This window comes from Phaseolus vulgaris, chromosome 3 (assembly GCF_051622355.1).
Source record: "Phaseolus vulgaris cultivar YP4 chromosome 3, ASM5162235v1, whole genome shotgun sequence".
NCBI lineage: Eukaryota > Viridiplantae > Streptophyta > Magnoliopsida > Fabales > Fabaceae > Phaseolus > Phaseolus vulgaris.
This window is the reverse complement of record NC_143500.1, coordinates 11,040,366-11,092,873: the sequence shown is the minus strand read 5'-3', so window position 1 is coordinate 11,092,873 and position 52,508 is coordinate 11,040,366. Positions and strand designations below refer to the sequence as shown.

The 52,508-nt window shown below is 33.6% G+C and overlaps 2 protein-coding genes across 4 annotated transcripts; one reads left to right on the top strand and one right to left on the bottom strand.

Moving 5' to 3' along the window:
- The first annotated feature begins 20,030 nt into the window (after positions 1 to 20,030).
- LOC137806571 (uncharacterized) lies at positions 20,031 to 21,082 on the top strand. 2 transcript variants are annotated; one of them, XM_068606771.2, is made up of 2 exons: positions 20,031 to 20,242; positions 20,417 to 21,082. In XM_068606771.2, exons 1-2 carry the CDS (start codon positions 20,031 to 20,033, stop codon positions 20,826 to 20,828), a joined length of 624 nt encoding a protein of 207 aa, XP_068462872.1. In that variant the 3' UTR covers positions 20,829 to 21,082. The 2 variants fall into 2 exon arrangements, with proteins under 2 accessions (XP_068462872.1, XP_090155668.1); XM_090299542.1 differs by having other exon boundaries at positions 20,414 to 21,082.
- A 7,047-nt stretch (positions 21,083 to 28,129) lies between these two features.
- Positions 28,130 to 46,018, bottom strand: SEX1 (Pyruvate phosphate dikinase, PEP/pyruvate binding domain-containing protein). 2 transcript variants are annotated; one of them, XM_068606769.1, is made up of 34 exons: positions 45,842 to 46,018; positions 45,424 to 45,688; positions 44,677 to 44,718; positions 44,466 to 44,575; positions 44,233 to 44,311; positions 44,021 to 44,112; positions 43,771 to 43,924; positions 42,485 to 42,706; positions 42,025 to 42,363; positions 41,833 to 41,940; positions 41,620 to 41,718; positions 41,393 to 41,530; positions 41,193 to 41,281; positions 37,115 to 37,249; positions 36,702 to 36,864; positions 36,532 to 36,621; positions 36,263 to 36,448; positions 35,712 to 35,774; positions 35,551 to 35,613; positions 35,401 to 35,460; positions 35,065 to 35,217; positions 34,863 to 34,946; positions 33,755 to 33,931; positions 33,571 to 33,677; positions 33,231 to 33,444; positions 32,127 to 32,230; positions 31,837 to 31,975; positions 31,615 to 31,740; positions 30,787 to 30,897; positions 30,537 to 30,635; positions 29,722 to 29,895; positions 29,541 to 29,633; positions 29,279 to 29,394; positions 28,130 to 28,677 (listed from the first exon to the last, which is right to left on the bottom strand). In XM_068606769.1, exons 2-34 carry the CDS (start codon positions 45,658 to 45,660, stop codon positions 28,473 to 28,475), a joined length of 4,371 nt encoding a protein of 1,456 aa, XP_068462870.1. In that variant the 5' UTR covers positions 45,661 to 45,688; positions 45,842 to 46,018; the 3' UTR covers positions 28,130 to 28,472. The 2 variants fall into 2 exon arrangements, with proteins under 2 accessions (XP_068462870.1, XP_068462871.1); XM_068606770.2 differs by lacking the exon at positions 45,842 to 46,018 and having other exon boundaries at positions 45,424 to 45,717.
- Between the last annotated feature and the right edge of the window lie 6,490 nt (positions 46,019 to 52,508).

The following is a 52,508-nucleotide window of genomic DNA, read 5'->3' as shown; positions in this document are numbered from 1 at the left end:
AGATTGGTAATTTAAAAGTGTTTGACTGCAAATGTTATATTCTAAATAATGGAAAGGAAAACCTTGGCAAGTTTGATGAAAAAGCGTATAGTCGTATCTTTCTTAGTTATTCCTTAAGTAGCCATGCTTATAGAGTGTATAAAAAAAGACTTATGACTGTGGAAGAGTCCATTCATGTTGTCTTTGATGAAACTAACCATACTGAACAAAAATCTATGAAGAATTATGCAGAAGAAGATTATCATAACACCATTCTGCAGAAGTAGGAATCTTGTCCAGAAAAATAACTTGTTGAAATTCTGCATCAGGATGATCTTCCCCAAGAATGGAGAATTCAAAGAAACCTTTCTATGGACAAAATCATTGGACATATTGATTAGGGAGTCTCCACTCGAAACTCTATCTCAAATTATTGCAAACACATGGATTTTGTATCTCAAATTGAACCTAAATCCATTTGTGTTGCACTTAAAGATGAAAATTGGGTTGCTGCCATGCATGATGAGCTGAATCAATTTACTAGAAATTATGTGTTGTTTCACGTTCTTAAAATTGATTGCATGAATGTCATTGGAACTAAATGGGTGATTAGAAATAAATTGGATGAATATGGTGTAATAACTAGAAACAAATCTAGGTTGGTTGCCAAAGGGTATAATCAAGAAGAAGGCATTGATTATGATGAAACCTTTGCACTTGTGGCTAGCATAGAAGTTGTGAGATTATTGCTTGCATTTGCTAGTATGAGTGGCTTCAAACTTTTTCAGATGGATGTGAAGAGTGCATTTCTCAATGAATTCATCAATGAAGAAGTCTATGTCTCACAACCTCCCATCTTTGAAGATCACCAACATCCTAATCATGTGTACAAGCTGAAAAAGGCTTTATATGGACTAAAGCAAGCCCCTAGACAGTGGTATGAGAGACTTAGCAACTTTCTCTTATCTCATGGCCATGAGAGAGACAAAATTGATAAGATTCTTTTTATTAAAAAGTCAAAATCTTTCATCATATTGGCTCAAATTTATGTTGATGATATCTGTTAGAATGTATGGCTTTAAACTAGAGGGGGGTGAATGGTTTAAAGAGGGTTTTCGCAAACTTTTTAGTCTAGAATGAAATTCCTTTGAGAAAACTTGATTCAGAATTCAGTTTGCCAAAAACACAAAGCAATTTATCACAACACCAGAAAAACAATCGGTTGTTTATACCAGTTGACAAATATACAAACTGAAATTAAAGAGTTTAAGGGAGAGAGAGATTGCACACACAGTTTATACTGGTTCACTCTTAAACCAAGAGCTACATCCAGTCTTCCCAGAAACCACTGGGGAATCCACTAAGTAACCAAACCTAGATTACTTACACACACCACCAAAGAAGTGACATTGATCCCCTCAAGACACACACTTCCTTTGGCTCAACACATACACCACCAAGAATGTTGATCTTGACAACCTCAAGAGCACACAACACTTCTTGGCCTATCACACCAAAGTTTACACAAATTACAGAAGGATTACACTTGTTACAGAATGATCTGAAATCAATACAAAATGAAATCCTATTCCATTCTTTCTTGATCAAAGCAATCTTTTAACTCTTGAAAGCAAAATCAGTGAAAAACTCAAATATGTTTTTCTATGATTAAAACTCAGTTCATGTTTGTTACAAAAGCTGAACAAACTATTTATTGCTTTTGAAGAAATGTCAAAGCATTTAAAACAGGAGCGCATTCAGTTACAAAATCATTTAAAGCTTAGTCAACACTCAAAACAGTTTTTTGTTATGATTTGAAAACAAACAATCGGTTGAATGTGCGAATCAATCAGTTGTTTTGGTTTGACAGCAAGTCAACCACCAAAAATAGTTTTCAACCTTTCTCAAAACACCTAAGAGTAAAACAATCGGTTGTTTCGACAAAACAACAGGTTGTTTTTCACTTAGTTTGAAAAACACTTTCAATTCAAAAGGTTTGAAAAAGCTTAAGCTTTGGATTCAATCAAGAGTGGATTTACATAGATAATCTACCCCAGATCCTATTCTAAAGCACCTCAGCAACAAGCACATCCAGCCTTCCATCAAACTCAAAGGATTTGGATTCTTCAAAACTTGAAGACACTTGATTCAACAATCTCCCCCTATTTGATGAAGACAAATCTCTGGTTGCTTGTGTTGGATTTGATTGAATCTGAAGCAGTTCCTGCAAAACAAAGTTTAAGCAAAGCACAATATCTCTGATAGAAGGTTAGAGCAGTAAAACAAAGCAGCATATCATCAGTAAATAACCAGTCTATCAACAGAAAAAACAGCAAAAATAAAGCTCACTTAAACACAACATAGAGTTTGCAGAAAATAAAAGACAACACAGCATAAAATATCCCCCTATTTGTCTTCACAAATAGACAATAAGAAGAGATAAAAAAAAAGGCAATTTTTCCAGATTATACAGAAATTTAAAACAAAAACACTTTCGAGCATTCAACCGGTTGTTTTTCCTTTAATCATCCTTGCCATACAAGAGTTCAAAGATCTGATTCTGAACAGCTTCAATCTGTTCATCCAAGGTCATAAACCGAGTATCCATGTTGTTGAATCTGTTGTATATACTCTTGAAGTTGCTCACACACAAATCATGAAGATTTCTTTGATTCTCGGCAAAACCATCAAGCCTATTCACCATGTATCTTTCAAAAGAAGACATAGATGGCATCTCATCTCCTTGATCTCTTGCACTGGTTCCAGCATCAAAATTGGTTGCAGGCTGTTCTTCATGGTGAATATCCATGTCAGCATCTTGATCTTCTTCATCAAAATCAGCAGCTGCATCACTTGATGAACCACCATGATTACCATCCTTGCTCACATATTTTCCATTTATTTTGGTGAATCTCATCTTGCTTAGAGAGCCATATTTCATTTCTTATGTTGACTTAACCAAATCAGAGGTCTCATCTTCAAGATTCACTTCAAAATAGAGCAAGAATTTAGAGATTAAAACAGCATAGGGATAGTGGTAGTCACTTAATGATATGGATCCAGTTGATCTTGATCTTCTTCATGATGCAGTAGATGTATACAAGGTCTTCTTATGTTAAGACAGAATGGTTGCTCCCCCTTGGAGTAGGAATCCAAGTTACAATAAGAGCAATCACCCTTTCATCCAACTTCAAGCCTCCAACTGAACAAGTTCTTACTTGGGCTTGTTGATTCTTCAGGCAACTCTTGTAGTATTGGACTTTGTTAAAATCCTCCACTTCTCCAAGATTTCCCTTGTTGATCCTTAGACCAACATATTTCAAGCCAACTACAGCAGTCCACACATCATGAGTGATCTCCATGTCAACACCCTTCACATGAGAAACAAGATTGTTTCCTTCAAATTTGATATTGGTGTAGAATACCCGAATCAAATCAGGGTATATGTTTCCCTTCATCTCCAAGAACCTTCTTAGCAGTTGGTCCTTGAGAAGCTTTCTCATATTATCTAGCTTTTGGCTTTTCAGCCAATCAAAGGAAACAACTTTGGGGTTGTTGATCACCTTTGTGCTAGTTTCAAAGCGATACTTTTCAATGAGCTCATTATCTCCTGAAAACCAGCCCTCTAGTCTCCCTCCAGACCTCACAGCTCTTGTTTTGATCCTCTTTGATGTAGGAGGAGTGAATTCCATGATAGCAGAAAAGAGGCAAAGAAGACTCACACAAGGAGAGCAAAAGATGTTGCAAGAGATGACTCAATTGATTGTTCTTGTGAGAGAGAACAACTGCATCATAAATTAAAGAGAAACTGAACCATACTGCATTCAATTAATGTGAGTGGGTTTCAGTCTTCAAGGAGAAAAGACTTGACCAAGACCTACACAAAAAACGTCAGAAAAAGCAGAAAATCACATGGTCATCACATGTGATCTTTGACTAGTCATAAAGACTCTTAAATTTTCAAGATTTTTGGAATATATTCCTTTATGACATGTTGTAACTGTTGAACCAAGTGGGTTCAAGCTTTGAAGAATCCAAACCCTTTAAAGGATGATGAAAGGCTACATGTGCTTGTTGTTGCTGAGCTGTCTTTTAGAAAGGATCTGTGTTAGATTTTATATGTAATCCACTCTTGATTCAATCCAAAGCATAGGCATTCTCAATCCTTTTAAAAGAAAAGTGTTTTTCAAACTAAGTGAAAAACAACCTGTTGTTTTGTCGAAACAACCGATTGTTTTATACTTAAGTGTTTTTAGAAAAGGTTGAAAAATGTTTTTATGGTTGACTTGCTGTCAAAACCAAAACAACCGATTGATTCGTGGAAACAACAGATTGTTTGTTTTGGTACCATAACAGAAAACTGTTTTGTGCTTTGCCTGAGCATTAAATGATTTTCTAACTATTTACGCTCCATTTTTAATGCTTTGACCAATCTTTAAATGCAATTAAAAGTTTGTTGAGATTATGCAACAAACAACTTTGTTTTAAATACAGTAAAACAAATTTGGGTTTTACACAAGACTTTGAGATTTGGAAGAGTTAAGATTGCTTAGAGATTGAGTTTGATCAAAGAGTGTGAGATAGGATTTTTCATCTTGTATTGATTTCAGATTTGTTCTGTAACAAGTGTAATCTTTTGTATCTTTTGAAAAGAACCTTGTGTGGTTGTTGAGAAGTGTTGTGTGTTTTTGAGGGGATCATGATAAGCATTCTTAGTGTTGTTGTGCTGACCAAAGGAAGTGTGTGTCTTGAGGGGATCAAGGTCACTTCTTTGGTTGTGGTTGTAAGTGATCTAGGTTTGATTGCTCAGTGGATTTTCTCAGTAGTTTCTGAGAAGACTGGATGTAGCTCTGGGTTTAGAGTGAACCAATATAAACCTCTTTGTGCATTCTTTCTATCCTTAATCTCTTTAAATTCAGTTTTGATTTTTGCAAACTGGTATAAACAACCGATTGTTTCTGCGGAACAACCAATTGTTTTTCTGGTGTTGTGCTTATTTGCTTTGTGTTTTGGCAAACCGATTTCCTTATCAATTGTTTCTTGAAGTAATTTCATTCTTGACTTAAAAGTTTGCGAAAACTCTCTTTAAACCATTCACCCCCCCCCCCCCCCTTCTAGTTTAAACCATACATTCTTACAATTGGCATCAAGAGCTTGGTTCTTGAAATTTATTCAAGTGTGATCCTAAACCTGTTTTTTAATGGCAGATAGACTACCTTTTGGGGCAAGTGCATCAATCAACAGACCACCTCTGTTTTGTGGTTTGAACTACCAATTTTGGAAAATGAAAATGAAAATCTTTGTAGAATCACTTGACAAAGGCATTTGGGATGCAATTGAAAATTGTGCTTTTGTCCCAAAATTTGAAAAAGATGGATCATCCATTGAAAAACCTTGTCTTAATGGACTGAAGCTGAAAGCAAGAAGGCCAAATTCGATTGCATTGCTAAAAACATAATAACCTCTGCTTTGAATTCAGATGAGTTTTTCAGGGTCTCAATGCAAATCAGCAAAAGAAATGTGGGACACCTTGGAGGTAACTCATGAAAGTACAAATGAGGTGAAGAGAGCTAGGAAGCATACTCTAATCCAAGAGTATGAGATGTTCAAAATGCTAAAAGGTGAAACAATTGCTGAAGTGCAGAAAAGATTCACGCACATCATCAATCATCTCATGAACCTTGACAAGACCTTTGAAAAGGAAGAGCTAAACATCAATATTTTGAAATGTCTTAATAGAGCATGGCAACCTAAGGTAACTAATATATCCAAATCTAAAGATCTAACATCCTTGAGTATGACTTCTTTGTTTGGTAAACTTAGGGAACATGAATTAGAGATGAATCGACTCAATGTTCAAGAAAGCGAAGACAAGCACGTAAGGAGTATAGCCTTAAAAGTTGTCAAGCACAAAGGCAAACAAGAATCCAGTGATGATAGTGATGAAGAGAACCTTAGCCTGCTATCCAGAAAGTTTAGCAAATTCTTGAAGAGGAACCGCAACAAGGACAACAACAAAGATAGGTATGGAAACAAGAAATCCAATGATTTTAATTCCAATAACTATACTTGTTTTGGTTGTGGTGAGCAAGGGCACATAAAGGCAGATTGCCCAAACAAAAGCAAGGAGAAAGAGCCTAGCTACAAGGAAAAGAAGGGCAAGACAAAGAGAGCCTACATAGCTTGGGATGAGAATGAGGTATCCTCATCAAGTTCATCATCAAGTGAAGAAGAAAGAGCAAACATCTGTTTGATGGCTGAAGATGATGATGAATCTTGCAGCTCAAGTGAAGTAAGTTCTTGTGCTTCTTTAAATGAACAAAATTATAGTGAATTGCTTGAAGCCTTTCAAGAAACTCACGATGAAGCTAATCGATTGGTTCTTTCAAACAATCGATTGAAAGAACTTAACAGCTGCCTGGAAAAGAGAGTGAAATCACTTGAAGAAGAGCTTGAAAAAGCTAAAAAGGATTTTAAAAATCTGGAAACACATTTCAAAAATTCTTCTTGCAAGTGTGACACTCTCATTTGCGAAAATTGTGAAAACCTTGAGAAAAAAGTGCTTTATCTTGTTAATACTGTGGATAAGCTTTGAAAGGGAAAATCTAACTTTGAGAATGTCTTGGCATCTCAGAATTGTGTTTTTGGAAAAGCTGGTTTAGGTTTTAATCCACAAAACAAACAAGATAAGTTTTCAAAAAAAAGTTCAATAAAGCCAGTAAAACAACCGATTGTTAAGTCGAAACAACCGGTTGTTACATGCTTTTACTGCATGAAAAAGGGCCATTCGGTTAGATTCTGCAAAATAAAGAAATTTTCTGTTCCCAGGGGCTTCATGAAATGAGAAAAAGAAATCAATTGGACCCACATTTGTGAAGGGGGCAAATCTTGTTGCTTGAACTCATGTTTGTGCAGGAAATCTAAAGAAGTGTGAGGGAATGAGTCAACTGATCAAGTTCTTGGAAGAAAAAGACCAACATTGAAGCTGAATCAATGTTTTGTATCTGTCCAAAGGCTCTCAACAGTTAATTGAGGCTTCTTGATCATAAAGAACATGGCTCATTGAAAGAACATCATAAAGGATAAGACCTTCTTTATCTCTGTTCTTAATTTCTGTTTAAAGTTCATTTTCATGTTTGAATATCTTCTTTAATATGTTCAAATTCATCTGTTTTGAATTCTTTCTGCTCATGATTAAAATTTCAAAATCATTTTTATTGCTGCAGAAAAAACCCGATTGTTTTATGTCTGACAACACTGTGAAGAAATCAATTTAATTTCTTTTTTGAATTTCTATCCGTTGCAGATCAAATTAAAGAAAGAATCCTTGGTCAATGAACCTGTGTTGAAAGCTGATCACGCTCAGAAAGAAGTTACAACAGTCATAAAGGAATATATTCCAAAATCTTGAAAATTTAAGAGCTTTTATGACTAGTCAAAGATCACATGTGATGACCATGTGATTTTCTGCTTTTTCTAACGTTTTCTGTGCAGGGCTTGGTCAAGTCTTTTCTCTCTGAAAATCTGGTACCCACTCACGTCATTGAATGCTTTATGATTCTGTTTTTTCTATAAAATTTGTTGCAGCTGATCTATTTCACAAGAACAACCAATTACAACATCTCTTGCAACATCTCTTGCAATTCTTGTGTGAGCTTTTCTCTCCTTCTTCTCTGCCATCATGGAATCAACTCCTCCCACCTCAAAGAGAGTTAAAACCAGAGCAGTAAGGTCTGGAGGAAGGTTAGAAGGATGGTTTTCTAGAGATAATGATCTTATTGAAAGGTATAGGTTTGAGACTAGCACCAAAGTGATAAACAACCCCAAAGTTGTTTCCTTTGATTGGCTGAAAAGCCAAAAGCTAGATAATGTAAAAAGGCTGCTCAAAGATCAATCTCTCAGAAAGTTCTTGGAGATGAAGGGGGACATCTACCCATATTTGATTAGAGTGTTCTACACAAATCTCAAATTTGAGGGAAACAACCTTGTCTCTCATGTGAAGGGTGTAGATATGGAGATCACCTAGGATGTGTGGACTGCAGTGGCGATCTAAAGTATTCTGGCCTCAGAATCAACAAGGGGAACCTTGGTGTAGTGGAGGATTTCAACAAAGTCCAATACTACAAAAGTTGTTTGAAGAATCAAAATGCTCAAGTTAGGACTTGCTCAGTTGGTGGCTTGAGGCTTGATGAAAGGTTGTTGGCCCTTATTGTGACTTGGATTCTAACTCCAATGGGGAGCAATCATTTTTTTTCTTACAGAGGAGGACCTTGTGTATATCTACTACATAATGAAAAAAAATCATAATAAATTGGATCCACATCATCAAAGAGCACATGCAAAAGGCAATGATGTTAAGTGACTATGCTGTTTTGATTTCTAAATTTTTGTTGTATTTTGAAGTGAATCTGGAAGATGAAACATCTGAGTTGGTCAAGTCAACTCAAGAGTTGAACAATGGATCTCTCAGAAAAATGGGATTCACCAAAATAGGTGGCAAATGGATAAGCAAAGATGGTGACCATGGTGCATCATCAAGTGTTGTTGCTGATCTTGAAGAAGAAGAACATGCTGTTGATATGGATTTTCAACATGAAGATCATCCAGAAACAAATCAAGATGTTGGACCTAGTGCTGAAAATCAGGAAGATGGAATGCCAACCATGTCTTCTTTTGAGAGATACATGGTCAATAGGCTTGATGGCTTTGCGGAAAACCAAAGGAATCTCCATGATCTGTGTGTAAGCAACTTCCAGAGCATTGATAACAGGTTCAACAACATGGATGCACGCTTCATGACTTTGGATGAACAGATTGAGGCAGTCTAGAACCAGATTTTTGATCTACAATATACTGATGATGAATGAAGAGGAAAAACAACCGGTTGATATCTCGAAACAACCGATTGGTTTTGGTGTTGTATCAGTTTTTCTGTTTTCTGTTTCTTTTTTTTTTAATTCTGTTGTATTAAGAACATTTATCTTTTTTATCTCTTCTTTTTGTCTATTTGTGAAGACAAATAGGGGGAGATTTATGCTGTGTTTGTTTTTCGTTATTAATTTCTGCAAAACAGTTGTATGGTTGAAACCTTATAGGTTATTGCTCTGATATTTTGCTATGATATTATGCTCTGAAATTTTGTTTCTGTTTCTGTGCTAACCAAATATTAGAAGTTCTATGCTTTGTTTAAAATTGTGTCTTGCAGGAACTGCTTCAGATTCAATCAATCCAACACAAGCAATCAGGGATTTGTCTTCATCATATAGGGGGAGATTGTTGAACCAAGTGGGTTCAAGCTTTGAAGAATCCAAACCCTTTGAAAGATGATGAAAGGCTACATGTGCTTACTGTTGCTATGCTGTCTTTTAGATAGGATATGTGGTAGATTTTATATGTAATCCACTCTTGATTCAATCCAAAGCATAGGCATTCTCAATCCTTTTAAAAGAAAAGTGTTTTTCAAACTAAGTGAAAAACAACCTGTTGTTTTGTCGAAACAACCGATTGTTTTATACTTAGGTGTTTTTAGAAAAGGTTGAAAACTGTTTTTATGGTTGACTTGCTGTCAAAACCAAAACAACCGATTGATTTGTGGAAACAACCGATTGTTTGTTTTGGTACCATAACATAAAACTGTTTTGTGCTTTGACTGAGCATTAAATGATTTTCTAACTGTTTACGCTCCAGTTTTTAATGCTTTGACCAATCTTTAAATGGAATTAAAAGTTTGTTGAGATTATGAAACAAACAACTTTGTTTTAAATACAGTAAAACAGATTTGGGTTTTACACAAGATTTTGAGATTTTGAAGAGTTGAGATTTCTTAGAGATTGAGTTTGGTCAAAGAGTGTGAGATAGGATTTTTCATCTTGTATTGATTTCAGATTCATTCTGTAACAAGTGTAATCATTTGTATCTTTTGAAAAGAACCTTGTGTGGTTGCTGAGAAGTGTTGTGTGTTCTTGAGGGGATCAAGATCAGCATTCTTAGTGTTTTTGTGCTGACCAAAGGAAGTGTGTCTCTTGAGGGGATCAAGGTCACTTCTTTGGTTGTGGTTGTAAGTGATCTAGGTTTGATTGCTTAGTGGATTTCCTCAGTAGTTTCTGAGAAGACTGGATGTAGCTCTGGATTTCGAGTGAACCAGTATAAACCTCTTTGTGCATTCTCTCTATCCTTAATCTCTTTAAATTCAGTTTTTATTTTAGCAAACTGGTATAAACAACCGATTGTTTCTGCGAAACAACCGATTGTTTTTCTGGTGTTGTGCTTATTTGCTTTGTGTTTTGGCAAACTGATTTCCTTATCAATTGTTTCTCGAAGTAATTTCATTCTTGACTTAAAAGTTTGTGAAAACCCTATTTAAACCATTCACCCCCCTCTAGTTTAAAGCCATACACTCTTACAGTAACTTCCTTCAGAATATGATTAGGCTTTCAACACAGCTCTATTGACTCAGGATTCTTTCATAATTGAGATATGCAACAGACAAAATTTAAAAAAAAATTAAATTTATTCTTTCACAGTGCTGTCAGAGAGGAAACAATCGGTTGTTTCGAGGAAACAATCGGTTGTTTCGAGGAAACAATCGGTTGTTTCGAGGAAACAATCGGTTGTTTCGAGGAAACAATCGGTTGTTTCGAGGAAACAATCGGTTGTTTCGAGGAAACAATCGGTTGTTTCGAGGAAACAATCGGTTGTTTCGAGGAAACAATCGGTTGTTTCGAGGAAACAATTGGTTGTTTTTCTGCAGTAGTAAAATAGATTTTGAATTATTAAGTATAAGCATATAAGATTCAATGTAGATGTAATTGAACATTTAACAAAAGATATTTAGGCATGAATTTTAATTTAAAAAGAATTAAAGATAGAGATAAGGAAGGTATTATTCTTTATGAAGTTCCTTCAATGAGTCATTTGTTTGTGATCAAGAAGCCTCTTTTGACTTATTGAGAAACTTGGACTGGTACATAACTGATTCAGCTCCAATGTTAATCTTTTCCTTCCAAGAACCTGATCAGATGACTCAGAGCCTCATGTTCTTCTAGATTCCTTGCATAATCACGAATTCAAGCAACAAGGTTTGGTCCTCTTACAAATGTGAGTCCATTTGGTTTATATTTATCATTTGAAACCTTACAACCTTTGGTAATCCATTTCATAAAGCCTTTGGGAACATAATATTTCCTTATTTTGCAGAATCTAACAGAATGGTCTTTCTTCATGCAATAAAAGCATGTAACAACTGGTTGTTTCGACTTAACAATTGGTTGTTTTACTGACTGTTTTAAAAATTCTTTGAAAAATTATCTTGCTTGTTTTGTGGATTAAAACCTAATCCAGCTCTTCCAAAAACACAGTTTTGAGATGCCAAGACATTCTCAAAGTTGGATTTTCCTTTTGAAAGCTTATCCACAATACTAACAAGATAATGTACTTTCTTTTCAAGATTTTCACAATTTTCACAAATGAGAGTGTCACACTTACAAGAAGAGTTTTTGCAATGAGTTTCCAGTGCTTCTTCAAGTGCCTTAACTCTCTTTTCAAGCCAGTAGTGGAGCCCTTTTAAACGGTTGTTTGAAAGAACCAATCGATTAGCTTCTTCATGTGTTTCTTGAAAAGCTTCAAACAATTTACTATAATTTTCAGCATTTAGAGAAGCACATGAACTTACATCACTTGAGCTACATGACTCATCATCTCCTTCTGCAATCAAGCATATGTTTGCCTTTTCTTCTTCACTTGATGATGAGCTTGATGAGGAGACTTTATTCTCATCCCAAGCTATGTAGGCCCTTTTTGACTTTCCCTTCTTTTCTTTGTAGCTTGACTTCTTCTCTTTGCTTTCTTTATTTGGGCAATCTGCCTTTATGTGTCCTTGCTCACCACAACCAAAACAAGTATAGTTATTGGAATTAAAATCATTGGATTTTTTGTTTCCATACCTTTCTTTGTTGATGTCTTTGTTGCGGTTCCTTTTCAAGAATTTGCTAAACTTTCTAGATAGCAAACTAAGGTTCTCTTTGTCACTTTCATCACTGGATTCTTGCTTGCTTTTGTGCTTAACAGCTTTTAAGGCAATGTTTCTCACATGTTTGTCTTCACTCTCTTGAACATTGAGTTTATTCATCTCCAACTCATGTTCCCTAAGCTTGCCAAACAAAGAAGCCTTACGTAATGATGTTAGATCTTTTGATTCAGATATAGCAGTTACCTTAGGTTGCCAAGATCTATCAAGACATTTGAGGATCTTGATGTTTAGCTCTTCTTTTTCAAAGGTTTTCTCAAGGCTCATGAGGTGGTTGATGATGTGAGTGAACCTCTTCTGAACTTCAGCATCGTCTCACCCTTGAGCATTATGAACATTTCATACTCTTGGATTAGAGTATGCTTTCTGGCTCTTTTCACCTCATTGGTACCTTCATGAGTTACCTCCAAGGTGTCCCACATCTCCTTTGCTGATTTGCATTGAGAAACCCTGAAAAATTCATATGAATTCAAGGCAGAAGTTATTATTATTTTAGCAATGCAATCAAATTTGGCCTTCTTGCTTTCAGAATCAGTCCATTGAGACCAAGGTTTTTCAATGGAAGATCCATCTTTTTCAAATTTTGGAACAAATGGGCCATTTTCAATTGCATCCCAAATTCCTTTGTCAAGGGATTCAACAAAGATTTTCATTCTGACTTTCCAAAATTGGTAGTTCAAACCACAAAACAGAGGTGGTCTGTTGATTGAAGCACCCTCCCCAAATGGTAATCTATCAGCCATTTAAAAACAGTTTTAGGATCACACTTGAATAAATTTCAAGAACCAAGCTCTTGATGCCAATTATTATAATGTATGGCTTTAAACTAGAGGGGAGTGAATGGTTTAAAGAGGGTTTTCGCAAACTTTTTAGTCTAGAATGAAATTCCTTTGAGAAAACTTGATTCAGAATTCAGTTTGCCAAAAACACAAAGCAATTTAACACAGCACCAGAAAAACAATCGGTTGTTTATACCAGTTGACAAATATACAAACTGAAATTAAAGAGTTTAAGGGGGAAAGAGATTGCACACACAGTTTATATTGGTTCACTCTTAAACCAAGAGCTACATCCAGTCTTCCCAGAAACCACTGGGGAATCCACTAAGTTACCAAACCTAGATTACTTACACACACCACCAAAGAAGTGACCTTGATCCCCTCAAGACACACACTTCCTTTGGCTTAGCACATACACCACCAAGAATGTTGATCTTGACAACCTCAAGAGCACACAACACTTATTACACTTGTTACAGAATGATCTGAAATCAATACAAAATGAAATCCTATTCCACTCTCTCTTGATCAAAGCAATCTCAAAGCAATCTTTTAACTCTTGAAAGCAAAATCAGTGAAAAACTCAAATATGTTTTTCTATGATTAAAACTCAGTTCATGTTTGTTACAAAAGCAGAACAAACTATTTATTGCTTTCGAAGAAAGGTCAAAGCATTTAAAACAGGAGCGCATTCAGTTACAAAATCATTTAAAGCTTAGTCAATACTCAAAACAGTTTTCTGTTATGATTTGAAAACAAACAATCGGTTGAATGTGCGAATTAATCGGTTGTTTTGGTTTGACAGCAAGTCAACCACCAAAAACAGTTTTCAACCTTTCTCAAAACACCTAAGAGTAAAACAATCGGTTATTTTGACAAAACAACAGGTTGTTTTTCACTTAGTTTGAAAAACACTTTCAATTCAAAAGGTTTGAAAAAGCTTAAGTTTTGGATTCAATCAAGAGTGGATTTACACAGATAATCTACCCGAGATCCTATTCTAAAGCACCTCAGCAACAACAAGCACATCCAGCCTTCCATCAAACTCAAAGGATTTGGATTCTTCAAAACTTGAACACACTTGATTCAACAATATCATCTTTCGGGCTACTAATGATTGCTTATGTGAGTAATTTGTTGCAACTATGTAGGGGGAATTTGAAATGTCTATGATGGGGGAGTTATCCTTCTTCTTAGGGTTGCAGGTCAAACAATTAAAGGAATGCATCTTTTTGAGTCAAACTAAGTACTGTAGGGGAATTCTTAAGAAGTTTGACATGGAAAACTGCAAAGAGGCCTCCATACCAATGTTAACTAGTTGCCTCATGGATGCTGATTTGGCTGGAACAACAGTAGATCCAACCAAATTCAGAGGATTGATTTGTTCATTGTTTTATCTCATTGTTAGCAGACCTTACATCATGTTTGCAGTTTTCCTATGTGCTGGATTTCAATCAAATCCAAAAGAATCACACTTTAAGGTTGTCAAACGAATTTTGAAATACCTCAAAGGCCCAACCAGTGTTGGTTTATGGTATCCCTCTCACTCTCCTATAAATATGGATGGATATTCTGATTCTGATTTTTTAGGGTGCAAGCTGGATAGAAAGAGTACAAGTGACACTTGTCATCTTCTTGGAGCAAACCTCATATCTGGGCATAGCAAGAAGCAAACTTGTGTGGGTCTCTCAACTACAAAAGTAGAGTATATAGTTGTTGGTAGCAGTTGTGCACAAATACTTTGGATCAAACGACAGCTAGAAGACTTTGGCTTGAAGGTCAACAATGTGCCTTTACTTTGTGATAACACGAGTGCTATCAACCTCACTAAAAATCAGATTCAACATTCAAGGACAAAGCACATTGAGATTCGCCACCACTTTATAAGGGATCATGTGAGCAATGGGGATTGTGAAATTTAGTTTATTGAAACAAAACAAAAAAGCAACTTGTAGATATCTTCACTAAACCACTGCCTCGTGAAAGGTTTTTTCTCTTAAGAAATGAGTTGGGTATCATTAATTCTCAAAATCTTTCTTAATCCATTCTCTTAGTCTATTTGTGAAGACAGATAGGGGAGAAATGTGGTTTCTTTGATGTAATTTCTGCTACTCTTTGGTGCTTTAAATAGTTTAATTATGTTGTTGATATAGCTCTACTACACACCATAATTCTGTTGCACACAACATTGACTTTTTTTGGCACTTGTTTGACTGGTTTTTTCTGCTTATGGCTTATGCAGAAAACTGGTTTTGTGTGCCTTGTTATCCTGTTGGTATACTTGCTTTGTATGTGTACAAATTTTGTTTTGCAAGACCTTTTAAGTTCAAAAACTAAAACACAAGCAAACTAGGGATTTGTTTTCATCAAATAGGAGGAGATTGTTGAACAAGATGTTGGGTGTGTGTGTTAGTTGTTTGAAACTTGTTAATTCACTCCTTAAGATGATCCAAGTTCATCTGAATCTTTACCTTTCTGAAAAGATGGGTTTTCTAAAATGGTGTGAAATTTCAACCTGTTGTTTGACACTTAGTAGTTTTTAAAATGGTTTGAAAAAACTTAGCTTTATTTTGTCTTTGTTGTCAAACAGAATCAATCGGTTGTTTTGATAAATCAACTAGTTGTTTTTATGAAAACCTTAACAAAAATATTATTTCTATCGATTGATTTGGAAAACAACTGGTTGTTTTCATAATAGAATTCTATGAAGTGTTTTAAACCATTTTAAATGATTTTAACTGCTTTTGGTTTTTTATTTAACTGCTTTGACCACTTGATTGAGGTTATATAAAGTTTGTTTAACGCCCATTTGTATTAACTAAGAAAGAGAGATTATCAAAAACAATTTTCAAGATTTCAAAAGCTTTGGATCATCTCAAGTGTGTGCAATAGGATTGGGTTTTGTATTCTTCTGAACTATAAGCTTTGTATACCCAAGTATATTTTATTCTCTTCTCCTTAAACATTGTATTTCTGTGTGTTCTTGTGTAGGACAGTTTCATAAAGGTGTTTCTGGAAACTGTTATTTTGCCAAAAAATGGTGTATGTTCTTGAGGGGTTCAAGATCATCACTCTTAGTGTGTTTTGTAATCTAGGGTTAATTACATAGTGAATACTTAGTGGTTACCTGAGGACTGGATGTAACTCTTGGTTAAGAGTGAATCAGTATAAACATCTTGTGTGATTCTCTCTATCTGTACTCTTATAATCTGTTTGAACTTGATTTCATATTCTACTGGTATAAACAACTGGTTGTTTCGTGAAAACAACAGGTTGTGTCGTGAAAACAACAGGTTGTGTCGTGAAAACAACAGGTTGATTTTATGAAAATAAACTTAAAACAGAAATTTTATTGAGTTGAACAGAAAATCAATTGGTTGATTTTTCAGAGCTTTTCACTCTACTTTCATACTTTGCGAAAATCTTTCAAAAATAATTCACTCCCTCTCTCTTGTTTAGGCCTCTAATTCTAATAGATTGGTTTTACCATTTTATTCTCAAAGCTTGAACTATTCATGATTTTAAGCTTTAGATTTGACTGGAAAGTACGTGTAAGCATCTGACCTAAATGGTAATGCCTAACATATTTGAATGCTAAAAATATATTTAAAATGTTAATTGTTTTATAACATCTGTCCATAATGATAAGGAGTTTTTATAAATATGCGAGGAATCAATATTTAGGAGACTCTCTTAATAATTTTGTATGTGAGAAATCAATATGAATGAGTTTTATATGTGGATCAATATCAATCAAGGTTGAATATTATACAGACAAGTGAGAAGGATGAACCCCAATCCAATTTTCCCAATTGACTCATACAAATCATTTACTTTGCTTTATTTAATTTCTTGCAAATTCACGATACAAACAACCTTTCCAACAAACTTTTACCCATTTTCTTATATTTAGTGAATATTATACTTGAGAATTTAATTGTTCCTTATGCATTCAATATTCATCCTTAGGGAAAATTTATTACTTATGACATGATACACTTGTCGTAAAATAGTCATCAGTGTCATGGTCAAATGTGGAGGATGGGAGAATGTTAATCCATTATGTATTCAGAGACTGAATTTGGAGACCCATTTGCAGATTTGAATGACCTTTATCTTCTTACATTATTCTTACACTTCATACTTATGACATTATAACTTAAATTATAAACATTGACGACATGATATCTCTTTAGATTTAACAGTTTGTAGTGAAATTATGAGAAATTAACAAAGGATATGGATACAAGGCTTCTAGAAGGAAACTAATATTAATTGTGTCTATTTTAATTCTTAGTTGTTTCTCTTTGTACATATATTTATCCTTTATTTTGTCTTTTCTAATTCTAGCCTTTAATTACTCTTTATTTTACATCATGTCTCTTTTGTTACCTAGAATAAGTGTACTATTTGTATATATTTAGACTCTTTGCTTTGATTTAAGGAAAATAAAATAGAAGAATTTTTTTTCTCATGCTTTTGTCTATCTTTTTCTCTTTTCTTTATCTCAATTCTTTATTTATATTATGGTAAAAGAACCTAGTCACAATCCAGGGACTTGTAGGTTATGGGCCACCATGCTAGAACTTTTGGTTCTAGCTCTCATAATTAGGATGTGCAAATTCGAGGGTGCTTTACTACTAACTCTTTTTATTCATCATCATTGGTATTTTATAAGTGTTATTGTATACATGTTAATGTTAAGGAGGTAGATGAACCTCAACCAACAACAACATTCTTTCTATCACCACAATGTTGTATGCATTAGATAATAATTACAATTGCAAAAAAATCATAGGATTATCACCATCATCATAGACACACCAAGTGGATTTTCTTTCAACATGTGAATTGTTGCTCTCAACCCATTTCATTGTCTAACAACTAGTGAGTGCGCAACTCATGTAATACCAAACTGCACAAGAAGAAGATAAAGTCTTGGCTAAATCTTCAATCTTTAACACTAAATCTAACTTCAACAATGAGAGTGATTTAATCGACGACACCAATTAGGAAGTTCATTATTTCTTTTTCTAGTTTATTTGCTTAAACTTTTTTAAATCTCTTGTACATATTTTAAATCAAGTATACGCATATCTTTTTCATTTCTTTTTAATCATTCCTTTAAAATATTGTATAACATATTAAATTTTTTATTTAAATCAACAATAACTCAACATCACATTTTAAAATTAAATATTAAACTAAATTTAGTAACACTTTATTTAATATTTCATACAAATTTGTATTTTTATCTTTTTTTATATTTATGAAATCGAACAAATAGATAAAATATTTATTCACGCGTACAAACTTGCACTTAAAAACCAAAATTTAATTGAAACAAAAAGATACAAAATCAATATTCGAAATTTGATAGTATTTATTGTAATACTTCTATAAGTTTAAATGAATCAAAATAAGAAGATGATTTCATAACAAACGTTTACATGAATATATGTGTAACTGAAATGCTTTCTTTCAATTAAAAAAATAATTTTCTAAGAGTATGTTATTGGTCACTTTGGAACAACAAGCTTATTGCTTAGCAATTAATTAAAGTTAACTATCACTTTGATAACTTTGTTCAAAATAAAATTATAAATATTTAAATGTGCTATTTTAAGCGCTAGTCAATGTTCACTTAGAGCGATGTTATTTAAAGTGAATTTATGTTCACATGATTTGTTATTTTTGTGACAAATATTTCTTTTATCATAAAAAATTTATTGATTTTTTTATTGAATTTGTGAAGACTTATGTAATAATATACTTCAAATTTTATTTTGCAATGACTTTTAAGATTCAAGTTTTAGACATTTGTTGTTAGTCACTAATTTCTATTAAAATTATTTTTTTTCAATATAGTGATAAAAATAGTGAGTTCTTACAAATTAATTTATTGTTTTTTAAAAAAAATGTGGAGAAATTTATTCTAATATCCATGTATTTAAATTGTGTTTAGCATGAGAAATCCCATCATTTGGATGTTGGATATTACCTATTTCAAAAGATTTTCTTATCATATAGCACATCGCCATCGCATGAACTTATTTGATGTTGTTGGAAATAAATATAAGTTTCAATGGAAATATACGAAATAAATTCTAAGCCAATAAATTAAGTATTTTTACAGGATCTATATAGTCTCGCAATCTCAAGGATTTATTTGAAGAAATGATTTTCATCCTTCTAATATAAGGAACTTGGCTATTTTAGTGAGATCTGAGTTTAAATTCACTATTTAATATTATATAAGAATTTATGACGTATTTAATATTATATTAAAATTTATTATGTGAGAAAAATGTATTGAAAATTGTAAATTCCTAGAGATCAAATTAATTTATATGAGTACAATCTTCACATTACAAATCAATTTTGTAAAGATGACTTAGTCTTAAACCTACCTCTTAATAACTTATATATTAATGTATCAATCTTAATTAAAGAAAGAAAATACTAAATATATATAACAATAACAAATTCAAAAACAACACCTCAATTTTGCATATCCTGGTAAGAATGTGGTAAGAATGACAATTCAAATGTGAATATTTTTCTTACCTTACGTTTAAAAAACACCTAATAAATTAACAATTTTGAAAGAAAGACTTATTTAAAGGAAAAAATATATAGATAAAGGACAAACATAAAAAAAAAAAAAAAAAGGAGAGGAAAGGGTAAAACAAGGGAGTTATAGAAAAAAAAAACAATTTCATTAATCTAAATTGGGAAGAACATACATACACTTTTCTCATAGAATTGATATTCATGAGTGGTAAGACATAAATAAAAGAGTAAAACATGTTAAAAGTGAAAAAAGAATATGAATTAGAGACGTATATATATACCACATATATATTATTTGGATCTACGTAGAACTGATACGTGATCTCTACATGATTTATATAAAACTGATGTAATAGGTTAAATTATTTGAATAATTCTATAGATAATTTTAAAAGTATTAGGTATTGATATTTTTAATCGATTTTTGTACTACATCGAAAGGGTAAGTTATTTATACAGTTGTAAAGAAAAAATGAGTGTCTGAAGTAGAGGAGTATAGATATGTATAATTTGACATGCAAATCTGGTGAGATTACGCAAAAAGTAAAAGAGAAAGAGAATAAAATCGGTAATGATTAATGACGAAAACCCACTCCTGCTTCCACTTATTTTCTGTGTGCTGCTTCTGCCTATTTAAAATGGGCACATAATTTAGAAAGAGGAGACATGCAGTGATGGAAACAGCAGTGCTGCACTTTCTTTTCTGTTTCTTCACAATAATTTGTTGGTGCAGTGGCAACATGGTGCAGGCTATTCAATCACCTAACTACACACTCATTCTTTCTGAATCAGATTTTCAGATTAGACTCTACAATGAATCCACATGGATCTCAGCCCGTGTTTCTGGAACTTCCTTCGATCAGTCCTACAAACTTGGATTTCAAAGGTTTTATCTTTTTATTATTTCTCATTTCACTTTCATTCAAACACTCTTCTATCGGTATCACCTGAATAGTTTAACGAAAAGTAACTAAACAGCAGTAGCAGTAGCAGAAGGCAGTGTTTTTGAATTTAAAATGAAAATATGTTCTTGTAGTGATTGTTAATAATGATGCAGCAGGCTATACCAGTATATCCATGGTGCGAATTCGGATTCATCAAAAATTGCATTTACTGCTCCAGCCTTAACGAGTGTGCCCTGGTCATCATCATCCTCTGGGGACTATACTGTAAGAATGTTCATACCAAGTGGGTTTGAGGGGAAACCTCCGGTGCCGAATCCTGAACTGAAGCTGCGGATAGAGAAGTGGAAAAGTGAGTGCATAGCAGTTAGGAAGTTCAGTGGGTATGCCAAAGATGATAACATAAACAAAGAAATGGAAGCTCTTGTAACTGCCCTAAACAAGCAATCGGTAACAATACAAGATACCAACTCCTATATCATTGCCAACTACAATGCTTCCTCTCATAATACTACTCAACGCTTAAACGAAGTGTGGATCAATGTCTCGGGACTCACCACCCACTGCTGACTCTTGTTCTTCTTCCTTTCTTTTTCTCTCATATTCTGCTTCGAGTCAATCATGCCACATCTGAAATCTCTTGTTTTTGTGTTTCAGCCTCTAACGGAAATAATGCTCTCGCTTCGCTTATAAGCATAGCTATTTATAGTTCCTAGTGGATGGTTTATGATAAGAATTCTTCGTTACTAGCTTGCTTTTTAATATAAACTGTTGTAAAAGAATTATTAGAATTCATTCTTTGAATGAGATTATTCTGTGCCACTAATATTTTGAACAGTTAAGGTCACATTTTATAACAAAATTAGCGTAAGAAGTTATGGCGTAAGTGTGACGTGAAAAATTTATTGCGAAAACGGTGTGAACTTAACAGGTAAAGATGTTTATGTAAGATTGTGTTGGAAGGAGAAGCATTTTCAGCTATTCTAAGATCCGCACAATGCGCTTATAATAAAAAATACATGTTATCAAGGTTAGGTGGTGAGGTTTTAGCAGAAACTTTTGAAAAAAAAATTACTGCTGACGAATTTTGGAAAATATCTTGAAGTTCGATACATAAAATAATGTTTGATTTGATTAAAGAAACAATTACAGACTATGCACATGGGTGACAACGAGTCAAACAACAAACATAGATGTGGACTAAGTTGGGCTTTTTTGTTTCTTCTTTTACACGTGCTTATGACACTAGATAGACTGTTTCTTCCTACACTTCCGTATGTTCTTCATAAATTTTTGTATTTTCAAAAATATCCCTGTAAAATATTTCATTGGAAGTTTATTTTTAAATTTGTCATTAGCTTCTGGATTATATAATTCGGAAGTCTTTTTTCATATGCATGATTAATTTTCAGATTACATAATCTGAAAATCTTTTTTAGCTTTCGGATTATGTAATCCAAAAGTCTTTTTTCAAATACGTGTTCGGATTACATAATCCATAAGCTATTTTATGGGAATGACACAAGAAGAATAAAAATGTATTTTCATGTTTTGTATGGAAGTGGCATAAGAACATATGGAGGTGCAGGAAGAAACAATTCAGTAAATACAGAGAATACATAGATAAAAGCAATAGATCTTAATAATAAGAGTATAATTTTGTACACAAAAATGTGTAAATACAACATGTCTTTGCCGATGAAGTGAAAATAATTATTGTTTGATTTGGTTATAATAGGTTTTGGGTTAGGTGAAATGGCAAGAGTGAAAATAGAGGAAAGGAAGAAGTTGTTCTACAAAGGCGGTGGTCTAAGTCACCATATGTGATATGTGATATAGCAATTATAATCTTCAAAGAATCAGATTATGGAAATGTTTTTCTTCATGTCAGCTGCTAATGCCACCATTAGCAAATTAGGGTTAGCCTCTCTTATTTTGAAATTGCTCATAATGCTAACTTTCTCTTTTAGGTATTCAGCCTTCATAGGTAAAAAAATAAATTAGCATCTACAGAAGCATGACTATAAAAGAATGAGATATGAAAAGAGGATAGAAGAGGAAGGGAAAAAGACTCTATGACACCCTAAATAGTAGAACACTCTCATTTGACACTTCTAAAATTAATATAATAATATTTTATATTAAATATAAACTAAATATAATTAAAATATTAATTTAATGAATTGTTAAGCGTGTGTTTTTACAATAGGAAAACCTAAAAGATCAAGAAAAGATAAAATGTACATGTGATTTCAATTGACCACCAACTCTCCCTTTTCCCAAGCAATAAAAAAAATATGATTGTTTGAATTAAGGTAAATAGAGTAAAAAGTGTAAGAAAAATTTATGAAAATTTAATAGTGATATGATACGTGTGATTGAAATAGTATTTTTTAAAATGAAAAATGTAAGATCCTTGTATTTAAAAATTGTTGAAACAAAAATTTGATTAATTTATTTGTAGATTATAATTATTTATGATTAAAAAAATTAGTTTTAGTAATTAAAATGTTAATTCTGATAATTAAAATATTATTTTCAATACTGTCTTATAGCTAACTTTAGAAAAAATATAATTTATATAAAATATTTTGAATATAAATTATGTAAAAATCGATTATCTTTAAAATAGAGACAACAACAATGTTATCTGATCGGCTTCACTCATCATTTTCATGCTTCGAGTTGATACCATCTACTTTAGTTCTTCGGCTAGTTTTTCTCGATCCCACGGTGGGCGCCAATTGTTCCTGTTAGGGAGATGAGACCTAGAGCTGGCTTCGTCTTCTTCCCTTCCATCAGTTGGTCAGTCCACACTTCGACTTACTCATTTAGTCTTTCTACTGCTCCTTTAGGTCTCGGTTGCTTGGTCTCCTAGAGAATGCGGAATGGGGGTACCTGTAGAAGACACTCCGACACTCAAGTCAGCAGAAGACGTTCGGTACTCGGATATATATAATAATTAATAATATATCTTTTTCTTAAAATATATGTCATTTATATTATTTTAACAAACTTACTTAGGACCTTGCTTCAAGCTGTAGTAGATAATTTAATTTTACTCACCTTAACTGAACGGTAATAAACCGACAGTGTCAATTCGTGCAGCTAGATGTGAACACATCGGTCGGCCATCATATGGGCAAGGAGTGGGATTGGCCGTTCTATACCAGTATAGGTAATTATACCTATAAATTACGTCTCATATCTATCATAAATAAGTATATTATAATATAATATTATTTTTAATCATCAATAATTTTCATAAAAAATAATTTAAAATAAAAGGAAAATACTCCAGCGTGAATTTAGAAGCTTCAACCGAGAATTCAAGTATTCGCCATAGTACAACGTGTGCAGTTCTGGAACGCCACTGCAGCATTGCGGAATATGAAGTTGACGGTTCTGTAAACGTCGCATTCGTGTCCTAGTTTCCGATGACGTTGCAGCGGTATACCACTGTGTGCTCTTCTCCAACACGGAATGATGAAACCTCAACCACTAGCAGCGATGGCAGTATGGAACATCACATTTGTTTTTGTTAAAACCGTCCTCTTTAGTAATTCAAATTTAATTAATTTTTAAGTTTCTGTTTTAAATTTTTAAATGCATCTTATTTTTATTTTATTTTACATTATATATTTATACTGACTCATTGAATTTGTGTGATAATAAATTATTTTCTTTCTTCTCTAATTCTCTTATTTTCTCAACTTTACGTTTTAACCATAAATCTTTCGGTTTTCTAAATCCCCTCCTTTAAATTCTCCTCTTCGTGATCATTTTTAAACTTTCGCTATATTAGTTGTTCTTGACTGAGTCGTGCACTGTTCATTTTACCCGGACACGTTATCAGATTAGAGGGTGTGTAGTCACTTTTAAAAAATTTAATTTTGTTATAATTATTTTATTTTAGATTTATTTACTTGGTTATAGTTATTGATATATTTTTTAATAATAAAAGTGTAAAAATAATAAAATTTAATCAAATTTTAATAATAATAAAAAGTTTAATGTTTAACAAAATAAAGTAAATATCAATAATACTTCAATGATGTATAAATAAATTAATGTAAATAAATTTTTATATAAAAAATTGATTATTATCCATTTTAATTCCAATAGCACAATATTACTCTTTAAAAGTGTAAAAAATAAAGAAAGGCATCGCCCGCCCTGCCTGTGGTCCGCTAGTAACTCATCGGACTGACGAGTTTGGCGGGACATACCAATATGAATTGGCGGTTCAAAAAGTTAACCCACCCGACCTAATTGTTGGCAGTCCGTTTTGCCATACCTAACCATGCAATCTCGACAATCAAATCAAGAGAACAAGCTAATGAATCCTCTTATCGACGCATGCTCTATGAAGCATAGACACGGGACACTCACAAAAATATACAATTAAATTGAAAATTAGTTAAGGGATACTGCTATTTATATATATAAATAAAGGTTAAATATATTTTTGTCTATGTACACGAAATTAGTTTTTGTCATTAGTCCAAACTTTAAACCTCATGAGTACTTATAATAAGAAAACTATTGGAATGAGTTCTTACCAATGTTTTAAATTATAAAGTATAAGGATTTGGACTCTTGGGTAGAGAAAATATTAAAACAATAGGATGAATATGTAGAAGAACAATTATGGTAATAAAGATAATATTGAATAAGATATCTAGTACCTGAAGAATGAGTGGTAGCATGTTTTGAGAAAAATAAAATAATGTGATAATCCTTCAAACATCTTAACTTTTTGATTAGGATGATAAGAAACTCTAATTGATTAAGGTTGTACATGGTGATTTTTATATTTTGGGTAACTATTATTTGAGTGGGATGAATTATTATAATTTAGTATTATTACTAGATGATGAAATAGGTTCAGAAATAGAAAGGACAATATCTCTAATTGTAGGGATAATAATGTCATTATCACAAAAAGTAGGAAATGTAGGCATAATTTTAGATGGATAACTTTATCTAAAATGTAATTAGTTCTATTCTTATGAAATGGAAAACAAGTTAAGGAAAAGTGATATTACGTTACACAAAAATATTTTTTTTATCCATATAAAAAATAGTAAAACATTTTACTCCATCTTTATAACCAAGAAAAAACTCAGTTTCTTGCTTTATGACTTAACTTTGTCTTTTTAACATTATTAGTCATGGCAAAATCTGAGCAACCAAAATCTTTATACGAGAAAGATCTAGGATAACATTGTAAATCATTTGATATGATGATTTATTATGTAAAAAAAGAGTAAGGGTTCTATTTATTAAAAGTACAAAATGCTTGACAACATATGACCATAGACAAAGAGGCAATTGAGATTGAAAAATGAATGCACAAATGATATTCAAAATATATTGATGCTTTCTCTCAATGATACCATTTTGTTGTGGTGTTTCCGCAAAACTAATTTGATAAACTATCTATGTTCTATTAAAAAAAAAATTAGTCATTAGGAACTCATGGCCATTATCACTTATCAACACTTTCAAATGAGCACTAAACTTATTTTCAATCATATTAATAAATGTTTCCAAATGTTTATGTGTTTCAGCTTTAATTTTCATTAAATATATCCATGTATATCTAGTAAAATCATATATAAGTGTTATGAAATATTTGTATCCTTCAATAGAAATATGATTCCATGGACTTCATATGTCTAGATGTAGTAAATTTGAGAAGTGATTTAATTTAGTAGAACTAGAAGAAAAAGCTAACCTCTTTTGTTTTTTCATAATGACATATATCACAAGGTTCAATAGAACTATTTGAAACATCTAAATAATATGAAGACAAAGTTTTCAACTTATCATAACAAGTGTCATATTCTAAAATACCAAAGTTTTGCATTATTAGTATCTATACAAGTTTTATTAATATTGTTAACCTTGTTATGAATAGAAGAAACTTTACAAGTTTTAATTCAATCATCCCATTTTTGTTCTTTTTTTTACGAATGATGGATACTTGAAGTACTTAATTGATTAAGATTGTGTAATCTCTCAGTTGTATTAATCACTCTCCGTGGTTGCATTTGAACAATGAAATAGATGAAAGAGTGAAAAGTGTTAAGCAATTATGATTTGTGGTCAATTTTGGAACAGAAATAAAAAAGGATGTGCCTATAAAACATCAATTAGAGTGAGAGAATGAAAAAACTAAACCTACCCATTTGATTAACACTTAATTGATTTTTGTTAAACAAAGAAACCAATATAGGAGAAATATTATGAATAGAGTAGAAAAGATTTTCATTATAACATATTCACATCCACAATATGGTTATCTTTGCAAAAAAAAAAAATATATACAAATTTGTAAACTATTGCCTCTTCCTCTAAAACCAAGACTTCTTTCTTCCTCTTCCATTTCTTCCTTCGAAGCTTTATTAATAATTCAAAAAGTTATGTTGAGTAGTCATAACATTCACTAGCATCTTGTTGTTGTCATTGTTATTGGTAAGAAGTGTGTTCCAAACTCTCATTCTCATTGAGCAATAAGAGAAAACACATGTGTGATTAATGACGTTGAATCCATCAACATAATTTGGGATCGCACTTTACTATTATGTTCATTGATCGTGTAAGAATCTTGTAACATAACTTGTGGTTTGATAGGTTCTAGCACAAGTAACAATGCACAATTACAAGGATTTATGTAAGAACATTAAGGAAATGGTTTAAACATCTCTAATTCCACTCCAAAAGTCTTTAGTCTTATGAAATATTCCAATACAATCATATTTCATTGCTTCAATCCATAAATCTATTCTTGCAAAGTTGCAATGCAAAAATTTGTTACAAACATCATTCAATACATCAACCACTAGATCCATCCAGAGAACATATTTAATAATAGGAATTGTCATTGCACTACAAAGCCAAGAAACCACCATTTGATTACTACAATGTCATGTTTCGTACATATTATCTCCATTAGGTGGATAAGGAAGACTTTCATCAATAAATTGCAGTTTACTCTTCAATCTAAGTGATTTGCATAGATCTTGCTCACTCGTGATAACTTTTCTCTGTTAACAGAAGTAATAAGGATTTGATGAATTTGTAAGGTGATTTAGGTTTTTATTTGTAATCATTGATGAATGTTAGAGATCCCACATCGACTAGAGATGAGGACATTTCATTGTATATAAGTTGGTGTAAACCTCAACCTCATGAGCCGATTTTATGGGGTTGAGTTAGGCTTAAAGTTCACTTCTTAATATGGTATAAGAGTCATTTTGATCCTGTCCTAGCGAGTGTTTGTTGGGCCTATCGTGTCATCCGCTATAGGACCATTATCAGACCACCCATAATATGAAAAGAGAAAAAGAAATCCAAGAGAGGAAAAGTGAGTTGAGAGAAAATGAATCTCATCACTAAAAATAATAAAATCTCATTCTTGAATATGTTGCTACAAAAATATATTAAAAAAAGAAAAAAAAATAGTTACAACTAAACAAACTAATCAAAAAAAGTCAACTAAAAAAATTTGTTTCAAAATCACTTAAGATAAGTGGGATTTTCGACCTTATTGTCTAACAAGTGTAGAGATATATTTATAAACCTAAAAACACTTAATATACATCCTTATTTAAAGGTAAAGAGTCTTGCCTAACAAAGTAAAACAAAATAGTATTCTCGATTTAAGAATGATCAAGACTTTATACCCGTCCCAAATCAATAATTCTCCATGTCTTACTATCTTGAAGATTGCATTTTTTTTAATACCAAAACTCGAACATATCCAACCTCCTCTACTCAGCCAATAGCCTATGAACGAGACTTGTTATCTCTGACGACCAATAGTAAACTAATGATTTTAACTGGTGCAAAATTTAAAAAGGTACTTCGAATATAAATATGGAAATATTATTAACCTGACAACGGTCCATACAGCTCAAGTAAAAATACAAACTTATTAAGAACTAGCTTTAGATATAATATATGGTACGGAAAAAGAAGACCATTTAAATTTTTCTTGATTTACTTTATTCTATGTTTATACAGTTTAAATTATTCCTTAAATTTTTTATATATCACATGTATTAAATCTATAAAGCCAATTTTGGTAATCCGCAGGTTTAAATCTTGAACTTGCAGAAGCTGGCACGGGCATGTTTGAAACGCCATATTGCACGGGGATGAATAAAGTTGAGGTAGGTGGCTTTAGAAGATATGGATGATAGAAGTCTACATTTGTGGTCTGGTCTGGACAACATACAGTTTTCCATCCTTGATGACACCTTCAATGTCCTGAGGAGAGCCATACAACCCTTCAATTTCATTTCCTGCACGGGCAATGCTTGACAAGATTGTCCGGCGAAAACTACCATCAAGCATCAGTTGGTCTGATGAGTAATCAAGCACCACCTTCTCCTCTTCATCCATTGGCACACTGTTCAGAAAGGAAATTCAGTAAACTGATGTGAGAAAGCATGAAATGGAATTGGAAAATAATTAATTCAGAGTTCACAGGACAAATGTAATCTCCCAAATATCAATGCACGTAATCCTAAGGGTTGGCATTATTTATGAAAACAGAAAGGCCCCGAAAATGAGATACATTTATCAGTTTAGCCAATTACACATATCATTTGCTACGCCAGGCAAGCTATGCAAAACTAGATAAATTCCATGTTCAATTCAAAATGACTTGTATATCTTGGATATAATTCTTGCCGCAATTTCATATTGATTACAAGGGGGAAACAGTTAAAATGATTGGCATCGCATTAAGATAATAAAACATGCGGATACAATTCAATGCCATCATTTTATTAGTCATGACCCTGTTTCATAGAAGAAATTAAAAAGGTAAATAAACTAAGTTATTCTAAAAGTTCAATTTTTTTAATCAGGAAAAAGATTAATTTTCCCTTATGTCCAAGCTAAATTTAATAGACAAGGAAGGTTAATCATTTTACTTTCTTATAGAAGTTAATCCAAACGAAGTTTATGTAGAAGATGATCATCGATGAAGAGTTGTCAAAGTTTACCTGTCATAAAGACCTGCACCCGCATAACCTTCTAGATCTTCACCATTAGAATCAGATCGAAAAATAATTGACTGTCTTATAAACAGGCCGACAGGTTTGCTAGGATAACCCAAGACCTAAGGAAGCCCAAAAAAGTTAGCAAAATTCAAAGATCATATGTCCATTAATGATGTTCTTATATTTGACATAGTCTACGAAAGAATGATAACTAGGGCATTAACCATACGAAATACTACAAAAAAAAACGATATTGAAGAAGTACCTGAGGAGAGTTCAAATCACTCTTTTTGCAGATAAAACTCAAAGCACGACCAGGATAAGCTCCAACCAGTGTTTCTCCAAGTCCCTTTACCACCTATATCGAAAGAGTACCGCAGTTATAATAGCTTCTTTCCCTTAAATGAGCAGAAGAATAGGGGGAAACATAACATCATTACACATACCTCAGCATATATTTCTGACGAATCCCCAGAGGACGGATTAGTTGTGTGGATGACAAAAGCATAATCAGCATTTACCACTTCCTGAACAAGGACAGCCATGGAAAGATATTCGTGGTCGAGTTTCACTTTTCTTGTGCTGAAGTATGCCCTTTCATTCCACTTGGAGCCCCACACCTTTTGTGAATCAAACAAATAAATAATCTTGATTCATGACCACTAAAATAGTATTATACACAGGTATGATGAAGGTTTTTTCACTAAAATTCGAGATAAGTTAGATACATAACATGGATATTTTGGAAAATATTTATTTTGACTGTCTATTGCTAACATGTCCAGGTGCAACAACTTCAGAGATTTTAGAAAAATAGAGGAACGAGGAAAATCAGTGGACAGTAGATTGTGAATAAAATTGCAAGAGAAAAGGAAATCAAAGATACAAACTTACATGAACTTAAACTTCAAGTTTTTAACCCATACAATACAATGCATCATATTAAGAATTTCTATATCTTAAATATCCAGGAGCCAATAAATTCATGATTGAGAAAAAAAAATCATGAAAAATAACGTTAAATGGTTAAGGGGAAAAGCATAAAACATATGATTTCCAGAAGGCATCATTTGAAGAGTATGTGATATGAGATGAAGAAAAAATAACTTAAATATTGGCCTCCAATAACATCTCCTGAAAAATATTTCAAATTCATTTTGACCATAGTGAAAATGGCAGTGGGCAGTGACCAAATACACAAGAAAAAAAAATCCCTCGCATATCGAACCTAGTTCATGCAAACAAGAAGAGAAGTCTTAACCTTTTTTATAGCCTTCCAAGCTTGTTCCCATCGCTGTTCACCTTCATCACCCGGCCAAGGCATTCCAGAACTCTTCATTTTACTTTTCAACTCCTCAACCTGAATATAGTTAATGTATAAATCAAATCACGCCACTAGTTTCTATATTCAGAGTAGTGTCTCTTTTAATACTAAACGCAACAATAAGACTAAAGATAAATAAATGTTTATTGTATCATGTTAAAGTTAAGCCGCACTAAAAGAAACATACCAACTGGGGTGGTGCATTCAATTGTAAAACTGTTTCGCGAATCTCTTTGAGAACACTGAAGTCCCCCTCAATTAGCTTCTTTTTCAAAATATTGACCCTCTCAGCCACTGCCTGTTAGTTAATATGCAGTCCAATATTTTATTAGACTACAGGAAAGACTTGAATAAAGTAAATGAAAAATGAGATAAGCCATAGATGTCAACCATGCAGTTAAACAATCTTTGAGATTAATCCTATGGACTACTATGCTTTAGTATAAAACTTTTTTTTAATAAAAGCTTTCATGTTAGGTATCACTATGCAACTTAACATCTCAGTTATGCTGAGACCTCAAGTAACAACAATCATTTGTCATCACATGAAAAAAAAAATATTATTCTTTAGTATAAGACTTTGCTCTGCCATAACCTCGACTTTACTCCAAGGTTATAAACAACCACTAACTGCAGCATGAAGCGGGGAAAATCCATTTTTTAAAGGGTAGAGCACTTGAAATGTATTAAGAAAAGTTCAGTTACCATAAATTGAAATGAAAAATGAATTTAGCACCTTAAAGTTCACATTCAAATATATGCACCTACTAAGATTTAGGAGTTACTAATTTTTTTGTATACAAATTGACAACTGCCATGGATCAAATACAATAGGTTTAGCAATTTAAAAAGCCAGAATCAGAAGCAATGCGTGTGTATTCCAAAACCCAATTCAGATTATTAAAAAATCCCACTAATTGATATACATGGAAAAGCCACGATACCCACAAAATACGAGCTGCACAGGTCATTAAGCAACATGAAAACATATGGGCAAAAAGATAATATATAGAACCTGATTTGATTTATCAGAAAGAACATGTTCAAAAACTCCAAATGGTATGGCAACTGAGGTGGGAATTCCAATCCAAGAAGCTACTTTCCCCTTTAAATAAGTGATATTACGAGATTTAGCTCCAACCTGGGAACATAACCTTAAGCAAGTTATTCTGAAGGAAATATGTATTAGAAAAATGCATATGTATACTGACACATGTGGTGCATTTTGAAACCTAACCATTTCACCAGTGAATTCTTCGGATGAGACAGCATATCTACCACTAAACTTCTTTCTCACCAGAGATATGGGTGACACTGAACCAACATCTTTCAGGTGACTTGATTTGTCATCAATAAACTCTCCCTCCTCGACCTGACTGTAAGAAATGCCACAAAATAAAGTAAAATCGTATAAGAAAGGAAATAAAACACAGCAATTCAGGTTGAGCATTAGGAGGTGAGGTGAATATTTTAACACAGGCATTTAAACATCTTTAGGACTTTAATCTAAAGCAGAAACAATGTTACCTATAAACTACATCGGCAGATGTAGGCTTTAAGCGCAAAAGCTTTCCTCTACTTTCTTGGAGGTTAGCAAGAATATTGGGATCAAAGCATGTAGCAAAACACACCTGGAAAACTCAAAACTTCAGTATTTGACAGCCATTGTATATCAAAATCTTCTCAGCAATAAATATCTTATTATAAGGATGGTAAATACAACAATAACCTTATCCCACTTGATGAAATCAACTACATGCTCACAACTCGTTGTGCTTGTTTAAAAAAACAAAAGATAAATATAACTATTTTTTATTTTATGTCTTCGATTAATAGACATTGCACTCTGTAACAGGTTAGCTGATGAACCATGTCAAGTTTTTTAATCAAATCTTCAAAATTGGTCAAGTCTAAATTTGCACTTCATATCAATTCTGGTAGAAACCTAAGCCACAAGAGAAAAGATGGGTAAAATGACTGAAATAAGAAAGGATTAGTGAACTCTCTTTCACTACCCAGATGCTAAGACTTCATATAGAAGGAATTCTCTGCCCAAGACTATAGCCAAAAATTGCTAACAACATTCAGACTCTCCCATTCTATCCCTCCTCAATTGATCTAATAACTGGGTCTCACAATGTGAATATCCTCATTAGCCTAGTAAGGAGTAACTGACTCCCTATAACGCGAATACAAATTCCAGAACTTTCCCAATCAGCAAGTTCTCCTGGTCTTTCACATTTTGACCTTTTATGTATACACCTTCCAAATCCTGGGCCTTTGATCCAACTGTACTTGAATTTCCCAGAAAACCCTTTTGTTTACATTATCAACTCTAACAATATCACCGAATTTCAATGATTGGATGCTGAGTTTAATGATAATCAAATTTTGAATCAGCTGAGAAGGAAGGGAAATTTTTTTCAATATAAATACTGTTGTTGGAGTATGTTAATTTACTGAGGGAGCATACACTAAAATGTCATCATAGTTAAAGAGTGACTTCAATGCTATTTGACTATGGATACACTGATCTAGTGTCAAATTAAACATGAAACACAGGTCCATGATTTAATAATAGGAGCCTTAAATATAAGCAAAATAGTCTGCCTATCCAAAGCATGATGATACCTTGCTATTTCTTGCTCGAACAGAAACATGAGATAGGACATCAGGCATATCTGGTGTCAGGACTGCAACAGTACCATCTGGAATTTCTTCCTCTCCTTTTACACTCTTGGCTATCAAAATTGTAGGTCGCTCGTATGATTTGTTTTGAACAGAAAGCAACTCATCTACAACCTCAACATATCCAACAGTTTCGACTGGGCTAATAACTTGCCAGCTGTTTGAGACAATTATAATTGGATTAGAAGGTTATAATTATCCAAACAGAATGATGATGTATGGTCTAGCATGTTGACTATATTATATTGAAGATGAAATCATGAACAAGCATGATCAATTCAACCTTCCAAGATTAGCGGTCTTTCGGAGCACAGGATCCAGTCGATTTAGAAGAGTAGATAAAGAGGCAGCAGATCCAGCACGGATAATTTCTTCAGTAAATATTTCCACCTGCATCAGGAGATTTTCAAGAGACAAACAAAGGGAAAAAGAAAGATAGAAAACAAAACAAACCAAAAAATACATACGGCCCATTGGTCCACACCAAGCAGTGATCCAAGGTATTCTGCCGATGGTTGCAGAATTTCCTGGTATAATTGAGCCTTGTTTGTGAGTGCAAGGCGGGTTCTGTCAAGAACTGATTTAGCATACAATGCCCAATGAGTATCATTACTCTTGCACTTGGTTAAGGCAAGATCCCATCCCTTCAAAAGAAAACAAAGAAATATTAATGGATATTTTCCTTTGTCTAAATAAATAGAGCAAGAACATCTAAAGACCCAAGACACTATTTAGCATCAATAAACTGGAACAGCATCTGTGGTTTTCTTGTATTGTTATGAGACTTTATACTCAGATTTAAGAAGCTTAATTTAACACAAAACAAACTCAATCCTCAAATTAATGGGGAATGAGTATTTAAAAACTAATGTTGTTGAAAGAACTTCCCACATGGTTTGACCACATTACTGTAAATTATAATCCATAAGAACAGTGGAATTGACCAAGATAAAAATTAATAATAATTGGACAATTAACAACTGCAAGAGCATGTTTGGGAAAGATTAATTTTAAATATTTCAGTTCTTTTTGGGATAAAAACGTATTTGCAATTTCAACTGTATGCTATTTAAGGATAACAGCTGACATTTGTAAAAAAATCCAAAGAAAAACTGATTTTATGAATATGATAAATTGTCACATGATTATTTTCCAACAATGTTTTTCCATTTCAGCTTCATAGACATATTTTATTCTCATATCAACATGAAATAAATTATCTTAAAACCAGTTCTAAGTCAACTTACACAAATAAAAATTATTTTGATTATTATAAATTATACATATAATTGATTTTTGAATTAATTTAATTTTCTCAGTTATTGCAAAACATCCTAAATAACGAGGTCATGAGATGAATTTGCATTTTTATACTAATAACTGCTACTTTTCCGCTGCAATTAAATTCAATTTGCATTTAAAACAACATTTTAAAGCAGTGCACAACCCAAGTCTTTGTTGTTAGTGAAAACATTTTCAGATGATATACCACATGTACCGGCTTTAAAGCCTGGGTCTGTATTTTGAAATAACCCAGCTAGTGAGTACGAAACAAAAATGGACAAATCGCTATACCTTCAAACAGTAGATAAGATCTTCATTGTCATCCGATGAAAGTGAAAGATTTTCAAGAACCAAGCAAATGAAGTACATTATTTTCTGCAAAAGTCCATAAAGAAGTGTAACAGAATTTGATTTAAAATAATATGTATCAACATAAAATTCAGTAAGCAGCATTTTAAAACAATTAGACCCCCAAAACGGGGAAGGGAATTACCTCAGGTGCAGCATTGTTTAATTCCTCGTAACCCCTTTCCACTGCTGTTCTAACGGTAGAATCAAGAGCAACATCCAAAAATAAAAGATCTTTCAGACGACTTTGGGATTTACCGAGTGATGGGTGGAGTTCTTCACGAGCCTCAAGCAATCCCTATTGAAAAGAAACAAACATATATTAATAGGAATGGTGCTTTGTATTTCACTTAACATCAAATCAATATCAAATTCACATTCTTCATTAATTACGCATTCTCACTTTTTCCTTTTCTCATACACAGATTATATAATTTCATTATAAAAAAAAGATTATTGATTATATTAAGGTAGCATATACCTCAAGAAGTGGTTCAACATTCTTATCTTCAACGTGCTCCATGACAAACTCAAGTAATCCCTGTTTGTGGTAGATCAAATAAATATTTGTTATATTTCAGAAGACATAACAGCATCACAAACTGATTTATGAAGAATTAATAAACATTACTTGAAAACCAGCAGGCAAACCCGGCACTGGATTTATCTGCACCCCTACCATGAAGCCCTGACCCTGAGGAACAATTAAGTGTAAATTAATTGCATGAAAATCTTGAGATACAAAAAAAAAGACAATGCCCTGGGAGACCAAGATCTTATCTGTCTTGTTACCTCGGATTTATAGCCCATACAATTTGAAATAGCAGATTCAAGATCAGCTCCTGAATGAACTGCCTGCATATGATGTAATCAAACCAAAATCATCATACGACAAATATAATCCACAAGGTAAGCCCAATATGTCAAGGGTACTATATACTATGGTGGGAAACACAGGAATGGACAATTTTCTAAGACCGTCAAAGAGGTAACTAAAGGTGGAACAAATCTTCAAATCAGTAGCAGTAGTATGTTTAATACAGAATGAGAGGTAGAAGCCCAATGAACCTTGCCCTCCCACTTGCAGCTTATCATTGGCAACAACAAACAAACCATATCCCAAAAAAAATTGAACATCAATTCATTTACTTATTCTATCTACAAAGAGATAGCAACTTTTATACCATGATCATTCCCAATTTATATGCGCACCCATATTAGCACAACAACAAGAATTATAACAAAAAAAATCTGAATAGAAGCCAAGAGAATTTTCAACTAATGTGCATTCACTAGCTGAGAAAAAAGTAACACATAATTAAGAGCGCATATATAAATACAACCTTCAAAGTCCTCATGTAGTTTCCCAGATCTCGCAGAAGACCTTCCTTCTGATCTCTCCTAAAATTTGGTTCAGAATGAATGGCTCGATCATAGCTCAGAAGCCGTTCTTTTGTTATTCCATTGTCATTCAATGTTTTCCAGTAAACGCCAGTATCAAAGTCATTTTTTATATAATCAATTAGTGCCTGGAGAGAAATCAAACAATAAAGATAAGGAAGACAAGGCAAACCATAAGGAATTACAAAGAGAACAACAACAACTACATTACCTGACAGATCACAACATCATCAGGGCTAGTATTATTGTGTAACTTCTGGTGCCATTCCTCCATCATTCCACCTTTGCAATCATTATTTCTCTGCAATAGAAATTTTGCGTAAGATTAATGCATATGCAGACAGGAGGGAAATAGGGAGAGCAAATAAAAATCAAATATACCTGAATAACAAGGATTTCATCCCGAATCCTTTGTCCGACATCTCCTTCACCTCCACGACCAACAGTAGACAAGATCATCCTCACAATTTCTCTATACTGTGGATAACTTGCATAAACATCCTGGAGCAAGTCTGTAAGCCTATCCTGTGCTTTACTTATCTCACTAATCCAATCAGTAACCAATACTTACTATCAGAAGACGACCAAGCATATAAACAGGAAAAACATAATCATAAACTATATAGCAAATGAATTAGACTGTTTACTAAAGAAAGACAATAAACTGGCCAAATCTAATGCAGAAAGTTAATATTGTTATTCATAGTCTTTGTTTTCCATAAGGGTTAATATTATTCATTATAGAGAGAAGTGCATAAATCAAGTAATGATAAACATTTCATAAGGAAGCCTACCGTGGTTTCACATTGTAATTTTTGTTCCATATGAGCTGCCTTGTAGCCATGAATCTCATCCACACCAAAATCCCCGCAAGACCCAGTCGACCAGCACTTTTGGCTTCATCAATCAAGTTCGATGCAATGTTAAATCTGAAGGGGAAAAAAGGATGAGTGACCGGCTCAGAACCAATGTAACAAACTAACATCCTAATAAATATTTTGCATTTGTTCAGTCAAATGCATCATGGTTTGTTTTGAAAAAGGGAAATTAAAAAAGGAAGATTGCTAGCTTTACACACACTATTCAACACATCCATATTATTAAGTGAAATTTATGTTTGTTTCGCTATTTAGTGGAACCTACATGAATTTAACCTACTAGTAGTATATTGAGAAGAGTGTGCCAGAAAGAATGTTGTTAAAACTTCTCTAAGTAAAAAGTTATTGTCTTCTAGTGTCAATAAGCAATGATATACATAAATCAACCCCAAAAAAGACTAAGCCTTTGACAGGGAACTTAAAACTATGAACAGACAACAAATGAAAACAAACGAAAAAAATTCAATCAGAGAAAAACAGAAAGGGGAGAAAATCTAGTTCTGTTCAAATCAAAATCCAGTAAAGAAACATAGGTGCTTCCTTTGTTTTGTAAATGCCTGATCATTTCTTTTCATGTATTTCATTAATATTGAGAAGAATTATCTTAGAGTTGTTCTGAAGTTAAAAGAAGGGGGAAAACAAAGGTAAGATAGTAGGTAAGCTTATATTTAGCAGAATATACAGACGTCCTAGTTTTGTTTACAAAAGAGGCGTGTGATATCCCAAGCCCAAGTGAGTATATCGATGAACATCCATTAAGTGGTCAGGGAATAAAGGTGCCAATAAGTATAAGTAGAAATTACAAAATAAACCCCGAACAAGCAAAATTTAAATATTAGTCCAAGAAATGTTAAAAAGTAATCGTCAGGACAATTTATCATCCTACAATTAATAACTTTTTCTACGTATTTATGACACCACAAAAAAATCATTTAGGGACTAGACTGTCAATCATTCACCACTACTTCCATGTAACAAACCGGTAACGCAGTCTCTTCTGACTCTATACCTTTGATATTGGCTAACTGATATTTTACAACACACATCAAAAGTTGATGACATTAATTTGGAGCTGCACTCTGAAATTGAAATCTATGATACTAATTTTTTAGAAAATAACCCCCATTCAAAAGCCTTAGGTGAAAGTAGTGATAAGATGAACCAAATATATAGTCTTTTCACTTACAAAATATATAAATAAATTCCAAACACTGTCAGAAAATTACCTACTTATCCATTAAAATCTCATTGCATATAAATGGTATCAAATTAATAATTATATAACCAAAAATGCTACAAATGTCTTAGTCATACATATCTTACACCTATACTGTCATATAAATCAACCTAAAGTACCCTGTGAGGAATTCAAGTGTGGAGTCAGGAATCCCACATTAAGCGGAGAGGAGTGAGGTGAGCAATATATAAGGAGAAAGACCTACAAACCTAATGCCTTAAAGTTTTGAGTTGGTGGTGGTGTCAGGTTTCTTATATATGGGTTGGCTCATGGCTTGAGACTCATCGGATCCACATCTCCATGTTTCGTACCGACTAAGGCACTGAGGGAAGTTCTTTGAAGAAAACTATTGCTTCAATGTGGGTAAAACTTGAGTCATTGTATATGACTAAATCTTTGGCACACAGACTATATGAGGCAAAAGTTGTATGACCAAGTCAAGAACAATGATGGAGTAGCTACTGAATTTCAACAAGATTCTAAAAAACCTAGAGAACATTGAGGTGAAACTTGAGGATGAGGATAAAGCTTTACTTGTTAACACCTTGCCTAAGACGTATGAACATTTTAAAGATGTTTTGTCGTTCGAGAAGGAGCAGACCATTACTCTTGAGGAGGTGCAAACCTCAATAAGGGCTAAGGAGTTTCAAAAGTTTCAAGAGTCTAAGGGAGAGGATAATGGGTTGAGTTTGGACATGTTGAAGTCGAAAGGAAAGAAAGAAAAGGAGTTTAAGGGAAAGAAGTCAAAGCTATAATTGTCAGACAATCTGGCAGATGTTAAGTGCTACAACTGTCACAAGAAAGGTCCCTTCAAGTCGAGTTGTCCACAGAAAAAGAGAAATGAGAAAGGCAAGAAATCTCATTTCAAGAAGGAATTTGTTGATGTTGTAGCGTCTAATAGCTACGAGTCTGCAAGGATGTTAGCAACGTTTGTATTTGATACACAAAGGAGCAAGGTTATGGACTCAAGATGCACTTATCAAATGTGTCCAGTGAAAGTGTTCTTTAAGATCTTGGAACTTAACAAAGGTGGAGTAGTCCTTCTTGGGAAGGATAAAACTTGTAAGTTACAAGGCATTAGATCTATCAGATTAAAGATGTTTGATAATTAGGAGATCTTGTTACAAGAAATGAGGTATGTTACAGAGCTCGAGAAATCTTGTCAATTAGTATGTGTAATCAAATTGGTTTAACAATCAAGATTAAATAAGGTGTGATAAAGATTCTAAGGGGGGTGTCTACAGTTGCTAAAGGGGGAGAAAAAGAATGGCGTGTACATATTAGACAGTTCAACAATGATCATGCATGTGTCTATGGCTAGTTAGACAATGAAGGATTAGGAGAAGTTGTGGCATCTGAGATTGGAAAACATCAGTGGGAAAAAGGTTTGGTAGAGCTGGAGAAGCAGAACCTGTTAAGAGATGATAGGATGGAAGGGCTGAAGTTTTGTGATTATTGTGTACTAGGAAAGTCTCATATATTGAAGTTTGAGACTAGTAAACATGTGTCCAGTAGACCCTTTAAGTATGCTCATGCATACTTGTGGTATTCAACAAGAGAACAGACTGATGCTAGAGGGTCTTATTTCCTCACTATTCAAGGAGGATGCTAGAGGGTCTTATTTCCTCACTATTCAAGGAGGGTGTAGATCTATATCTTGAAAAATAAGACTAATACTTTTAAGATGATTAAGGAGTGGTACACCATGGTAAGTAATCAGCAGGGGACCAAACTTAAAACTACTCAAGACAGACAACGAATTGGAATTTGTTTCAGGGGAATTTAATGACTTTTGCAAGGTAGAAGGTGTAAAGAGGCATAAGACAGTTGTAGGTACAACAAAGCAGAATGGGTTGGCTAAGAGGATGAACCAAGGATGAGATGTATACTGCTAGGAGCTAGATTGCCTATGGTCTTTTGAGGAGGAGTTGAAAACATTGAGTACATGATAAACAAGAGTCTATAGTCAACTTTAAATTGCAAAACTCCTATGGAAGTATGGAGTGGAAAGCCAACAGATTATGAGAATTTACGGGTGTTTCACACCATGGCATTTGTACATGTCAAGAAGGACAAACTTGAAAAAGGGCTGAGAGGTGTATCTTTATTGGATACATAGAAGGTGTGGAAGGATATGTCACTTAATACCTTAAGGTTTTGGGTTGGAGATGGTGTCAAGTCTGTTATATAGGGGTTAACTCATGGCTCGAGACTCATTGGATCCACATCTCCCAAGTTAGATACTGAGTCTCTTCGATATGTCCACTTGAGGAACCTAACTACCCAGTCAATCGCATCCAATCCAATCAAAATAAAGTTATCTCACTTAAACCACATGTTCTTCTACCTTTCATCATTTGAAAGATGTCTAGCACTTCCAACATAGCAATTCTATAATATTAATATGGTTCACAATATAACACATCTAAGATTAATCCTTCATGGATATAAAAAAATAACATAAAATGTATAAATAGTATTTTCAAGAAGCCAACACTCAAATAAACCTTTGATATTACATGCTCTAACACAAAAAAATAGTATATCACATTGGTAGCTGGTGACAAGAAGCTCAAATTGCCGTTAAGAATACAACTAGAGGTGGAGGACCCTTAGTCAGTCTATAAGTCACATGCTTTGCCATAATAGTACTAGCAAATAAGCTTTTCCCAAGATCCCATACAAAACCCTGTTTCTAGTTTCAAATGACAGATAACAATAATTCAATATAGTAAAAGTTTTTAAGGGGTTACTGACCGATGCATGAAGGACTTTTGTGCCTCACTTTCCTGTTCTGCTATTTTATCCAGCAAGAACTTGGCTGTACCTTTGCTATCACCAAAATCCTTTTAATTGAAAAAAAATATATATATTGTTGATCATGATAATATGGTTGTGACATAGGCCAATATAACTGTAGAAAGAGCAAATACAAACACAATTTCAGGAAGTGTAACCTTTCGTATCTGCTTTTTCCCAGCAAATTCAATATAAAAATTTGATCCATTGTTCTTTATCCATTTTCCTTCGGATAAAATGACAAACGGTATTCCTTTAAAAGTATCATCATCAACCTCTATATCCAAGGACTGGACCTGAAAAGTAAATGGATGTTATTAAAGTTTTAGATTCAAATCCCAAAGGTCTAAAGACTGAAAATACTTCGGATTGATATTGTAGACACCTCAAAAGAAGGATGAGACAAAGAACCAGCTTTGAAAGGTGTTTCAGCAGCCTCATTCATAGTAACAGATCCAGGGGGCAGAGAATTTCCAGGTGGTAACTAAGATTGCCAATGAGTTTTATGTAAATAAATTGCCTTAAAAAATATGATGAAACAGACAGCAATTTTAACAGCCAGGTGAACCTTAATCTGGTATATAGTATACACACTCACCAACCACTCTTCAGATGTTCTAGATAAGGCCCAGTGAAGTGTAAGAGGTTTTTTCGAGTTTGTAGCCAGGTGAACCTTAATCTTACCAGCATCCTTGGTAACGAGTACCTTAAAGATATAAAGACTATCAAAATTGGATGGCCAATAAAAGACCCACTAGCACAAAACATCAATTTGACAAAATTATCTCACCAAAAGATCATTATCATCAAGCTTGTATATTGTCTTGTTCAAAACAGGACCGCTTTCATTTTCTTCCCTCTCCTTGGCATAATGTTCAATTACTGTCAAGGACTTTGGAACATCTATAAATTGTTCAACTATATTTTCATCAACAATTCTGTTGATAATCTGCCTCAAATCTCGGTTTTTCCTCTGTATTCTTTCAGCACGGAAGTATGTTTTTGTTTTCAACTGCTTGGCAACTTTAGTTTGTACTTCTCCTTTGATAATCTTCTTCCGTATCTCATCCAAAGAAGCACCCTTCTCAAGCTCCGCTGACAACTCTTTTCTTGCTTCCTCAAATTCCATCTGACAATTAAGCAGCGAGTGCCAAAAAGTTCTGTTAGATAAAATGAATTATAATTTTTACTGTCTAGGTAATTAATATTCAACAGAAAAGTAGAAAATAGAGAGGATGTCACGAAGTTACAAGTTGTTGTTCCTGAGAGTAGTTAGGCTTCCCAGCTTTTTCCCAACGAATATAAGATTGAATCTGTACAAGTTCATCAGGGATAGTCTTTGTTTCAGAAACAGAAGGCTCCTTTACTTCAGCAGCTTTAGTATTCTTAGTTAACCTTGCACGAAGATCTTGAACAGAAGTACCCCTAGATACTTCCTCCAGTAGTTCCTGCCGAGCTGCTTCATATTCCACCTAACATAGTTGAGGAGGAAATTATATACTAATCATGTATGTGAAGGAAAAATGTAGTCCTGTCGAGAGCAGTAAAATATAACAGGCTAATGTTGAATTCTAGCAACAGTAGAAGGCTGTCATAAAATCCATTTTCCATATAATGTTAGATAATCTACAAATGGGCTATACAGAACAAATTGCGACCATAAACTTACAAACCAAAAGGAAGGATTCATAATTATCATTCATTTTATGAAAACACAGGAATCAAATTTGCATAGAAGATCTAACTCCCAGAGCCTATTGTACAAGGGACTTTTGCTTTTAACTTTCCCCCATATAACCCCACTTTATGGCAGAATAACCACCACTAACAAAATGGTCATTATGTCCTATGTCCTAACAACTGGCTAATCATTACAAAACCAAATGATCAATTTAATAAACAATATTTTAACACAGTAATTAATCTTTTTAGAGTGGTTAACATGTTATAATAGAGCATGGATATCCAAATAATAATAAAACATCTTGTAAGCAAAAGTGTTCTTCTTCCAAGAGACACTATATAGTGTTGTGAGGTGCCTATACAACAGGCACAAGAAAATAATCTTAGTTATATATCATGTTAGAGAAGAGATGATGCTTTTGGAAGTTTATTCTCAATCACAAGTGAAAGCATACTCTTTGTTCTGAATAATATTTCATGGAAGCTAAAGACAAAAACCAGAGAGTGTGTCATAGTAACCCAATGTGATAGAATCAACTTAAATGAGGATTAGGAGTGGGAATATCAATAAACCCGGACAATACATGAGCATAGAATTAATAGGAGATAGCAAAGACTAATCTTTTTCAGAGATTGTTATGGCAAGCATAATCAAGAACGTTTACCACGGATACATTCAGAAGAATATTCTTCAAAGGAAAAGAAGACAATTAATATAACAAAATTGGAGCAAAACAAACTAAACGGAGAACTAGGGAATTATAAAAAGAATCAGCTGAAAGGAACAAAGTGGGCAGCAAACTTCAAAAATTTGCAGCTAAATGCAGACACTAAAGACCATTTCATTACTGACCTTCTCTTGCTCTGGAGTGTACATCTGCTTACCCTTTCGTTCCCACCTAAGATATGCTTGAATCTGAACAAGGTCTTCAGGAACTGAAACTTCTTGAGATAGCTTATTTTTTACTGGTAACTTAATGTGAAAGTTCTCACCGTTATTTTTAAACCTACGTTTAGAAAAAAAGCAAAAATAACTATGTTTAGGTTTACCATGAAACTATTATTCTACAAAGGCGATAAAAAAACAGGATTATGAAACGCACCACTTATTTTTAGCCTCATCAAGTATGAGGAACTCAATGGATTGTGCTGCAGGATCGTGAATTTCTATTCTAAGGAAGGATTCCGAGTCAGCCTAATAAGAGAAAAGCAAGAGAAAATTAGTCAAACGATATGCAAATCTATATTTAAATATGTCTAGTTCACATTCCGAGAAAACTTCATTTTTATTTTGCAGTTAATGTTGAAAACTTACTTTCATGAAAGGAGTTCTAAGAGCTTTGTTCTTGTAAACTTTAGTTCCTTCTGGGCGACGAGAAGGAAGTACCCACTTCCTGAAAATAAAATAAATAAACGGGGGGAAATAAATCTCCTTCAAATTACAGGAAATCTTAATGACTATTATTAACTCACCCAAACACACCCAAACACACCCAAACACAAGTAGATATCAAAATAACTTAACAAAACTAGTACAGAACATCATACCCTGGCTGATCACACACAACTCCCCAATGTAAAAGCAGAGAGCCACTACTATATGAAACTTTAATATCTACTTGTGTTGCAGCTCCTGGTTGTGCAGAACTAACACTAACCTGCTCCATTGAATACCACCATCATTAACTAATAATACTTTACTAAAATCTCACGTTTATCATTCATAAACACAATTCAATATTATGGGCCACCTGAATACCTGCAACTCAATATTTCCACCAAGGATGAACCTCCCAGAAAGCTGCTCGATGGCCAAAAATGTAGTCAACAAAACACTCAAATTCCAGTTAATACAAACAGACAAGAAAAGGAACACATTGAATATTATTGATTAAATTTTATATGCTCACAAACACGCGTAATGTTAATTTGTACCCAAATTAACCATTACATATACAAGCTACTGTGTCATGTCATGTCATCATGTATAAGAATTCAATCCAATGCATCAAGAAAATTAACGCAATTTCTCAACGTTCTGCTTTCAGCATTTCCATTAAAGTTACTGTTTATTTATAATTACAGTTTTTACAAGCTGCATTCAAGGTTACATACCAGACCTCCAGTAATTTTTTTCTCAGCAGCATTAAATAATTTAAATAATAATAATAATAAAAAGAAGAGACTTCAGGAGTTACTCTTCCCTATAAACCTGTACGTTTTCTTAATTTAACATTTAACCGCTAATTTAACAAAATGAATCCTTTATATTTTTTGTTTTTAATATAATTTCATTCCTAAAAAATGAAAAGCGTAAAGTGTAAGAACTATTTTAGAATAATTTGTTCTCCCTTCAATAATTAATAATAATAATAATAATAATAATATAATTATAATAATATAATTATAGTAATAATAATAATAATAAATAAATGATGATGATGATGATATTATAATAATGATCGGATTGAAACGACGTGATAATGTTATGGTGATTGGAGCAGACCTCGGAAGCCGGATTAGTGGTTAACACAGCGCGTGGAATAGCGTCGACATGGCGGTGCTTCCCCATGGCTAGTTTGCATTTCCTCACACACAGCCTGTTCCCGCGAAAACTTGTACGAAGCCCGAGATTCTTCTTTCCTTTGTTCACACTCACCGCAAAGGAACTTACCTTACTTTGATGCTCCGCAACCGTTTGCGTTTGACAAAGCACCGTTTGGTGGAAGATACTTTGGCTCATCTTCCCGGATCCACTCCTTATTATTCCTCTACACAAATCCAAGGAAAACATTAACATGCGTCAATCGCAAACCACGAGACTTGCTGAAATCCACAATGAGCAAAAGTTGCGATGCCAAACGACGAATAAATAGGACCGAGAGAAGAGCCAAATTGAAAGAAAACGGAGAAAGAAAAGAAACCTTCGTCTTCTTCAATCGGTGGAAGGTGAAAGTGGTGAGGCTCAGGCTCGAGAAGAGTGTGAGATTGGAATCACGTAAAATTAGAAAATCTTCATTGTGATGAGAGAGATAGAGAGAGCTTGGAAGCGTGTGTATGGTATCGGTTGGTTCACTTGGAACGTTGAGAGAGGTAATATCAAGGGGGGTGGACACGTGGCAAGGTGATATTGGAGGGGGTTGGGGCTAGAGAAGTTGTCACGTGCTTCATCGCATGATGGCACAGTCTCTAGTCTCTGTGAGACAAACCCGTGGGGCCCGTGGGACCCGTGGGACCCGTGAGAGCCGATACTTTCTCTTTATGATATTCATAACCTTTTCCTTTCTTATTTGCCTCTGCTTTTGGATTTAATGTCAATAATACCATGATTCTCCCCAATGAAAGTGCGAATCGCACGGTGTGAATTGTCCGCATTGCATCGAGATTTCTGGAAATCATGGGAGAGGAATTCCAAATGAAGTAAGCCACTTGTTTGTTGAAGAAACGAATTTCTGTATGATCATTACAACTTTATTGTATTTTACTATTATTGAAGTTACTCTTAGTTCCCATTGGTTTAATCAGCGGGAATTTGTGAGACATATAATGTTCACACAACTGGCACCAATATACCACGCAAGGACTGCACAAGGTTAGAACTTTTTCAATTCTTTTTTTTTTCTTGTCTAATAAATTAAACTCTTTTTAGAAACTAGATTTATCGCGTATATTGTTTATGTGATACGTGTAAGCGACATAGGCAAGTAAACTAAGATGTTGCATTGCTGTTCCTTGAAAAGATGATACGTTGAGCCACTTGCCGGGCTGCGTTTAGAGACGTTAGCCATTTTTTTTATAGAGACTTCAAATTTTATATTAATCTTCTAATTTTTTTAACTGCAAAATCATTTTTTCAAAAATTATAACCAGGAAAATTTAATATACGACATTAATTTCACTTTTAATGAGTGGTTTATTTAATATATCTTATAGCATTGTTAATTTTATATAACATTGAGTAATTTTAATTGTGAAAAATAGTTATTGGTAGTAATAGTTGCAGATAATCTTAATAATATATTATAAAAAAAGACATGTTTTTAAAATTAATATAATCCTTTGATATATATAGTCTAACATTTTTATTGCCTTTAATATGTGTCTAACATTTTCATTGCTGTGTTGTTTTTCTTTCATAACTTTTTCAATATTTCCAGTTCCGAAAATAAATCACCATCAACATTATAATGTTCACTTTATATGAAGTTCTAGTTTAAAGGGTTAATCGTGTAATCTTAATTGTGAATTTTTTTCTTAAATTATTCGAGTTTTAACGTGTTATTATTGTGTAAATAAATAAAAAACTTATGTACTTGTGATTCTTTTTCGTAGACGAGATCTTAAGACGGTTGTTATTTTTCATTTAGTGATTTTCTTATCACCTAAATCTCATACCACTATGTTACCCTTAACAGTAATTATTTGAGATAGTGGTCGTTCTTATATCTGAGACATCATTTTGATTTTTATCCAACTACGTTTGAAGTCATGAATCTCCCTAAAATTATAGATAGGCCCAGGACGACACCATACCTAAAACCAAATTTAAGATTAAAATAATAGTTTTTAAATCACCCATTTTTAAGTAAAGAATTAATAAATGGAAGTATTTCAAGTACTCCAACCCTATTACATATCACTTGTCATTCATACCAAAAATATCTACCTACACCTACTATATCTAGCATTGTCCCAACATATTCTTTCTTTTCCTAATGATTTTATCAAACATATATAGAGCATAAGGTAATATAGTTCCTCCAAGTCACAGTCTATTTATTAAAACATTCAATTTATCATTTGATATTTTTGTGTAATCCATCAATGCAATACATTATACAAATTATTACAACTTTATTTAGCCAAATTGTCTTCCCACTGCTTTTTTATGTTGTGTCATTTCTTGTCTTTCTTTTCACTTTCCAGCACTTGTATAATCACTTTCATCCTCATGCTAGCTCAACCAGTTGTTTTCCACCTACAAACATTACCAGATACCTTTCCCAACCAGATTAACATGTACAAGACATAAACATAACAATAATATATGATTTCTGCCAATCATCACAATGTTACCTCCGTGTAACAACCCAAAAAATATGTAATTTAAGTACAACCAAATTTCTTTTTCATAGTTTCCAAACAACTTACCAGATCCAAACACCAATTAGAATACTCAAAGGAGATCCCCTTTTCATTTTCGCTAATCCAAGATCAGGATTTGAGTTGTGTCATAGTAAAAATATCTATTGGGTCAGATCTATTATTATTAAAAATGATATTATTTCTTTGTTTCCAAATCTCTCCCACAACTGCTACCCACATACACCCCTAAGTGTTATTCTCGGATTCTAATAATTTGATTAACCTGAATTGACTTAAGTGATTTTTTACGTTGTTATATTGAATCATGTTTTCCACAATCCACCTATAGCATAAGTTCCACACTACTGAAGTCACTTCACATGTTAGGAAGAGGTGACTAGCTAGCGGATTCCTCAACTTTACCAAACATAACACACAACAAATTATCTAAGTGTACCCCCTATTGGCTAGTTTATCTTTGGTTGCAACTCTATTCTTTAGCACTCTCCAAGAAAGTAAGTGTGCTAAAGGAAGCGCTTTAATCTTCCCGAAAAAAATCATAAAGCCATCTTTCATCTCCAACAACAACGTTGACAAGCTTGTTATAAGTTGATTTTACGTGTATGCATGTGTTTCATCCGCCAGCCACTGTCACCTTCTAACTCCAATTGTATTCCATTTAGTTCTTGTATTAACCTATTTATTTGTTCAGTTTTCTATTCAAACCTTCTACATCTCCAATACATGTTCCACACCCAACAATCATTTAACCGCCTTCTTATTTTATTTAGCTTCGCTTCTTTATTGTTAGGTATCACATACAACTTGGGAAACTTATCTTTCAGTGTTATGGTACCTAACCATCTATCATCCCCAAACCTTATTTCATTCCATTTGCCAATTGTCCACTGGATATTGTTTTCGAAGCAACCTCCCATTTCCTCCCTGTTGGCTATTTTCTTGATATCCCTCCACCAAAGTGATAAATCATTTTTTGCTCCAAGGTTTCTTATTTCTCTCCAACCCCCATATTTAGATTCTATTATTTCTTTCTATATCCCTTATTTTTGTGTTCCTAATCGCCAAATCCACTTTTCAATTAGTGCAATGTTAAAATATTGATTTCCATCACCCCTAGCTCCCTTTCCTCCTTGAATTTGCATACTTTTTCCCATGACACTCAAGCTATCCTTTTGTCCTTTCTTCTCCAACCCCAAAGAAATTGCCTTTGAATTTTCTTAATAGAATTTGTGACCATGGTGGGTATTTTAAAGAATGACATATAGAAGAGAGGAAGAGATGTAATCACAAATTTCATTAAGCAAATTCTACCAACAAATGACAAATGTCTCCCTTTCCAACCAGCCAATCTCTTCTTGATTTTAAGTATTATCTCATTCTAAAAAATGATTTTTCAATGATTACCCCCACACTCATACCCAAATACTAGAATGGAATACCCATTATGGCACAACTAAGAACTGATGCATACATGTTAATTGTATCTGTGTCCAAGCTCAACCCCTCAATTCTCGTTTTACCGTAATTCCCCTTTAGACCAAATGCTAGTTCAAAACATCTTAAGATAGATTCCAGTACTACAACGTTTTGAGTCATAACCTTACAAAAAAGATAGGGTATCATCAATGTATTGTAGCATGTTTACTATCACCTCTTTATCTCCCACCTGGATACACTCAAGCGTGTTTTTCTCTTGTGCTTGTCTTGCAAAACCTACTAAACCTTCCGCGACAATAAGATATAGGAACGGGGCAAGAGGATCGCCTTCTCCTAATCCCTTCTCTAGTTTGAACTCTGATGAGGGGCTTCCATTGACGAGTACTGACAATGAAGATGATTCTACACATGCTTTTATCCAACCAATCCACTTTATATAGAAGCTCAATTTCTCTAGCTTATAGTATATGAATTCCCATCTGACTGAATCATACATATTTTCATAATCGGATTTTAAAAATAAGTTGTTGTTTTTTCTTTTAATTTCCTTTAAAGTTTCATTTGTCATCATCACACTATCCAACAACCGCCTCCGCTCAATGAAAGCAGACCATCTCATATCTATAATCTTGTCATGTACCTTTTTAAATTTGTTGGATAGAACCTTTGCTATAATCTTATAAATACATCCTACTAATGAAATAGGTCTGAATGTCTGAATTGATTTAAATTACTGAGGTTTTTAGTTTTGGGTATAACGATTATAAAATACACGTTCGCACCCCTAGGCCACCTTCCACCATTTGCAAAGGTTTATACCGCGTTGATGACCTCTCTTTTAATGTCTTCCTGGAACAATTTTAGAAAAATGAAATTGTAGCTGTCTAGACCCGAACTTTTTGTGCTTTCATTGTACCACACTGCCTCTTTGATTTCTTATTTCGAGAAATTTTCAATAAGCCTATCGTTCTCTTTTAATGGTTCTAAAGTTAATGTTATCTAGTCCAACCTTCACCCCCACCTTCCTCACGAAATTTGTTTATAAAATAATCCATCACTTTCACCTTCAGGCTAGGTGGGTCTTCACACCACACCCCATTATCCATTAACCCAACGAACTCGTTTATTGCCCTTCTCCAATTTATGTGATTATGGAAATACTTCGTATTCAAATCGCCTTGTTTAATCCATCTCGATCTTGCTTTTCGACTAGCAATTGTCATCATCATCCTCTTCATCCAAAGCCAAAAGCTTTCTTCTTATTTCTTCCACTCGATGGTTAATGTTTCCAAACACCTATCTGTTCCAAGAAATTCTATCTTTTTTTTAGGCACTTTAATTTTTCTTTTAAGATTGTCTGCCTGTTACCTCTAACTTCATATGTGTTCCACTTTGCTTGTATCAACTCCTTGAAAGATCCCTCATTTTGCCAAACATCTACCCTTCTAAAAGGCTTAGGTCCCAAGTCTTTCACATTGGTTTTGAGTATCAAGGCACAGTGATTAGATAATGTTTTTCCCTGAACATATTGTGTGTTGCTTGGCCATTTTTATAGTCATTCCATCGAGACCATGACTCTATCAATCCTACTCTTACTGACCCATTAGGATTATACCAAGTATATTTTCTCCCAACCATCGGAATGTCCAAGACCTCTACCCTTTCTATAAAATTATTGAATCTCAGCATATCATTGTTTATTACATACACATTATTTAATCCTTTCCTCTCGCCCAGGTATCTAACACTATTAAAATCACCAGCAAAGCACCACGCCCTATTAAATTGTTCCTCTCTAAGCCTAACCACCTCATCCCACATAATGATATTTTCCTTCAATCTGGACTAAGAATAAACGTTGACAATCGTAATTGGTAATAAGGGATCATCCCTCCATATTCCTTCCATTACACTATACCCCTTTCCCGTTAGAATGATCAAACATTTGAAATTATTTTTATCCCAAATACTCATAATTACCCTTTATGATTTTCAGTTGCATTTTCCAGCCATTCTAACTCATTATTCCCCCACAGAGCACAGCAGAATTCAAAATTTAAGTTTGCACACTTGGTTTCTTGTATGCATATCATATCAAAGTTCTCTAACCGAATTACTTCTCTTACATATGTTTTTTATAACAACCCCTAAATTTCTAATATTAATACTAATTATCTTCATTAATAATTGTTTCAACCCTCTCCCCACTAACCTGATTAGATGTATTATCTTTGTTTTCTAACTCATCAATCCTATTAACAATTACATTATCTTCCCATGAGAAAGTGAAAAAAATCTCTTTCCCTATATTCCAAATTCTAGTCGCTTGCCTAGGCTCATTTCTTAACCAAAAAATGTGATTACAGTTCTTAATTGTGTTATCCAAAATTAAATTCTTATGTTCAGAATGATTAACCTTTGGATCACTTGTTGTGAGAAGGAACTTGATTCACCTCTAACTAAGCTCAAAGATGTCGCAAAACAGATTAATGATATTGCACAATAGAAAACATAAAAAAATAGAGTATGTGCAGATTTTTCGGAGGTAGTGGAAGATGTTACCGTTGCAGAGATTCTTGGAGGTAGTGGAAGGGAGGTTGTGGAAGAGGTTGCGAAAATGCAACAACTCTGCGAAATATCCACGAAATCCTTTACCGTTGCGAGATAGAGTTTCTCTTTAGTTTGTTTGCAAGATTGGGTCTCCCACGTTCGTTGCACGTTTTTCTCCTCTTTAGGTTGATTCCCACCTTTACCGGCACGTCTCCGGCGTCACCTCCACCTGAACCGCACTTTCCCCTTCTAGTGGGTTATTGAGCTTCTCACCTTGCCTAAAAAATAAGAGGCACGAGAATGCTCCAAAATACACTTTCTCTGCCTTTCATATTCAGCAACTCAATGCTGCAACCTTTCTTCTTCCTCCCACGCATTCACAATTTTCTCTTTCTCTCTCTTCATTCATTATTTTAATTTATTATATTTATTTTTCTGAGTACATTGGGTTCTTACTCTATCAAGAGTAACTTGCTAGTTCTGATCCTCGGAAATTAC

What these genes read in the sequence shown, in the direction of transcription:
- LOC137806571 (XM_090299542.1), top strand. Translation starts at nt 20,031, where the DNA reads ATGGAAACAGCAGTGCTGCACTTTCTTTTCTGTTTCTTCACAATAATT. An exon ending in TACAAACTTGGATTTCAAAG is followed by an intron (nt 20,243 to 20,413) that starts GTTTTATCTTTT and finishes ATAATGATGCAG; the next exon opens with CAGGCTATACCAGTATATCC.
- SEX1 (XM_068606770.2), bottom strand. Translation starts at nt 45,717, where the DNA reads ATGTTAATGTTTTCCTTGGATTTGTGTAGAGGAATAATAAGGAGTGGA. An exon ending in GTGGAAATATTGAGTTGCAG is followed by an intron (nt 44,576 to 44,676) that starts GTATTCAGGTGG and finishes TCAATGGAGCAG; the next exon opens with GTTAGTGTTAGTTCTGCACA. An exon ending in TTCGAGCAAGAAATAGCAAG is followed by an intron (nt 32,231 to 33,230) that starts GTATCATCATGC and finishes TGAGTTTTCCAG; the next exon opens with GTGTGTTTTGCTACATGCTT.